This window comes from Aphelocoma coerulescens, chromosome 1A (assembly GCF_041296385.1).
Source record: "Aphelocoma coerulescens isolate FSJ_1873_10779 chromosome 1A, UR_Acoe_1.0, whole genome shotgun sequence".
Classification (NCBI taxonomy): Eukaryota; Metazoa; Chordata; class Aves; order Passeriformes; family Corvidae; genus Aphelocoma; species Aphelocoma coerulescens.
The window spans coordinates 4217957-4287619 of record NC_091014.1 but is presented as its reverse complement, the minus strand read 5'-3'; the positions used below and the strand labels follow the sequence as shown (position 1 = coordinate 4287619).

The 69663-nt window shown below is 46.1% G+C and overlaps 5 protein-coding genes across 5 annotated transcripts; 1 reads left to right on the top strand and 4 right to left on the bottom strand.

Moving 5' to 3' along the window:
* The first annotated feature begins 10702 nt into the window (after window positions 1-10702).
* On the top strand, window positions 10703-26262 carry LOC138104524 (interleukin-2 receptor subunit alpha-like). Its single transcript, XM_069003820.1, has 7 exons — window positions 10703-10926; window positions 19600-19785; window positions 20000-20122; window positions 20419-20646; window positions 22998-23051; window positions 23951-24014; window positions 25283-26262. The coding sequence occupies exons 1-6, from the start codon at window positions 10851-10853 to the stop codon at window positions 23992-23994; spliced, it is 711 nt and encodes a 236-aa protein (XP_068859921.1). The 5' UTR covers window positions 10703-10850; the 3' UTR covers window positions 23995-24014; window positions 25283-26262.
* Window positions 26263-32058: 5796 nt separating this feature from the next.
* On the bottom strand, window positions 32059-49961 carry LOC138104453 (endonuclease domain-containing 1 protein-like). Its single transcript, XM_069003754.1, has 3 exons — window positions 49869-49961; window positions 34620-34942; window positions 32059-32598 (listed from the first exon to the last, which is right to left on the bottom strand). Exons 2-3 carry the CDS (start codon window positions 34905-34907, stop codon window positions 32059-32061), a joined length of 828 nt encoding a protein of 275 aa, XP_068859855.1. The 5' UTR covers window positions 34908-34942; window positions 49869-49961.
* Window positions 44168-49943, bottom strand: LOC138121150 (endonuclease domain-containing 1 protein-like). Its single transcript, XM_069034392.1, has 3 exons — window positions 49869-49943; window positions 47502-47821; window positions 44168-45482 (listed from the first exon to the last, which is right to left on the bottom strand). The coding sequence occupies exons 2-3, from the start codon at window positions 47784-47786 to the stop codon at window positions 44943-44945; spliced, it is 825 nt and encodes a 274-aa protein (XP_068890493.1). The 5' UTR covers window positions 47787-47821; window positions 49869-49943; the 3' UTR covers window positions 44168-44942.
* Window positions 49962-57209: 7248 nt separating the features above from the next.
* LOC138121141 (endonuclease domain-containing 1 protein-like) lies at window positions 57210-65233 on the bottom strand. Its single transcript, XM_069034382.1, has 3 exons — window positions 62704-65233; window positions 59703-60022; window positions 57210-58573 (listed from the first exon to the last, which is right to left on the bottom strand). The coding sequence occupies exons 2-3, from the start codon at window positions 59985-59987 to the stop codon at window positions 58028-58030; spliced, it is 831 nt and encodes a 276-aa protein (XP_068890483.1). The 5' UTR covers window positions 59988-60022; window positions 62704-65233; the 3' UTR covers window positions 57210-58027.
* LOC138121157 (endonuclease domain-containing 1 protein-like) lies at window positions 62797-65683 on the bottom strand. The gene is made up of 2 exons (XM_069034398.1): window positions 65255-65683; window positions 62797-62837 (listed from the first exon to the last, which is right to left on the bottom strand). Exons 1-2 carry the CDS (start codon window positions 65669-65671, stop codon window positions 62835-62837), a joined length of 420 nt encoding a protein of 139 aa, XP_068890499.1. The 5' UTR covers window positions 65672-65683; the 3' UTR covers window positions 62797-62834.
* Window positions 65684-69663: the final 3980 nt, after the last annotated feature.

The window sequence follows — 69663 nt, the reverse complement described above, 5'->3', positions numbered from 1 at the left end:
GACAATGTCACTTTTTGGGGAGCATGAGAAGCTGAGGTTTGGCTGTGCATGGACATTTGGGATGCCACAGCAACCAGGATGCAAATCCAGTTGCATTAAAATGGGTGCAGTTACTGTCTTTGTGCAAATATTTAATTTTTGAATTTTCTTGATCGCACTAAAGAGAGATAATACAGATGTAATCATCTTGATGAGTACTGAACAGCCAACCAGGTAGATACTAGCATTTTATTATGATTTATTTTTTCATATTGTCTTTTATCTATTCTTTTATAGCATCTGAGCTGCACGTATCTGGCACAGCATCTGGAGTACTTTCCACTTCTAACTTTAAATGACCTGACAAAAACACTCCAAATTGAGGAGGCTCAGTGTCTGGCTTTTATTAGTCACATCACATATTTCAGGTTTTCCACTTGCTCACCATGAAAACGGCTAATGAGATGTTTTTTGAGTGCTACTCTTTGTATCATGCAGGTGACAGATACAATGAAGATGGTCATGAGGGCATCTGAGTGAGGGGCAGTCTGGCTGATAGGAAGTAAATCAGCACTGGAAATTGTCCTCTCTTTGTTCCTTCAACACAAGTGACATCAGCCTCTTTGTGACATGAGGACATGTGAAACTCTTTACCAAAATATTCTCACTTTCAGAGACTTATTTAATAATTCCCTATATTAAAAGTAAGTTGCAAGTCAGACTCTCAAGATGAGGGAATGTTGATGTCTGGGAATTAGAAATAAAGAAATTTAGGCATTGGAACTATCCACCTTAGGACAGAGCCTAAAATTATAAGATTGTTTAATGCTTTCTTCAGAGGACCATATAGGGCTGTCGTTGGTGATCACCATGCAGTGATCAAAATAGACAGGGCTTCAGAAGGGCAGAACTGTGATAGTCAGAGGTATCAGTAGAGAAGAGGGTGAGTGTACATCCAGAAGAGATATAAAAGATCCCACATGTTGCTTTTTTCGTCTGATTTCCTGCCTGCAGTGTCACTGTACCCTTTCAAGGCACAAGACCATCCCACACATGATGGAATTCTGCTGGATAAAGGTGACCTCCAGCAAAATTTTCACATTTTTGTGCAGTCGGTAAATACAATCAGATTCAAAGCCAATTGCACTCACTCTCTGAGCTCAGCATTTTGGGGTGAGGACCCCTTTTCAGCACCGAATGTTCTTATGTTACAAAGAGCTTTTTCCTAATCTCTGGGAGAAAGTTTGAGGCCATTTGCCCCACATGAATGATTCCTCTGCAACCTCCAAAGCCAACCACCAGACAGTTCCCTCAGTTGGATGAATGCAGGTCATGAAATAAGGTCTGGCTGTGAAGTGTGGACAGTTTAATTCCTTAGGGTCAGAGGAGAACTTCCTCAGGGTATGAGTACTTGTGTTGAACAGCCTGATAAATAGCTACTGTTTTCTTGGAAGAACAGCTACAGGGCATGAAATATGAACTGCTTTATGGAAATAACTCCTGCATTTCAGTAACATGCTTTACAGTCAGCTTGATCCTGTCTAGGTCACCTTCCTCTTTCCTTCTCCTTCCAAGCACTAGAGAGGCACTGACCATCAGAAGTCCTGAATTGTGAGCATCAGGGTTGGTGTGAGCATTGTGGACCTTTCCCTACTACAGATTTGCCAGCTGCAGTCCATTGTTTTCACCTCTAATTGCATTACCCTTCAAGAGTGAATATTGCTGCTGTCCTAGGCCCTATCGCCATGTCCCGCAGCCGTAAGGAGGAGGAGAGAAGATCCAGCAGGCAGGAATTGTGCAGCAAGATTGATTTATTTAGTTATTTTACAAACTCTTTTATAGACTTTTTTCTTCATAGGCTAATTGGACAAAGAGCCAGCCACCCCTTGGGGTGATTGGCTAAAATCCTAAAACATCCATTGTCAAAATATTTTCCTACTGTACTATAAACGAGACTTTTCAAGGCTGCAGGTGTTTGGTTGTTTACATAACTCTGCTACCTCTTCTGTGAGAGAGAAAAGTCTCTCATTGGCTTAGAAAATAGCAAGAAAATCCTTGCTAGCAGCATGTTTGTATCTACAAGTGAAGTTGTCCAGAATTCAGCCCCAAACTTGCTGTGCTCCAGCATTTATAACCTGTGCACAAGAGTCAGAGAGACGGTGGGGTTGGTGACAGGGTCTGTATCCAGGATAATTGACAAATTTCTAGCTCATCTGATTGAAGAGATTAAACCTGGTGGTGCAGAGGTTGTTTTTGCCAAGGTCTCTAAGCACTGGGAGACTGTTACGGACACCAAGGCAACGCAGGGCAATGTTTGGTGCTAATTATAGCAGACTGAGTTTGTTTGTGGGAGATGAATGCCAGGTGGGAGGTTTGGTGGGTGCCCTCAAACCAGATGTGATATGTACTGCATTTGGGTGTTCACAGTCAGTGCAGAGAAGCAGCCACCTCACAGTGGAGCTCATTTCACCCCAAAGCAGACATCAGAAATAGGTCATCTGAGCTGCTGCTTCTCCTTTCACAGTGACAGCAGACGGGTGACTAACTCAGAAGTCTGTGTCTACACCAACATCTCATTAACTGAGAAAAGGTGAAAATCACCTTATTGATCCAAAATTCTTTTCTCATCTTGTCTTAGCAGTCGAGCTCCCTCAGGAGAAAGATACAGAGTGCTCTGAAATCCTCCACAGGCCTGTCAGGTTACTCAGAGCTTTGCACCCCAAACATCTATCATCTCATGGTTGGGGAGACCTTAGAGCAGACTCTGGTATCTAAAGGAGGCTCACAAAAAGGCTGGAGAGGGACTTTTCATAAGGGCAGGGAGTGATAGGACAAGGGGAAATGGCTTTTAGCCAAAGGAGGGTAGAGTTGGATTAGATATTAGGAAGAATTTCTTTACTATGAAGGTGGTGAGGCACTGGAACAGGTTTCCCAGAGAGACTGTTGACTCCCCATCCCTGGAAGTGTTCAAGGCCAGGTTGGACAGGACTTGGAGCAACCTGGGACAGTGGAAGGTGTTTCTACCCATGGCAGAGGGGTTGGAACTGGATGATCTTTAAGGCTCCTCCCAATCCAAACCAGTCTGTGACTCTAAAATTCTGTGATTTGATAATCCCAAAATTCCATCCCAATCCCACCCTTTACAAATAATGCTCAGTCAGTGAAAATGGTGTTAGGTTAACTGCAACAAAACGGCCCATGGAGATCTGACCCAATGGAAAGGGTACCCATCAGTGAGCTATTTATTTAATATCTCACACATAATTTTCTGTCTTCAAACATCCGGCTCTGTTGAGCATCAGTGCTTCCTCATTAATGCTTAATTATCCCATTTTAGTCTGCCTCATCTACAACCAGGTGTACTGGGGTCACTGCAGTATTTGAGAATCACTGAATGTGCGTTAGAAAAATGCCCTACAGAGAAAACCCTAGAGCAGCCACAGGAAATCATGGTTTCAAAATTCTGTCCCAAATCATCAGGTCTGACTTTTGTAAGAAATCTTAGCCTGAGTTACTCTGGCAGTAATTGGAAGGATTGCACTTGATTCTGTAAGAAGACGATTTGGGGCTCATCACAAAGATGTTGGACAAAGTCCTGAGCCTCATTAGAAGCAAAGAAACAAGGCATGAACCCTTATTGTGCACTGAATAAAAGGGTTAGCTTTAGCAATTTCTGCTCAAGAAGAAAAACCTCCTATTATTTTCTGTTTCTTTAGCCTGGCTGAAGCAAAATGCATCCTGACCTTTTCACTCAGCTTTTCATTTTCTCAGTCTGTACTTGCTTCCTGATTACCACACAAATTTTCACACCTGAACACCAACTTTTCTTGGTTAGTGGTTCGATCTAGAAATTTCCAAGTTACTTAAGCTGAAGAACTTCTTGTCTTGGTTTGAAAGAACAGGTGGCTGCCAAGGACGGCAGGAGCCTCCCTTGAAATGAAAAATGCAAACCCCTTCCCCTCGGTGGGGGGAGAGAGAAGCAGTCCAACCATTATGATTGATAAAAGCAAGCTCCGTTTATTAGCAACCCAAAGACACTTATATAGTATACCTGCTTGTTAACTCCTAAGTGGCTTAAAGCTTATCAAAACACATTTCTACTTCTACAGAATTGGACTTACATTGGCAAACTTCCATAGTCATGTTATGATTAAAAGAATTCAGTGTCCATCTCCCTTGTTCACTCCCGGATAGTACAGCTTATCAGTACAGCTGCACCGTTTCAAAACTCCCTCTTTGTTCCCAGCCCTGCTTGTTACTTTTCACACAGGGACTTTCCCATGGAGAGTTTTCTCACACACAGGCCTTTAGCTTCCAGGTCTATTGCTTGCACAGTTCTTTTATTGATCCCAATAATTCTATTTCCCAACACCTTCCCTCCAAATTATGATAATTTTGAAATTGAGGGGCTTTCCGGCAAAGATAGGAGGAACAGAAATAACAGTTCTTTACTATTATATATCTATATGTGTATAACCAGTCAAACAAACAGCAATAACTCTGGCAGTAACAGCAAACACAAACCCAGTCCCAGCCTTCTCGGCTGTCGGGCCCTTTCCCCTCGGGTGCAGTTCCACTCGCAGCCGGCAGGGGCGCTGGCGGCTCCCGGTGAGCAGGGCAGGTGCGATGGCTCCCCCGCGGCTGCAGGGGGCGCTCCGGAGCGAGCTCGGGGAGCACGCGGCACTGGTGCCCTGGGATCCCGGGAGGGATGGAACAAAGGCTTCACAACCCCCTGGGCAGCCGATCCCGGTGTCCGGCCGGACCCTCAGGAATGGCAGGCTGGAACGGCAGGGACGAGCACAAATCCCGGGTGGCAGACGAGATGTATCGAACTCTGGAGCTGCAGTGGGAACCCCAGGAGGTCTCGGCAGGCAGGTGGGGCTACAGAGTAGCGAAGGCTCGAAGCAGTGACTGGGCAGAGCCGCGGAAGCCTGGCTCCCAGCGGGGCAGGGAAAGGCAGGCTTGGGAACCCCGGGGTTTCTCCCTGAGGCACCCGAGCAGATGGTGAACAGGTCCCTCTTTTACTAAGGTGGGGTGTTAGGGTCCCAGTGCAACAGCCGCTCCAGTGAGCAGGCTCCACTCACTGTAGAAGGAAGGCAGCTGAAAGCAGAAGCCTGCAGCGGTGACAAAATCCCTCCACAACAACGGCAGCCTCTCTCTGTCCCAACACCGAGACCACCAGCCCACCCAGGGTGTACCCAACCCCCAGGTGAAAGAGAGTAGCCAGTTGGACCCCTCCTTCTGTGGCCACGTCTTTTGTTTTTCTTAAGCATACAGTAGTTTGTTGCCCTGGCAACATATATGGGAAAAATTCTTTAAGAGAAAAAGAAAACAGGAGAACTCCTAAAACCCCCAACACTTCTCTAAATAGTTCCTACTACTATTTGCATTTCAAAGTTCTAATTTTTTGCATTTCTATAAGAAATCCTCAGAATCCATCCAGTTCAGAAGGTTTTTTTCACTCCCAGGGTAAGGCACTAGATTAAGGCCTAAGAACTGAAAGGCAACTGTTTGCTTTTAATTTCTGTGGCAGAGAATTTAGACCCACTTCTTGGAACATCTACATCAGCTTCCTATGAGGTGGTAAATTCAGAGCTGACTCAACAGAATTCATACAGCCAAGATTAACTGTGCTTTTACCAAGCTAAAGGAAGGCACTGAGCTGTGCCTTCCTAAACAGAAGCACCTACCCAGCCTGTGAAGCTAAAGATGTAGGAAAGTGCCTTCTGAGTGCAGCAGAAAGATTTCTAATGGTGATCTTCAACCATGGGAAGTTCACTTGGCAATTTAAGGGCCAAAGGTGGGATGGGAATAGTGTGAGGTGCCAAAGTGAGCATTGAAACTTGCTCACATTCATCTCTCCTGATTTTAGATGCCTCTAATAAGGGGGATCTGTCCTATTTCAGATGGTCCCTAGACTCTAGTGCTGGAAGGAGACTTGAGGGCTCATGTAGTCCATGCCTAGAGCAGCTCCATCACTACCACTGCTAAGGCTCTTATCTTGTCCCCTTCTCCATCATCATTGTTCAGACAGTTTCAAGTTATTTGGTTCTTTCTTTTAGAAAAGGTTTTCGAGACCCTTTTGTCATTCCCATTGCTGCTCCATGGTTTCTCATGAGTAGGGGCAGGATCCTATCCACGGCTTCATCACAGCACAAAGCAAGGGATTAACAAGGGATTTCTTTGAATGTGCTGTACATTTCAGAGTTAGATTTAATTTTTTCACGTGTGACATTGCCAGTTGGTCTTCATTGTCCAGGGAACTGCTGAAAATACTGAATAACCAAAGGATCACCTGGGCACCATCTTTCAGTGCATCCTTCTCTTCTGAGAGTTTATCAGTGCCTATCAATATGCTCTTCCATTTGACAGAGTTTTGAACCATTTTAAGGGCACTCTCTTTTCAGGGATTTTCCAATAAATTTTGTACTCACCTCATGATTCATCTAGATTATATTTCCATAACTTCACAGATAATATAAAAATTCTTACTGAAATCAAGCAAAGAAATAGTATCTTGGGTAAGGAGCTCACTGCAGAGGCTGTCTTAAGACTTGTGCACTTTACAGGATTAAATATATCTGATTCACTATAACCTCCTGGTAATAAAAAGAGAAGGAGCAAATATTACCATGCAATAATACACTTCATTTACCAGTTCCTCAATTTTTTTTGCTCAGGCCAAGGGAATGATGATTGCAAATAAGAATAGGAAGGAAGTTATCTGTACTATTCAGCTGTATTTGCATGTGGAAGTATTAAAGAAACCAGTCTAGGAATTGGTGTGTTAAGAACATTGTGGCAGTACTCACTACATGGAAACTAAATATATCCAAGGGTTTTTAATGTTCCTCATATATTTCTCTTACAACTCATCACCAGTGAAAGGAATAGTTAATACGAGCATAATGAACCATATCCAGGATGTTTGACAGGAAAGACTGTTCTCAGTCACTAAACCATCAATTTAAATTCTATTTTCAAACTCAGGATGGATTTTCAGGATGGATTTGTCTCATCCAGCTGGGGCTACCTAAAAGACCTGTTGTGCTGGTTTAACAGTTGTCTGCAGATGGGAGGGAGAGAGGGACAGAAGATGAGAATAGTGATTCAAGTGGTGGAGGTAGATGTCCAGAAGAGGAGGTGAATCACTCTCTAGATGCCCTTATTGACTCTCCACTGACTCAAGGGGGAACTTTGACAACTGTATTGACCATACAACTCTCTCTTGAGTTGAACCCTGTGGACCTTGTAAAGATGTTCCATTTAAGGTGTGAAATTTGTGTGCCTCATGTCAGCTCTGTCTCACTTTGATGGGAAATAAAAAGTGAATAAAACCAGTTTGACCTTTATGGATAATTAGGTTGGATGAAAAATTTCTGATGATAATTTCTAGTGATGCCATGAAGATTTTTGCCCTTTCCTTTATACCCCTGTTATACCTTTTTACAACTTCTGTATTCCTAGTGCTTTTTGCCTCCATTCTTGGACTTGTTTGTTAAGCTAAGAGACAAAACATTTTAGAAGCTTCGTAGCCAGGGATCAGTGTGCCCCAGAGCCCAAGGTCCTCTCCAGAACACATTCTGTAAACCAAGATAGAACCATCCAGGGGAAGGTTCCTTGGGGAAGGGGGCTCACTTGAGCCTCTCATTGGGGAATCTTTGATAGATCTGCTAATTAGTAACACCTATAATGATATACCCAATGTTGGGGAGGGGGTCAGAAAGAGAGAGAGACACAGGGAGACTCAGCGGGGTGCATCTCGATGCACATGACCTGGATGTGTGCACCTAAGGATCCTTAAAATAAATCCCAAGGTAAAATCCCTTTTCTCCTTCTAACCGTGTGTGACTCTTGATTTTAAGACCAGGAAAAGGCATCACTAGGACATGCTATAACTTGGGATTCCCCAAACCTCTGCTCTGCAGCAGAGCTGGATGCTGCAGTGGAGGTTTGGAAGAGCCCTTGTGGGTGCATGATGTGAGTTCCCAACCACCATTACCATAATTTTAAGGATGCATAAGCAGTATGCTGATTAACAGAGTTTAGGTAGCTGTTAGAGCCACCCCCACACCCTCCCTGGGAAGGTCCATATGAAATGTTATTCCCTTGAATGGAGGACTCCTGTAAGAGTGATTCACAGCAGAAAAGTTGAATAAAACACAAAGCTTGCTTATTTCAGTGAGTTAAATGGATGTTTACAACTGCTTTGAACTGGGAAGAGCTGCAATAAGATCACACTGTTGTCCTTTCTTCAAGCTGGCTGAGAGATCAGTTTAAGGAAAGGACAGTCCTCCAGAGCAAATGAGTTCGTGTAGAGTTTTAAAAGCACTTAGAGCGTTTCAAAAGGCCCTTGTTAAACCTGCACCTAAAAAGGCTGTAGCTATGTTTGTGGTTTACTCCCTGGCAACTCCATTTCTGAATCTGTTGTGGTCTTGTGACTGAATAAAAATAATCTTTATAATCTTGTCTGTGGTGGCCTGAGCTACGTGACAGGCTCTTTTCCTCCCAGCTCTCTGCTGAAACAGAGAACTTCCCTGAGCAGCAAAACTCTGCTCATCAACGGAGGAAAGTCAAGGAGCAACAGACACCCGAGCACCTTCTTGTCCTCCTACACCTTCCTTGATTCTCAAGATGCCTTTTTTTAATATCCTTCCACTCAGATATCAGATATCCACAGAGTTTTCACAGCACCCCCCTTCCTTTATTGCCACACCTGATTCTGTTGCTAACATCTCATGTTAATCACATGAATTATAGTGCCAGTTATGGTTTTTTTCTCATAAACCCCTGTTTTCATCTGTGCCTGGACACCTTTCCCCCTTGTTGGCTCTCTCTGTCTTCACTCTCCCCTTCCCTACCTCACTCTGCCTTGGGGCAGTTCCTTGCAGAATCAGCACTGGTTTTTTCCTAGAATCATTCAGCAAACTGACCTATTTCCCAAAGCTGATCTGGCTAATTCCTCTCACAAACCATAACTGGTTTTTCTGACCTTTAAAAGGTGTAAATGCTGAGTTACAGGTCTTTCTCATGCAACCTGGTTTTGTAGCAATGAGCCACCCAAAGTCACCATTCTTTCCACTACCACTTAACTGTACTTTCCATGTTCATTCCTGGATAAAATCTCACCCTTACTAATAAAATCTTAGTAGCTGTTATCCACCTGTGCTGAGGTTTCCTACCTGAAAGCAAATGGCTACATGAAAGATTGAGCTGGAGGACTGGAAAACGCCCCCCATCTCTGTCTCCATCATTAAAATAGCTATGGAATTAAATAGTTAGACCAAACAAGAAATTGAAGCAGATGTTGGCCAGTAAATACCTTCACCTCAAAAGAACAGATCCAATGTTTAGTGAGGAAAGGATAAAAAGGTTGGGATTTCTTTCCAGGCAATGTAATAAATGTTTTACCAGCCCAGATGGCTGCAGGGTTCAGGCAGTTATGTATCTCCAGGCATCTTGGAAAAAGGTGAAGGACTGGGGGTCTAAGGCTTTCAGACAGATTTTTCAGGAGCAAAACTCTCTTAAGTCCTTCAGAGGGCTTTGGCATGAGCTTTTCCTATTACACTGTTAAATACAGAAGATGACTTGACACTAAAGTGAAGGCAGTAAAAACCTGTGGAGCATGAAGCAGCCCCAGGGTGAGCAGAGCATTTTACCCACAGCAGCTGCTTCAGAAGTCTTACTTGTTTTCCACACCCTGTTGCATTTGGATTTGGGAAGTAATCTCCTGGCAAAGCCACGCAGCTGGCAAACCCTGCAGGAGGATTTGTCACCTGCATCACAAAGCTGCACAAAATCTTTCATGGAAGGAGCAAAGGGAGCTTTATCAGGAGAAAGGTGGCAGACTGATGGATGCAGCCATAGCAGCAGTTAAAAATGTGTCACATCTCTTCCTTAGCTTGCCTGTTAAGAGGGTTTAATTCACTGAGAATTTATAAAGGAGAAATAAGTGCCCAGCATGTAATAATCATGATAGAATACTACAGATAGTTTAAATCTGTTTTTTCTATAGTCTATCACAATTAATTCTCAGGTTACTAACAGGAAATAATTTCTGTGGAAATGGCTGAAGTAAAACTAAATAAAGTGTGATATTTCTTTGATAATTTCCACTTTTCCACTGGCATTTGGAAGAATGTCACTGAAGCATGTCACACTCAGACAATTTAGAAACAAGGGAACCTTTTCCAAACCTGCCAGCCTCACCCTCATGTTTTAGGTTTGATTTTTTTTTTTTAAATCAAGCTGTCCATTCTTCACAAGATCAGCTGTGATTCAGAGAAACTGCAAACACGCTTCCATCAGCACCAAATACAGTGTGGCTTTATCATCACTGACAGAAGACCCCTGAAAAGCCAAAAGGATAAGCCAAAAGGATAAACCTTTTTTTTTTTTTTTTGCAGGTAGAGCCCACAGATGTTGCCTGAGATCCATTGTCACACATCAGACATTTATTCCACAGTCATGGTCCCTCTCTAATACCTGTCCAGCCACAGATTTGGGGCTCAGCACCTGCACAAACCTGTTCAAGTCTCCCCATTTCTACTGACCTCTGCTGTAGTGAAACGGGAAAGAGCTCTGGAGCCAGGAGCTCTGATGTGTCAAACCACTTCCTACACATGATGGCACGCTCTGCCACACCGAGCACTGAGTTTGGTTTCCTGGATAAAAGACTAATACCTGAACAGAAAGCAGCCTTTCTTCTTTCCTGTGGAGCCAGCAAAACGATGATTTGCTGACCAAAGCCCTCGCTGCACACGTAGGTGATACTCCCAGACAGACTCATCAGGCAGTAACCAGATCTTTGGCTTGGTTGGCAACAGCTCATCACTTCTGAGAAACTTCATCCTCAGAGGTGCAGAGAAAAGATGTGGACAAGTCCCATGGAACTCAAGTGGCTTTTGATGTGGCTCTTGTTTGGATTCATCAAGGGGCTCAAGCCAGGTAAAGGACTCTTTTTGCCTTTTGGGAAGGGAAAATATGATTTGGGGTTTTTTGGTGGCTGTTAGAGGGTGTTCACAACGTCCTGACTCCTTTCAGCAAGGGAAAGATGTTAAGGAGCTTAAGGAATTTATTATTCTAAGGAAATGAGAGAAATGGGTTTTGTGCCCACAAACTGTCAACTGCAGAAAATCCAGAGCTTTAGAGGATATTTTTTGTCTGACTAATATATGTATCCTCCAACCCATCACTGGAACAGTGGGAAGATCAAAGCAGCCTGAGGCAGCCCTTTGAATTTGCTTTTTCCATTTTGCTTGTAACTTTAGGAAACATAAAAATAGACACCGAAATGCCAGTACCCCTGTAGGTAAAATTGATGGCAATGCTATTAGTTAAAAGATACCATCCAAATTTGCTGTGGGTACTATAGACATGAAATATTTTTTCAGCCATGGCTCTCAATCAGCAGTGCCTATAAACTGTGAATGGAGACAGCTAATCCAATTCAGCATAATTTGACACATTTATAAATGGTGACACTGCTTAGATTTGGCTTATTGTTGTGACAAGTGTGTGCACTGAGAAATGGTCTGGTGATACATTAGTGTATTTAAATTTAAACTGCCTTTTTCAAAGGAGGGGAAAAAATATCTGCCATTTTCAGTGCTCCATAAATGTGATATTTCCTTCTGTGTCTGATGATGATGTCCAGGCTGAGAGGAATGAACAGACACAGCCTAAGGCAGGCTCTCAGATATGCTGGTAGTGTAACTGCTGATGGATCATCTTGAGCAGGGCTGGGAATTTTCCTTGGGGCTGGCCATCTCAAGGGAAGAGTGTGTTGCTAATGACCAAACTCATTAATGCAGGAAGGACCTTCACAAATGTTGAAGCCCCAGGTGATTTTATTCTTGTCATTTTGCCAGTAAATGCTGCACCTTCTCCTGCATGGGGCATTTTCACTGCCAGATGAGGTGCCAGAGCCCACAGGAAGCGTTTGGTGCTGCGTGCAGGAGCAGCACCGTGAGATGCTCAGCCAGAGATGTGTCAGTGGGATCAGTTCTGGGATGAGTCAGGTCCCCCAGATCACACTTTCTGTATTACTGTGCCTGGAACATGTTGTGAAATTTCTTGCAGGCAGATCTCGTTTATCAGAAATCTTTCTGGTTTTTTGGAAAAAAAATCGAGCCGTGTCAGAGCAGTTGCATTTTATGGTATTTGATGTGATTTTATTCACCCCTGAATGAATAAATGCCTAGTATTGCATTCTCTACTGTATTTCTAAGCTCTTCTTTCCTCAGCTTCCTGTACTTATTTTCAAAGTCTCTCTCAAAGTTTAAAGATAATATTTATATATATATTTGCAATTTCTTCCTGAAAATAATATGCTAAAGTAGAAACACCACCTTTGACCAATTTAGGGGTTTTTAATCATGGACACACCCAAGGTGTTGTGTTGTGGCTGTAAGACCCGTTGGTTTTAATTCCTTAAGGGAGGATCAACAAGGAGATCTAGGGATAGACATAAGCAAAGCAAAGGGAAAGAGGCTGGGTCAAAATGGCCAAAAATCAACCAGGCCTCAGCCCATACAGTGCTTTTTTTATTATTTTGGCTCAGTCTTTTCAGCTCATCCCAGCACTGCAAGTTTAGGTTTTTAAATAGATCCAGCCCCAGATGGTGTTTGGCAAAATGCACTATCAGGAATAAATGTAATTAGAGGAAAAAGAAAATAAAAAGCCTTTGTTTTACAGAACAGTTTCACTGATGGTTCTCAAAGTGTTTTGAGAGGGCAAAGTCCTGGGGGATTGGGGAAGTTAAGGCATGGGATGATCATTTATTAATTTACTAAAAATTAAACTACACCTTAGTACTAAAAATAAGAGAAATGCTGATTTTCCTGTGAGGAGCATCTCCTTTATCTCCCTTACTCTGCACAGCTGCCTAGAAACTGTAGGCATGTGTGAAGCCTGAAGTGAGGGTCAAACACGAGGTAAAAGCTGTGCTCCTACAACCTTTCCATCTTGCTGTTCATCATACAGGGATACACTGAGTAGATTTTCAAGTTAAACCTGGAAAGGATTAAAACTCACAAAAGAAGGAATTTCATTCAAGTGAATCTCATTCACACAAGATGGGTACCAAATCTCAGTCATGTAAATGAGAGGAATTTCTTTCCCATTATACTTGCATATTAGTGCTGGCTCCCATGGATTTGAAATGCAATGCTGAATACATTAAAGTTGTCAAACATGGACAACTGATTCCTGTAAGGTCAACTAGAGAGCAAATACCTTTATAAACCTTTCAGCTACAGTGGCCCTCAGCAACAAAGGGCTCAATATACAGCTGCAATTTAAAAAATGTTAAAAAAAAAGTTTTAAAAGTTTGATCCTGCTGAGGAAGAGCAGGATAGATATTACAGACAGAGATCCTGCAGTACCTGCTTCTTCAGCTGGTTGAATTGTTTTCCCACCTCATCAGAGATGAGATGTTATGTCCTTTTTCCTTCTATTGCAGAAAAAAATCCACTCTGTATGTACTTCTAGAAAGCCACTGCTTCTGCCTTTGTTCCCTGTTGCCTTCAGAGTGCTGTTATTTTGGTTCCCCTACATCCTCGATGTTCAGCTATGTCTGCCCTGTTTTCCCTGTTGCATTAATGCTGTCTTCACAGCCCAGCTTCTGGGGACTTTCTACTCACGGATTCCATTCCCTGACCTTGGTCCTGAATTTTGGAACAACGTGGCTCACTGAGTCTTTGCTCCATCTCCTCCAACACTTCCCCAAAACTCACATTTCCAAAGTCCTTCCGTGGCTTTCCTCACTTGGGTCCCTATTCCTCAGCCCTGCCAGGGGAGCAGCACTCTGTCACCTGCTGCTTTTTCTTGATGTTCTTGATTTGTAAAGTGTGAACCCTCACATGAAGAATATCTTACCCTCTCTATGTGGAAAAATATTTCATGCATGACAAGGTCAGAAAAATTCTTGCCACGTGTAGAAAATTTCCATCACACTTTTGGGGGAAAAGTTCCATGACCATGCTAAGTCCCTAAGTCAGGTGAGATGAGTCCTTAGGCCACATTTGAAATAGAAATTTCCCCAATAGACCTTTTTTTTTTTTTTTCACTTTCCCAAGACTGGGACACACACTTGTTAGACCATTCAATTATTTTCAGAGAGGATATTCTCTACTGCCCTTTCAGCCCTACAAAAGGCAAGGCTGAGAAAGCTCCAGACAAAGGAAAGAGTCTGAATCCTCTGCTGCTGTTTAAAAAGATAATTTTTTGTTTCCTTTTAGATGAGAACACCAAAGACGTGTGTGTTACTGAGGTTGTCTCTTTAAGCAAAAATGTCACACACCAAAACAAGGCGTTCACATATGATATTCTCAAGACTTGGCTCTGTTCTGCTACAAAACCATGTGCCGTGGTTGCATTTAGAGAATCTGAGCTCTGCGGCTTTACCGCGGAACCAAGGATGTTATAAACACCCAGAAACAAAAACAAACGTTCCCCATTCTCCACTTCGTGCACTTTCTATGCAGTGCACTGTGCCCAGGCTAGTTTTCCTCCCTCTCCCTCTTTCCTAATGTTCCCACTTCCGATTCCACATTTTGAGTCCAAGTCCCCAACCCAGCGTCCCTGCTAGGGCAGGTGTGAGATCCATCAATGCATCAGGCAAACCACTCTGATTATCAGCGTGAGCATGGAAGAATGTTCTCCCACCCCTGCAGCTGATAAAAAGAAAGAAGCACATTTAAGCTTTGCTTTGGAGAAGGTAAATTAGGTGTCTGCTGTGCTCTAGAGAGGTTTGCCCAGCTCCACTTCTCATAGGAGCTAAGAAGGCACATGCCTGAGGCTAAATTATGCTTAGCATCAGAAAGCTTAGTCCACTGTCCAACCAAGTTTAGCCTTGCTGTATATGGAAATTTTTTGCATTAGATTCTACTGCCTTGGTCAATGGCAAATAGCTGGTCAGCAGGATTAAGCCAAGAGATAAGACAAGTGCATTTCTCCCAAACCCAGTTTTCTATGGTCCTAGAGCTCCTGCCAGTTCATATTCCAGTTTATTTTACATTGTCTTTCCAACAGAGGCATTTTCTGGTACAGCAAACTCAGCAGGCACTGAACTGCCAAATCCTTAGAACAAGACATTCCTCTTCTCCACTGCTGGGAATATTCAAACCCACTTCCTGCCCTGTAAGGCTGATCTCTCCTTCATTGCTGTTTGTATTAAAACTTGTGCCTGGTCATTTCATCTCCACTGTATTTCTGTCACTTACTCTGCAGACTCACTACTACTCAAATTATATTTTAAGATAATCTCTCTATAATCTAAGGTACAGCTAATTAAAAATCTCACCGGCAAATTACAGTAAAGTTGGGGTCTGTACCCCAACTCCACAGCTGGGATCTCTTCCCATCTTGCAAATCCACATAAGCAATAAATGACATTAATAGGAGGGGAAAGAATCCTGCATAGCTGAGGCTTGCTTGTTAAAGGATCCTTTGGGGATAAGTTTTAAAGTTAGAAAAAGTTCATTACCATTTCAGTCCTGTTGTTGGTATCAACTCCTTCGCTTTGCCTGTATCAGTTTCATCTTCAGGAGACTGCACCATTCAGAGAGCACAGTTTCACACAGCACATAAATCCCCAGGGCTGATTTAACTTTTCAGGCACAGCTGGGGAAATATCTTCATTTCGGTCTGGTTTGATTTGTTGGTGTCTCTGGGGAGAGGTGCTCTTCATCTCTGAACTGGGCAGGTGTGTGCAGTGCCTGGTTTCTTCCACTGCTTCTGCCCAAGTCTTCAGAACATCCAGCTTCTACCAATCCCATTTTACTGCCTTTGTAGTAAGGGGAAAATCGTCCTGTTTTTGCACCTTGCTATTTTAACTCGACATCAGAATAGTGTCAGCACTGGTGACACATGGCCATGTGATGGAGGAAGTTCTGAGTTTAGGTTATTGTGGTGTGACTCACCGTCTGTGTTTTACCTAGGTCTAAAAATACCTGTTACAAATTTTCCCCACTCACTTCTTGTGGACTAAAGGTGTTGTTCTGATGCTTCATCTAACACTGCTCTGCCAACTCAGACATGGAAGAGAAACAGGCAGGAGGGTTTCATGAAGCCTTGTACTGCCAGCACACCCACTAAGAGCAGTTCTGTGGTTGGGTGAGTGACGTATTTGAATGGGAAGCGTGAGGGAAGAAACCTAAAAGAACTGCTGCTGATTTAGCTGCTGGGTTTCTTTCCCTCAATATCTCCTGTGTGGTATCTGACAGCTCATGTGGAAATCCCAGAGGCCCTGAGACATCTTAAATGGCATCAGACATCCTAGCTCACACCTATCTGTTGGCTCAGATGACAGAGCTTGAAGGTCTCAAAAAGCTTATCAAACTTAATTTGGGGAGCACTCCAGAAGAAACAATACTACTTTAAAATTTTTATGTTTCATGGCTATTGTCTGAATTCACAAGTCTCCTTCTAATTCCAAGGAATTGGAATTCTAATTCCATCCACTCCATCATAATAATTGAAACCACCTCCAGAATTTCCACAAATGCTATAGGCACCAAAAATCCATTGATATGGGGAGAAACAGAAATTCACATCTGCCTTAGGAGAGCTATGTGTTCTCATAATTCTGCAGCTGACAGAAGGGCTAAATCCCCATGAACACAATTACACCAACCTCTCTGGCCCATTTAGTACCTCTAAGTGAAGAGAAATGGAGTCCCAGGACACTTTTGGGGTGTGGGAAGTGAGAATGGTAGGTAGGAGCTGATGAATTTTGTGAATGAAGGAAAGAGAGAACAGTGGACATCAGGATAGAAAGAGAAGGAAATAGTGGTACACAACACCTTGTCATGGGGATGAAAAATTGGAGTATGTGGGAAGGGAAAATGAGGAGGCAAACAAAACCTCGAGATCTCAAGGCAATGTGAGGGCAATATTTTCAACAAGTAATAGCAGGAGTGCAACCCTGGAGCAGCTATGGAGGGATGCAGAATCCAGGGAAAGCTGGGCTGTGCAAAATTGAGCCACCACAGGCTGTGAGGCAGCCTGTGTTATGCCCAGATGTGCTGGCCTTTTTAAAGATTATTATTTTCATGTCAGGTGAACTCAAATTGATTGACCAATTCCCAACAAAACAGCAAAACAGCAAAAGAAACCCTCAAACCAAACCAAAAAACAAACAAACAAACAAACAAAAATCCACCAAAAATAAAAAACCCACAAAAAAGCAAAATTAAAAATAAAAAAAAGCAAAGCTATTCTTTGCTAAAAATGTAAAAAGTCGGAAATCTAATGAAGGAGCATACTTACCCTGCCATTCCCTATTTCCTGGCTTCTTCCCATCCCTTGGCTCTTTTACCACTCATGCAACAATGATGTTGATTTTTTAGGGGCAAACCATGCAGTTTCCTTGGGCACAGAGATGGAATGAAGTTTTAGGCACGATTCACTCCAGAGGTCAGTACTGTGCAGACCTCACCAGGTCTGCATCCTCTCTGCAGTCTTCCCACATTATTCCAGGAGGTCCCATGACATGAAACTGAAGAAAGACATGGAGATGCTGGAACATGTCCAGAGAAGGGCAGTGGAGCTGGGGAAGGGTCTGGAGCACAAGTCTGATGGGATCTGGGGGGCTCAGCCTGGAGAAAAGCAGGCTCAGGGAGGACCTTTTCACTCCCTACAACTCCCTGGCAGGATGGTGCATGGGTTACATGCTGAGTGCCCACTTTTTCTAGAAAGATGAGTAAAAACCTAATAAAGAGAAGCACCTCTGAAGGTATATAAGATATTTTGAGACAATTCAGAGTAATCATAGCGAAGGGTATCTTGCAATATCCATATTCATGCACGGCTCCTCACCAGTGTGAGGACTGGTACAATAAACCCAAAAGCCAATGACTTTGATATCAAACACATTGGTGAGGAGCTCTAGTATGGGAGGAGAAGCCAATGTTTTGAAAGGTTATGAATGGTTACTAAGGAGAAGGTTCTTGAAAACGGAAGCAAAATATTTGATGTAACAATGAAGCAGCTAAAAGTTAAGGGGAGGCAGGCAGAAGGTCACAACAAGACCTGGGAAAGTCATCTTTCAAAATTCTTTGTGGATCAGGGAAAGGAAAATGGTTGTAAAGGCCAAAGAAGATACTGCAGTTATTTAGATGTGAGAAGACAAGAATTTGAGCAATATGGATGAAATTAAAAGGCTGGATCCGAGGAAGGTTGTGCGTGATGCAGCTGCAACGTGGATGTTCACCATCTCCCAAGTGCACCATTTCTGCACAATCCCTGTCTGATGTGTGCAGGTTCAGAAGAACCCAACATTTAATCATCAATTAAAAGAATGCTTCCCCTTTATGATGAGTAGGTTAAATGTTGTGGGTTTTCTTAAGAAGAGACTAATGAGTTGTAGGTTTGAGTGCCTTGTGCTGAGATTCAGATCTGCAATCTGCTTCAAAGAGGCTTTTGAAGTCTTGAGGGAAACAAGCTTTTAGCTTTCAGGGAAAGTGAGAGTACATGATCTCAGCTTGCTGCTGATCTGATAACTTTTTAATTTTAATCACCCTGACAGTCTGTGGTAAAACATGTGGTTAACTATTTCGGGTGCAGTCACTTCTCTCAAAGCCACAGTCTGCTGTAGTTTACAAGGCAAATCCTTTGATAACACAAAGGTACAAGGGGATTGAAACAACCCTTATGCAGATTAGCTGTTAAACTATGCTCACATACTTTTCATTGTTGCCTTCTTCAGACTTTGTGACTTTTATTAAACAGCACGACAATGTAAAGTAAAAAGGGCAGAAAATAGCAAAGTGAGGAAATGAAAGAAAAGGGCATTGCAGGGCTGGGAGTCGCTGGTTGAGTCGCTGTTGGTCTTTCAAGGAGAAGGCACTTTGGGAGTCAAGGGCAGACTCCAAATGATGAACAGCTGTCAGGGACCCAAGGGCCTTCCACAGTCATTCCTGCTGGTTGCTAAGGCTGCATTAATTATGGCTGCAGAAAATGTGAGGATATGGTGACTAAGAAATTTCAGTCCTAATAGCTGTTACTGTTGTGCATAAGCATAAAGGACCCTGGATCATGCACCCAAAGATCCAGAGTGCCAGCCCTGGTGCAACCAGACTGATCTTTTACTTTCTCAGCCTTTAGGCCTTAAATAATCATTAAGTCGTGCCTTTATCAACTTCTAGGTCTCCAGCTCAGCTTGAGCAGGCTTTTCAAGTGCACTGAAATGATCTAACTTAATTCATTCCAACTGATTGAGAAGTATATTTAGATATGATTTGCTGATGACACGACACTTCACGTCTTTGTTTTGGGACAAGATATATTTAGGTTTACAAACTTATTCCACAGTAAGCTGCTCTTTGGTGTCCTCAGACAGAACTGAGTCTACGCCCATTCCAAATCTTTGCTTGTAGATGATTGCAACTTTTAATTGCTTGCTTTTGCCTATTGTGCCTCATTCCACAGACTCAGGGCAGCACGCTCTGGTGCAGGCAGCTGCTCTCCAAAATGAGTGTATACAGCTTCATTAAGAAAATATTGATAGTGTTTCATGTTGCCCATCTGCTGGACATGTCTGGTATTGAGAATGGGGAAGTTCTTGATGCATAAAGCAGAATGCCAGGCTGTCCTGATTCTCAGGCTTTCTATTTGCAGAGCTATGCCCACGTCTTCCAACAACTGAATTTGTTGATGTTACTGCTGAAATGTATCCACTACAGACCAAACTGTACTATGAGTGTCACCCTGGCTATTACAGAGAAGGTGGTGCATACCCAGGAATTCAGTGTAAGAGTGAACAGCAGGGTGCTGTTTGGAAATACGGGGTATTTAAATGCCTTGGTGAGTGAGTGTTGTCTTTTTTCTATACACAGAGGTGTTTTTCCAACGTGTTACTTGGTATAAAACACAACTGGGCATTAACAAAAGATCTTTCATGCTTATCTCTCTAAGTTAAAACTTGAATCAGTTCTATCCCACCTCTAAAAGTTTGAGTGCTCTGGCTTTGTTCTGCTATTTGTCCTGCTGTAACTCAGCAATTGTAACTTCTCCACAGTTAAGAAAAATTTTTCATCAATGGCTCCCATGATGGAGTTAGAACTTACACAGAAGCCAGAAAGAGAACCAAGGAGCCCTGCACCCCAGAAGCAAGAAGAACTTTCAGAGTTCAGGCAAAAAGGTAAATAAGAACTCATTCAATACTGTAACACTTCTCCTGCTGATTTCCATGGAGTGGTGTGAAAATGGTAATATTTAATTGTTTTGCAGACAGAGGGAAAGAAACAATTGCTGTAATATCTTGGCTGAACAAGTGATATGGTGTAAGCAAATGAGTATTTTATGTCCTGACCAAGAATTAGAAAGGCTTGGTATATCCTGCTTGTCTGTATTTTCTAAGAGCACAAGATTTTCAAGAACAAAAGCAGTATGCAAAATCCGTCTGCTTTAACTGTGTGCTGCCTTGTGCTCCCACAGATTTCTGTGGTCCTCCCAAGACTATTCCACATGCCTTCATAAGGCTGCCTCAACAGCATTACGTGGGACAAGTCTTACATTTCAGATGCCAGGCAGGTTATGATAAGAGACCCCCCACCTTTGGCAGCAGGACGTGCAAGAAGGTGAACGGCAAAGTCATCTGGACACCTCTTGATATGAGATGCACCAATGACAGCAACCAGTGGCCACCACAGACCATTGGGCCAGGTAAGATGGTTGTGATTACACCACATCAGTGTCATTACCTGCTCATGGGGGGGGGTCCAGACCCCACAACTGCTGTGGGGAGAGTAGGAGCTTCAAAAAAGTTTACTGAAGAAGCCCTGCTGCTGACTCTGAGGGGAAAAAAATATCTCCCGTGTGTATTTAAATGTCTTCACAGAAAGGGGTTTAAATGATGATAAATCTTTCCTTAACCTCAGATTTTGGCAACAGTTTAAGGAATCACTCTATCCTGCAAGTTTTATTGAAGACAAATCAGATGTATTTATATAAAAATGAATATTTATTAAGACAAATGAACAGACAGGAGATAACAGATGAAAGATCTTAATCAGATTTACTCACTACGGAGTATAAAACTTTAAGAACTACTAGTAGATTATAGCATAACATAACACAGTGCACTGGATCAAGGTACCTATATTAAAGCCAGCAAAAGAAATAGTATTGATTAGGAGTCAAATGTAATTTACCACTAAAATGACAATAATCTACACAGATTCCTTCACTTAATCACTTAGGAAGTAACTGTGAAATAGATGTCCCTACTTACAGGAGAAACTCTACACGTTTCCAGGAACATGTACAGATTTCTGCCTTGTGAAATTTTTCTGTGGCTTTTATAGCTGTCAGTTAGAAATTGAGCCTATCTTGTCAGATCTTCAAAAGTAGGATGTTTATTGGCAGTTGGGGGATGCCAGACCAGTGTTAACTCCATGTGGCCAAAATAACTCACTACAAGACAGCTTGTCCTGTTTATCTGACTGCTTAACAAACAGTGGATAAGCTCTTGTGGGGGGTAAGATGCCCTGCTACAAGGTGGACACACGCAGCTGTCCATACCCTTTGCAGTCCTCAGGCTTCCAGTACCCTCCCAAACTCCTCTGAGGCAGTGAAGTGCAATGGGATGAAATTTAAAGAGTTGGAAGCCAATGCAAAGACAGTAAGAGAGGACTTTTCCTTCCAACAGACTGGGAAAAAAAAGGCTTTTCACCAGTACTTCCTTTAAGAGGAAATTGATCATGCAGAACTGTAGATGTCTACTGCACAGATGGCCACATCTGAGCTGGGCTGGCTTTAAAACCAACAGAGGGAATAGGTGTTGATGGTGCTCTGTCAGCTGCTCTATTTTACACCTATTTGAGATGAAATGAGCCCTGTGAAGCCTTGTTTCTGCCCAGTGCCTACAGCTGAGCCTCGGTGACTACCTCAGAGGCCACATCTGTGTAACAGTGGGTGAGAAGCCTTCTGGCCCTTGTGACCTTACCAGACCACTGCACACCCTGTTTCAGCATCAACCCAGGACTTTCTCCCCTATTTCATAGATCTGTTTCCCTGTGGTGCCTGGTTCAGAGTGTTCCAGGTACAGTAATCACAATTTGTTGTCTGGTCTTTCCTCTTCCATCACAACACCAGACTTTTTTCCATTGAAAATATCACTTGGTGCTATCAGGATGAAGGAACTTCTTGCTGTGATGGAAATAACCCACCAACAAACCAGCCCCAGAAAATAATACAGCCTTTTGGAATTACAAGTATTTTAAAATTACAAATATCTTAAAATTTTTAAACTAGGATTGTGAAAAACATGAGACTGGACAATAAAAAAAAAAACCCTTGGCCTTTAATTCAGCAGAACAATAATTCCAGTTTCCTGCAAAATGCTCTCAAACCTGAGCAAGATCATGTCCTGGCAATTAGAGCACCAAATATTTATTCCCCTAAAGTGTTGCCTTTGTCTTGGTTATGATGTGATGTCTATAATGAAGTTGAATAAAGAATATACTCCCCTTTCTCAGTTCTCCTTCAGCATTCAGCCCAAAGAAATTTATCTATTACAGGACATCCTGTGAAAAATCTGTCAATATCTGATACTGGGGGAAGTTCAGAGCTTCCTTTTCAGGATAAGAGAGAAATTCAATTAATTTCTTGCAGCAGGGAAGTTTTGGCTTATATTTCTGGGCAAAAACAGGTCCTGGCTGAAACCATGTTTCCAAATCCTAACTTGGCACCTTGAAAGTAATCCTTCCAGTCTCATATGAAATAAAGATCTTGATGGATCCCATTCCAGTTCACTTCATGCCCACCATTAACAGGTATCAGATCAGCACATATGTTGATATCTAGGCTGGAAAGATCTACTGATGGCCAAGAAACAAACTTGGCAATTTTTAAGTGTTCTGTGCAGAGGGAGAGCTGTCAGATTCTACCCTTGGCACTGCTTTGGTGCTGGAACAAGCTGGCTCTTTGCCTGCCTCTGTCCTCATCACTGCTCTGGTGTTCTTCATCTGAAGAGAGAATTGATACAAAAATCAAGAATTTCTCTCTCTTCATAGGTTTGACTCTTCTGTCCACTTTCTCTTCCTCATCGAGGACACTGCCAGTGACAGGTATGCCATTTTCTTAAAAACTTCATCACCCAGAGCACTTCCTGGGTCTTTCAGTTTGTTGTTCTATTCCAAAGAGATCCATTTCTGTTGGAAGAGCTACTAAATATGCTGCAAGACACATCTATATCCATGTATTGTGTGAGAAGTTAGTGAAGACAGTATAAACTGATTGTTTAAGCACTTAAGCTTTTATAAAGAAATTTTCAAAGACTCATGTAAATGTAATGTAAATGTAAAAGAAAATGGATCAACCAAAAGCCTGTTTTTTAAATGGAGCCATTTTCAGACTATTCTCTGAGACTTTCTGTGAATTCAGTGAACCACTTCAACTGGAAAAACGCAGGGGAAAAATAAGTAAATATTTAAATGCTAAGTTTTTTTTCTCATTTTCAAAGGAATAAAAAAAGATGGGCAAATAGAACATTACTTCACAGCTAAACCGGTGCATTTAGATCAGTCTGAAGTGATTTTCTTCTCTCCCTTCCCCATTTTCCACTCAGCCATTAGCTGATGAAATAGAAATTGTGTCTTACTGTGCACATGCTCAAGCCTTTGCACAAGGGCTCTTGATTCCAGCTGGAGTCTGTCGAAAACTGTAGTGCACATTATGATGAGGAGGAATAATGGAGTGAGATGAAGGAAGGAAAGGAGGAGTTTTGCAAACCAGAGGCCACAACATCAGTAGTCCCTGGTTATTTGGCTGTGGTCGATCTCTAGTTGCCCAAGTCCCCTCTGGCTGGGTCCTTGAAGCAATGGGGAAACATGGAAAAATTCCTGCCTCTGGGCACAGGGGCAAGATGAGGCCCTATCCCTGATCTTGCGTGTTTCTCCCAGCTGGCGTAAATGCAATAAATAAGATAACTCCAAGTGCTAACCATATTGATTTTCTGGTTTTACAGCTATCTGGTTTGCTCTGCTTATCATTCCCACTGTCTTGGTGTGACTCACCAAGCAGACAATAAGGTAAGTGGAACACAACAAGGAAAATGTGAAATCTACCCAAAAAATCCCTAGAGGTGGAAGAGTTATCAACTGGATCAGCCTCTCCCTATTGCACTACTTAGATTTCTGGACACCTTCTTTGATGTTAAATATGACCCTGGATTTTGGGATTGTCTGATTCAGCTGTTAAATACTGGCACAAGAAAAGGAGGAATCAGAGCTTTTGAAATAAAAAATCTCAGAACAAGTTGCCCAGAGAGTTTGTGAACTCCTCATCCCTGGAGGTGCCCAGGGCCAGGTTGGATGGGGCTTGGAGCAACCTGGTCTAGTGAAACGTGTCCCTTCCCATGGCAGGGGGGTGGAACAAGATGGGCTTTAAGGTGCCTTCCAACCCAAATCATTCTGTGATTCTATAATTCTAAAAAGCTGGACAAATTCTTTGTCCCAGACATTGTGGAGCTGAGAATGGCAGTTCAAATAATGAGTGGGAGATTAATTCTGTGGGAAATTTAAGGTTAATTATGCAAATATGTTGTTTCAGATAGATTATGCAATCAGTCTTTTTCTCTCTGGCCAAACTGTAGGAAGTCTGGGGGAGCATCTGCCACCACAACCACATAATTCTGTTTCCTTCATCCCCCTGATTTCAGAGCTGTGTCGTGACAACTTTGTACTTCAGGTTTATTTCAGTCTGGCCTCCTCCCTTTTTCTGTTACTACACTGAGGTGCACCAAGGCCACTCCTGTTCACAGGATCCCCAGCCTAGTTAAGCCAAGATGTCCCTATCTGACATTTGGGAATTCTCCTCTCTCTTTGCTAATCTTTGTCCTCATTTCTCTTCATGTTCCTTACTAATTACTGATACTTCTTAGCTGAATGGGGTTTTTTCTTGAAAAGTGAGAAGGGAGGACCTCATGAAATCACATCAGAAGTGGATTTTTGTCAGTTCATGACTAGGTAAAGCCATATAAAATGTAAACAGTGCTTTGAAATATGCTTTAGTGAAGATGGTCAACTATGGTGCAGATTGCCTGGGCCATTGTAGGATTTCTGAAAATGGTTAGGTGAAAAAGTGTCAAGAATGATCTACATTTTACTGGCTCTGTGGTGGAACAAATGGTGAAATAGCCAATCCCAGATGAAATAGTAACTGACAAATGAAAGAGTAACTGAGATCCTAAATGGTGTCTTCTGCAAAAAATACTCTGTTGTTTCTCATAGTAAATATAGAAGAAGCCATAGAAAACCTGCTTCTTCCCACCTGTAGTAAAGTCTTTTTCCCATTGTAGGGAAGACTTCTCAGGGAATTGTGGCATTCAGATGCAAACTCATGGAATTAATGACTTGCCACAGAAGAAACCAGATTGTACCAGCGACTCCAAGAGCAGCAGTGCCAAATGAGGAGAAAGCCTGGACACTCAAATCCAACATGTGAAGGAGGCAGAAGATGTTATGGCTTAATTGTTACAGGGACAGTGTGACTTTCCACCTGCAGAGTGCTGGGAGGAGGAGGGTATCCTATCACTGACAGATGGGGAAAGAGCCCTGCCTGAAACTGCTTCCCAAACCCACTTCTCCTCCTCCTACCATGCAGCAGATGTATTTCTTATACAGCTGCAGCCCATCCCAAGTGACCAGGAGTACATATGGACCCCTGTCCCAAGCACATTAGATGGTGCCACCATCATTTCAGCCCACACCCCACCCTCCCCACAAACAAAGCTGCTTTGCTGGACACCTGATGTCCCCCTGCCTCTTCCCCACCCAGGTGGGTCAAGTGTAGGCCCACTTTTCCCCTTCTCAAAGTGTTCCCTTTCAAAATTAAACCTGTTCATCCCCTGCACTGCAGCTGAAAATGTGACTGGACTCCCTTACAGTTCACTATATACATGCATTCCTCATCACTCCCCTCTTCCCAATTATTTTGGATTAGTCCTTTCCACAACAGTTCCTGCATCATTCCTCCAGCTCAGACAAGGATGCTGCAGATCCTGGCAGCTGATTAATTTGACAAGTCCTTTTGTAGCTGCAGAGCATGAGACAACCCAGTGCAAAGGCAGCTGAGGACAGGCTCAAGCACACACAGTACTTGACGTGTCCTTGTATTATTGGGAATCTGTGAGGTCTGGATGTTCTTCTGCTTCTTTTTAGCCACGCTCAGCCCAGTAAGATGGGCTTCACCTGGCTGAATGCAAGTATCTGTGTCTGAGGCAGGCAGTGGGGAGGAATAAGAGCCTTTGGAGAGCAGCTCATCTCACCCTGTTGCCTAAGTAGATATAATAATAAATATATACTATATATAGTAATAAATGTTTTATTATGATGTAATATATGTAGGTGAATGTGTATTTATTTATACACACACAGAGATACATAGTTACTGATGTGTATATACAGGTCAAATGACTCAGGGTCATGACCTGTTTCTCTGCATTGACTTTAACAATGCCCAGATTGACCAGATTAACTGCAGATGCTTACATGGCATATGACAAAAGCCAAATGGGATGGATCCCTTCCTTATAACTCAGAAGACATGAGGAGGTCTTGGTCTAGTTTTCTGGTTTGAGATAGAATGTATGTGTCATTGCTTTACTGGTTAGTATTCCTGTTGAGTTATTCTCACTCTGTAGCCTTGATATTTATATTTCCCATGGCCTTTTTTATTCCTGTTGGAATAGGACTTATTTGTACTACATAATTTTATCACGTGAACCCTCAGTAAGTTCACGGATAACATCAAGTATGCTGGAAATGTCGATCTGCTGGAAGGTAGGAAGGATCTGCAGAAGGATCTGGACAGGCTGGATCAATGGTACGAGGCCGACAGAATGAGGTTCAACAAGCCCAAGTGCTGGGTCCTACACTTCAGCCACAATAACCCCAGGCAGTGCTACAGGCTGGGGAAAAGTGGCTGGAAAGTGTCCCAGTGGGAAAGGACCAGGGGATGCTGGTGACAGCAGCTGAACATGAGCTGGCTGTGCCCAAGTGGTCAAGAAGGCCAGTGGCATCATGGCTTGTAACAACAGTAGTGTGGCCAGCAGGACCGGGCAGTGATTGTCCTCTTGTACTCGGCACTGGTGAGGTCACACCTCAAGTCCTGTGTCCAGTTCTGGGCCCTCCAGTTCAGGAAAGACATTGAGGTGCTGGAGTGAGTCCAGAGAAGGGAACAGAGCTGGGGAAGGGTGTGGAGGCTAAGTTCTATGAGGAGTGGCTGAGGGAGCTGGGGTTGTTTATTGTGGAAAAAAGCAGGCTCAGGAGAGACTTTATTGCTCTCTGCAACTCCCTGACAGGAGGGTGCAGCCAGATGAGGGTCTGTCATTTCTCCCAGGCAACCAGCAACTGGATGAGAGGACAAAGTCTCAGGCTGCCCCAGGGGAGGTTCAAATTGGACCTCAGGAAGAATTTCTTCACAGAAAGGGTAGTTAAGCATTGGAATGGGATGCCCAGGGAGGGTGTGGAATCACCATCCCTGGAGGTGCTCAAGAAATGACTCGACAGGACACTTGGTGCCACAAGGTGGTCAAAGATTGGACTCATCATCTTGGAGGTCTTTTCCAACCTAACTGATCCTGTGATTCTGTGATATGGCCCTTCACTCTGAGTGAGAAGGAGGGTTTGAAGAGAAAAGTAAAGTCAGCAAGGGTAAATAGGAAGGCATTTCCCTCTTCAGGTGTCCCTTTTTTTCTGACAAGGTCCACAGGCTTGGATGGCAGTAAGGGAGACAAACCCTGAAGAGGTCAGTGTTGTTGGAAGTGAGGGGAGTAGCCATTCACACAGGCAGTGGGTATTCAAAGAGAAACTCTCCATTTGACAGTGCTGTCTTCTAGAAGACTTAGAAACAGAAAAACACAACTTGGTTTTGAAAGAGGGCTTTTAATTTATGTCAGATGTGAAAGTACCTGTAAGTTTAATGTGTGCTCTGCAAACAGAGATGTGTTCTAGGACTAGTTCTCAGATTTCCATTTTATGACCTTACCTGCCAGATTATGCTTTCATACAGAAAATTCTAGCACCACCACTGGCACTGAGAAATTTTTATGTGCATTATGTAGGAGTGCTCCTCTTGTGCCACATGAGCAGGAGCTGTGTGCTGGAGTGATCTGTGTCACTCACTGCACTTCATGGGGCTAAAGGATGGGCAGGTTTGGATTCTCTGTCTGCAGCCATATTCCAGGGTACATGCTGAGAGAGCTGGGGGTGTTCAGCCTGGAGAACAGATGACTCCAGGGAGACCTTAGAGCCCCTTCCAGTGCCTAAAGGTGCTCCAAGAGAGCTGGAGAGGGACTTTGGACATGGGCGTGAAGTGACAGGGTAAGGTGGAATGGCTTCCCACTGACAGAGGGCAGAGTTAGATTAGATATTAGGGATACATTCTTAACTGTGAGTGTGGTGAGGCCCTGGCACAGGCTGCCCAGAGAAGCTGTGGCTGCCCCATCCCTGGAAGTGTCCAAGGCCAGGTTGGGGGGCTTGGAGCAACCTGGCATAGTGGGAGGTGTCCCTGCCTTGGGAGGGGGTTGGAACAAGATGATCTTTAAGGTCCCTTCCAGCTCAAACCATTCAATAATTCAATGAAGCCCCAGGGAGTGGGACCCTTGAGTCTTGTTTTTCCCCTTTTCCCATAGAAGTTCAGCTGTTTAAACAGGTTTTCTGCAGCTGTTAAAAAAAAAAAAAGGATGTGATGTGTTAATCTGGAATGTCTGTGTCTGTATTCACAAGAGCTGGTTTATACATTCCCGATCTATGTGCTCAATAGCTCATTTTGACCATCTTCACCTGTGCTCTCTGATAATCACCATCTATCTGATACTCTTAAACTGCAGTTTTCTGAAGACTTCTCATGCTTGAAACTGGAAGACACTTAGCAGCAAAACCTTCTCCTCATTTTTTTCCTTTCCTTTTTTTTTCTCAAAAAGCAAGATAAAAACACTTGCTTTAAAATCTTTTTTGATATCTAAGATCCAGAGTTTACCTGGACACCAAGTGTAGTCATTCAATTCCACCTGCATATAAACCAGCATGGGATGAACAGAGATAAATCACTGTTCCTAGCACTTACTCTCTGAGGGATGGAGGCAGTGCAACGTGTTTGCTTCCAGCTCAGAAATCACTGGTTCAGCCTTCTTGAGCTTGCAGGTTTTTCTAGCATATTTATATCATACAGGTTCATTTGCTTTGGGCTTTGAATCTTGTGTGAACGTAGTAACTTCATATGAAAAGAAAAACAAAAGGATGCCGACTTGCATTCCCAAGGTACTGCTGTGGAATGATGTTGGCATTTTCTGGACTTCTTCAGCATCTGCTGTAAAACCCCTCAAACCCACTGGCACAGCAGAACATCCATCCAGCACTTGAGACAGATCAGGTTGATCATGAGTGTATTTTCTCTCTTGGTTCTCTTCAATAAATGAATCTGCCTCAATGGAAGGTTCTTTAGATTATGAAGCATTTTGAGGCTCTGAGTTTACAGTGAATCACAAATTAGCAGTTCCCTGAAAATAACATCAAGTAAAACTGGTCTTTGCTTAAGTTGTTGCTGTTTTCAGAGGAAACATGAATGTGACCTGGATTCTCAGAAACAGCTCATGTTGTTGTGGCCTTTGAGTATTCCTTAGAATGGATCCGATGTTTACACATATATAAATAATCATCTGTACAATTTTGCTGAGCCTCTCTTAAATGAAATGCCATCTACCAGGGAAGGATATATTTGAAAGTACAAAAGACTTAATATGTTTGGATTTTGTTGTTGGCTGTTGGAGCTCCAGTCTTTGCACAGTTACTGTGTGAAAGGTGAGTGTGTAAATCCCATTGGAGGAGAACCCAGATGATAACCAAGAGCAACAGTAAAACCAAAATGAATAGGAAAACTCTCCTATTGTGTGATTAGTTTGAATAGGTTTGGTGGTTCTTGTGTACATGGAGTGTAACTTCACAGGATCCCATCCAGGGACACAACACATAAGTAGTTCCTCAGAAATCAAAGGGGGTTTAATCTTACAAAATGTTCATAATAGGAAAGTGTGGCCTTTGTATTCAGAGGCTAAGCTGGTTAAGCAAACATCTAATATTGACTTGATTTCTTAGTCTGACTTTGGATATGAAAGTAACACATGAGAATACACATTTGGGTTTTGATAAACTTAACTTTCCTCTCCGCTAATAGCTCCCAGCAAGGTAAAGCACTTAGAAAGTGTTTTCCTTTTTCTAGATACCCATTTACCTGAAGACAGGAAACTCCCAGTGGGCCCTCCTGTGACACTCAGGAAGGACCCTCATATCTTTGATTATCATTGCCCAGGAAAAAGCCTGTCCCAGCAGATTGACATGAAGAAATGTGCATTTTCTCTGGGCGAGCAGCTGGAGATTGGCCTGGCACTGCCACAAACAGAACGTGTTTCATGCAGAAGCACACACAGTACATTTGCTGCGTACACGAGGGACATCCAGCAGCTTCCATGTGTTGGTCAAGCAGCCCACGGTTCCAGAGCGTGGAAGGCAGGGGCAGTGGGCATGGGATGAGCAGTGGTGAGGAAGAGTGTGGTCTCAAGGCCCAGCAGGTGTGCAGAGGTGGGTGAGCGAGTCAGAGGGAGCCCCTGAGGTACAGCAGAGGTGTTTGCTGAGAAGAAGTAACTGGAGTCTGATGCTGACACTTGTGTGGATGTTATGGCATCCTCTGATGGCACTTAAACAGCCAATGTCCTGCAAGGATGCTCTGGGCATTGTGCCACCAGAACCAGTGTTTTAGTGCAGCCCCCAAAGAGGTTGGTCCTGGCTGAGCAATGAGACCCAGCAGGATGATGAACAACAGCTCCTGAGCTGAGAATGCAGGCTCAAGCTGGCAGCTCTGGGAGTGACACAGCTTGTGTGAGCTCTTGGCACCGTGGCCCACTTTGTTCATGCCCATTCACAGGAGGATAACTGGAGACTGATGCTGACACTTGTGTGGGTGTTATGGCATCCTCAGATTGCATTTGGACACCCAGTGTCCTGCAGGGATGCTCTGGGCATTGTGACATCAGTGCTGGTGGTGGAGATTTCAGCAAGAAGCAACTTGTGGTTTATATATGAGATGACTCTGGAATCCAGCACTGCAGCAAATGACTTTTATTGTAAGCTCTTGCAAACTAAATGATCTGGCATACACTGATTTTTTACAACCATTGAATACATTTCCCCAAATCAGTTTCCCATAAATCTGCAGATAAGCTTCAGAAGCAGAGCAGAGAATGAAGGTATCCAAGGAGTGCATCATAGGAATTTAGCTTTGGCTGCTCAAAGCATCCTGGATATCTGATGGCAAAGCCTGCCTGTCTGATACCTCAGCTGCTGCTCTCAAGGTGCAGTTTCAAAGCAAGCAAACAAAACCATGTCCCAGAATCACATAATTACTGAGTAGTTGGGTTTTGGAGGGACCTCTCAAGATCTTCTATTCCAGACCCCTGGTCAAGCAGGATCAGCCAGAGCAGCTTGTCCAGAATCTTGTCTTTGCACATGGAGTGCTGCCTCCAGCTTTTGGGCTCACAACATGAGAAGGACACAAACCTATTGCAGTGGAATCCAGAGGAGGCCACAAAGATGTTCCAGGGTCTGGAACACCTCTGCCATGGAGACAGGCTGAGACAGTTGAGGGTGTTCAGCCTTGACAAGAAAGGGCTCTGGGGGAAGTTGGATCCCCTTCCACTACCTGGAAGTTCACCAGTAGATGTGGAGAGGGACTTTGGACAAAGGCATGGAGTGACAGAACAAGAGGGAATAGTTTCACACTGACAGAGAGCAGGGTTAGAGGAGGTGTTAGGGAGAAATTCTGTACTAAGGGGGTGGTGAGGCCCTGTCATGGGGTGATCAAAGAAGCTGTGGCTGCCCCATGCCTGGAAGTGTTCGAGGCCAGGTTGGATGGGGCTTGGAGCAACCTGGTGTAGTGGAAGGTGTCACTGCACCAGGGAAGGGGATGGAACAAGATGATCTTTAAGGTCCCATCAAACACAACCCATTCTGTGATTCTGTGATTCTATGACATGTGGAAAAAGACGCCGAGCCTCTTCCACCCAGGATAGGAGGTTTGTTAGCGGGGACAGGCCTTGTGGAACAGAGAAACCTTTTTCCTCCCATAGAGCTGGGACAAGTTGGCCTCCAGCTGCCCCAGTGTGAGGTTCTGGACCTGGTTCTTGTTGTTCTCAGCAATGACCGCCCAAGTCTTCATGTTGGTGTTGGTCTGACAGCAGGCAGCTGACCAGATGTGACTGGGTTTGTTAACCCTGTTGTTGGCAATGTAGGTGTTCCCAGGCACAGCACCCGTGATGACATAGGTGGTTGTACAGCCCTGGGTTCTCTGGGCCATTGTTTGGTTCTCGTAGTCCTTCCAGGCACCTTTGTTGAGAGAGCTGTTCTGGGGCACTATGTTGGTGAGGGTGAAGGTAGCTGACTTGTTGTTGTTGCCATTTTGATGGCCACTGGGGCTCAAATGGCCACGGTCCAACTCAGTCAGGTTCTTGTAGTCTTGGGTGATAGCCTGACTCTGGCCAATTTGCTGTGGACTGATCTTGTATTGCTTTGTGAGGAACTGCTCTGTTTTCATGTCCCTGGGATAAGTTGGCTGGATCAGCTTGACAGGGAAAGAAGATGAAACAGTGTCAGTACTGAGGATGCATGTAAGGAAACAGATTACCCCAGAGCAGAAGCCTCTGATGGTCAAGATCCCATTTTTTGTGATCTCAGTGTATGAAAATGTATGAATGTGAGAGAAGTCATAGACATGCCCCTCCTGCATGAACACAAAAGCTTTAAGGAGAAAGAAGCTCAGAATCTGACTGCTCTCATTTTGACTTGTGACCTTTGGGATCCAGCCTGCAGCCTGTGCTGGGACAATGGGTGGGTGCATGAGACAAGGAGCACTTTCCACTCCTAGGTTTGAAAGGTGACGTTGGTGAGACACCTTGCCTGGCACATCTGCTTCCCTTTCCTCCTGTCTCCACAGCCCAAATCTGCCCAGGGCTCTCCCTGGAGCCCTTCAGGCCATTCTGTGATTCTGTGATGCTTTGTCTTGTTGCTACAAGAGTTCCCCACTCCTGGAACACCAGAGGTTGCCTCCTCTAACCCCATGCACAGGGAAATGTGTTGGGAAATCAGTTCTGGAGCTGAGGTTTCCTTGAGAGGGCTACAGTTCATTCAAGAATGAAGATTTTTGCTCAGTAAGTAAAAGAAAAATAAAGATCCCAATGTGAATGGAATCTGCAACTGTGGTGCTAAGAATGTGTCTCAGAGGTGATCTGGGCCAGGGAGCATCTTCTGCAGCATCACTGAAAAGAAGTTACAAATGATCAGCCTCTGAGAGGAGCCTGTAATCCCAAAAGAGTCCTGGGCACGCTAACTACTCCAGAAAGGCCTCTGGAGAAAGTGAGTGGAATCAAAGATTTTGCTGGTGTCCTGTGTGCAGGCTCTAGGAGGACAAGGCCCATGCTGGATGGGGCTTGGAGCATGCTGGTCTAGTGGCAGGTGGCCTGGCCCATGCAGGGGAGTTGGATTGAGATGATCTTTAGGGTTCCTTCCAACACAAACCCCTCTATGATTCTATGATTCTACAAAAAGACAGAAGTTTTATCCCTTGCTAAATGTGGAGGCTGCCACATGTGGTGGTGCAAGACCAAGTTATTTGCTCAAGTTGCTATGTGTAATAAGCTGCAATGATTATTTTTTTCTTAAGTTCAAGATCTTTTTGTTCATCTTTAGGGAAATATATTCAGCCTTCCTCTGGAACAGGGCGTATGGCTTCCTTCTCTGGCTCATTTTCACCCACATTGCCTCCTGCTACCCTGTCCTTAGCAATGACAGGAATTTCCTCTTTTTCTCTTCTGCATATGGCCAGGCCTGTTCTACTGAAGTTTGTCTGAAGGCTGCTTGGGAGAGCTGTGTAGCTTGTGGAGTTCTGGCTGTCTGCTGGATCCTTCTGGACCAAGCCTGAGCCAAAGGGGCTCAGGGGTCACTGCCCGTGGATGGAGATCACGCCCTTCTGACTGGACTGACACTGATGCTCCTCACTTTTCACTGCCTGAATCATCACTCCAGAGATCCCCCCAGGGTTAACCTGACCCTCTCATCTCCAGTGCCTGTGCCTGCCGAGGCTTTGTCCCTGGGCCATCTCACCCCATTGTGAGTTTCTCCTCACTCTTCTCACACCACTCACAAAGCCTGTTTGACTCTGCACTGGGAGCAGATCAGCTCTGCCAGGGATGCCAAACAGAGCAGGGCAAAGTGGGGATCAGAGCCCAGCAGGACTCTTGGTCCCTCAAGTTTAGGCTCTCTTGGATGCCTTTTCCCCATCACTTGGTCACTCACCACAGCAGGGCACTGGGAGGGGAATCATTTGACTTTGTAATGCAATGCAATTTGATGATTTTGTCATGTCAATGCTAAAAACTGGGCACCTTTGGGATATGATTCATCCTCCTGCTGATTCATCAGAGGAACCATGTGGTGCAGGTCTTTGAAGGTAAATGGGAAGAATCCCATCCAGTGTGTCCATTTGCATGTGTGTAGGGAAGCAGGAGGAAATAGAAATGTTGGGTCAAATGCTGTGGTTTTTCAATTAGTGATTGGAGAGTGATGTGCTGAAAGAGAGACACTTACCTGGGGCTCAACAAACCAGGACAATTGAGGTCTCTTGCCAGATCCAGGCTGGTAGATGTAAGCAGAGTACACGGGAATGCGCCGTGTTTTGTCATACAGTGTAGCAAAACAAGACTGGTTGTTGTAGCGCTGGCAGATCCAGGCTGGGTTTGCTGGCTCCAGGGCTTTATTTGGGGTGAAGCCTTTATAGAAAAACTTAGGGCAGCTTGCAAAGGATTTCACCACCTTGCTGTGTCCCAGCCAGAGGCAGCTGGCCAACACCTGCAGCAGCAGCAGCCGGCGCAGCATCGTGGGAGGATTTCAAGGGAAGGGCTCGTGCTCCCCTGGAAGGCAAATGCAGAGGGACACTCAGCTTGGAGAGAGCTGGTCATGGCCTGGAGCCTTTTTGTGCAGGGGGACAGAGCTGGCAGAAGAGGAGACTGTGAGAGACCAGGAAAGGAGTAACTTCTGTCCTCCTGGCTATGGAGAATCACCAGGGCAATAAGGGTGAAATATAAAACAGGGTTAAGGGGCCCAGCGGAGGCAGCTGTGGGAGAGCTCAGCCTGTATGAGAAAGGATCCAAACCCACCACGAGTGCAATCAGCTCTCACAGCAAAGTTGTCGTGGAACTGAGGCACAGCTTTGGGACAAGGTCACCTTTTCCCACCTCCCTCCTGCTCTGAGCACCTTTGCACAGCAGACACCTGCAGCTGGGCACGGATTCTGCTCAGCCCTCTGCAATGCTGAGCTGGGCTTTAGTCTCCTGGGGCATTGGGCAGGAAAAGAACAGCGATGCTGCACTTCCTACATGTCTCTGGCCCCACCCAGGTTCACACAGATGTGCAGCTCTGCCACTCAGACCCAATCCTGAGCCCCAAATGGTCCACCTGGGGTCCTGCCTCTCAGCTGACATTGGGCAATGGGTGTCCTGCTGCTCAACTTGCATTTCCACATTATCCAGCCCCAGACTCTGAACTTGCAGGCGCATGGAGAGACAAAAGGAAGGTGCCAAGCAGATGGTAGCAGCAGGCACGAGGGATAACACCTCTATCTTATCAGCACAATGGCTGCTGCAATGCAAGCACCGAGGGACACCTCTTGCCGTGGCTGCATGGGATTCCTGCTGATGCCCATCTTCAGCTTTGCTGATTGATTTTCCTGTACAGTCAAAGGCACCGTTGCAGCAATTTCTATTTCTTGGACAGCCACCTGTCCTGTCTTGTCTTGCTCACTGCTGACATGATTTTCAGCAGTCAGTAAGATCATTCCTTTAGGAGAAAACTTCTGAAAAGCTCCCTGTGATGCTGGCAGCCAAGCAAGGGGCTTTGTCTCCTTTCAGAGGCAGCACAGGCTTTGGGATAGCAGGGATGCTTCCATTTGCATTGCCAGACACTCAGTGGAATGATTTAACATCAGCAGCATTTGGAATAAGGCAGGCAGGACAGGCAGCTAAAAGGGTTCCTGGGAGAGAAATCTGCCACAGCCTCTAAAACACAAAGCCCACCTTTGGCTGGGAAGGGTCTGAGCTGAGGACTGATGAAGTCCTTACAAGTCACCTTGCACATTTGCTCTTATTCTTCTCCCTGGCCCTCATCTCTCCATTTCCATTGCATTCAGGATGTTAAGCTACACACAGCCCTGCTCTGAGCCAAGACATCTGGTCCTTTTCTCTTTACCAGCCCTGGATCAGGAACGTGCTGACCAATGAGCTGGAAACTGAGAACTGGAACCACAGGTGGTGACTTTTTACAGTGCTGTGCAGAGCACAGCCACATCTGCCCCAGATTAAGCAGAGAAGTGTCTGAAAAGTCCTTTTGCATGACCCCCTGCACAAGATTAAAATATACCTAACTAATGCAAGATCTAGCTTAATAGATACATAGCAACTGACCTACCTCTGTGGGAAAGAGTGGCACAGGACTCTGCTCGCAGCCCCAAAGTGGCAGTGGACTCTCAAATGCCTCTGCTGCAGTCTGAGACTGGCTGGTTTTATAGGATTTCCAAGGAGGCTTTCGCAACACCTTGCGTGGGGTTTTGGTACTCAATGTCCTTCTCCACCCTTCCTAATCAAACGTTGGATGTCAAATTTGCAGTTGACTTGGCTTGAGTTTCTATATCAAGAATGTAATTGATCAAATGTAGGGCAATGTAAACTCTGTTGTGATTGTAGTACTGGAGAGAGGGGATGTGCCAGTTTGGACAAATTTGGAGGAAAATATCCTCTGTTAGAAAGCAGGTTACAACCAGCTCTCTCCCACCAGGTTTGGGAAAAAAAAGAATTTTTTTCCTCGGAGGGAACTGAAAGAGATAAAAACTATTTATTTAACAAACACCCAGGAGAAGGATAATGCTAAAAAATAAAACCTCTCGCAGTGGAGAGAAAACCTGGGAAGATTTTAGAGTCCTTCTGTAGGTATGGTCTCTCCCCTCCTCCTCAGAGCTGGGTCGTGGACCCACCTCAGGGGCCTCCACCTCTCCCGAGGTGTTCAGATGTTGAAACAGTCCAAAAAAAGAAGAAGGAAAAAAAAAAAGTCCCAGGAAAATGAAATTTCAACTCTCCGTCTCCCTCTGGAGAAAAAGTTTGAAAGCTGGCTGGAAAGCAAGCAGTGTGCTTCCTCCCCTCTTGCTGCTGCTAGAAGCAGAAGAGACTGTATCTCTGTGTCCTTGAAACAACACTGCAAACTACTTTGAAAATTTTGCTTGTTTTTTTTCTCTCTCCCCTCTCAGGCTCAGTTTACAGGCATAGAAAGGCACAAAATTAACTTCTGGGCATAGAGCAGGGAGTGGATACAACATCATAAAGTCACCCCAAGACAGGGGATTTTGAAGTGATTAAGTTGATTCTTTTCTCTGCTGGGCTTCCTAAGTGTTTCAAAGGCTTGCTGTGGAGGGCAGGGCATTTCTGGGTACTGGCCAGGGGTAAAGGTCCTGGGAAGAGCCTGGGAAGTTGATAGAGGTGGGACTGATGGGGGTGGTCAAGCAGCCCACGGTTCCAGAGCGTGGAAAGCGGGGGCAGTGGGCATGGGATGAGCAGTGGTGAGGAAGAGTGTGGTCTCAAGGCCCAGCAGGTGTGCAGAGGTGGGTGGGCGAGTCAGAGGGAGCCCCTGAGGCACAGCAGAGGTGGCTGCAGAGGTGCCTCAGCCTGAAATCGCACTGATGCTTTCAGCCCTTGAGGGGCTGTGTCAGCATTTGATCCCAGGAGAAAAAATCCATCCAGGCAGAGGACCTGGGAGCGCAGGAGCTGTCCAGCAAAGGGGGCGAGAGTGCTGTCCTCACTTGGTTATCCTCAAAAGCAAACTCTTCTCCTGGTTGTCTGTGCAGCCCAGCTGGCACAAGGCAGGGCTCTTGCTGCTCTGCCCATGGCAGCTGGAGACAACAGGAGCAGAATTCCATGGTGCTTCCGGGCAGTGCCCCATGTCTGCGCTGGGATCTGTTTCCCTGTTCCCAGGTATCCAGAGGCCCTGGAGCTGCCCCTGGGGAAGGGGCCTGGCCTCTGTCTGCTGGCCCAGGTGGGTGCAGCTGTTGCCCAGGATCCTGCAGCACATCATCCAGTCCCCCATGGGCTCTCCATACCTCAGGGCAGCTGCAGTGGCCCAGGGTGCATCTCTTTATGCAGCTGAGGCAGGCCTGGAGCTCTGCTGGCTGCGGTCAGAGCTGGGACATCACCACACCTGGAGACACCTGCATGGGGCTGCCTCACTCTGCACCTCAAGTACCACTTAAGTACCTCTGGAGCTTGTTGCTCCACGCTCTGATGATGAGGGAGATGAGCTTTCAGGAGAGCACTTAGAACCATGACAGGTGCACAGCAGAGCTGTGACCAGAACCCAAGGATTTTTTGAAAAGCTGGGATTCAAACAAAGGCAGCAAAAGCCATATTGTCCTCCCCAGAGCGTGATAGGCTCTGAGCAGTCTATTTAGTGCAGCTGGAAGGCCAGACCCCTTCCTCTGAGCACAGCACAGTGCAGATGGCACTTCTGGTAGCCCAGCTTGCTCACGTGCAGCAAGTTGATGTGTCTGTATTGAGAGGTGTAAATTCTCCTGGGCCTGGCCACCCATTGCTCTGCCTGTAAATGCAAAGCTGTCTGCACATAAGCCCCGTTTGCAGATGTAAGAGAAGTGAACTTTTGAGTAGATGGAAGCCCTTAAAGATTCTGTGGTGTGCTTGTCTTTCTGAGCTGTTTCAGCTGTTTGGCTACTTGTTTCAAATCAGCCTGCAGCAAAATCTGCCAGCGGAACAGATAACACAAAAAACACACTAGACAACATTTTAATGCAGGAAATCACCACATCTTAAATCTATACATTTAGTAGCATCTTAACAATGTTTTTGTCTTACAGTTTCCACCCAGTGTTTTCTCTCCTTTCCAGATGAGGAATGAGTGCTAGTTCAAACTTGTTTTCACTATGCCCATAAGAAAGAGAATTTGCCTTAAGAGTAAAATTTAGGACTCTCTTTTTTTTTCTCTTTTTGTCATTCTGAAGTACTAAATCCATTCATATCATATGTGTACAGAGGAGGAGATAATGCATTAGATGACACCACCTCAGAAAAAAATCATCCATGGAGCTTAGAATTATCACTTGAAACTGTGTGGAAAACTGCAGTACAAAATGACAAGTACTTTTTTTTAAATGAAAGGATGGTAGGACACAGGGATGCAGCCTGGAGGTCTGTGTGCTCTTTGGGCTTCTCTTCTCTTCTCTTCTCTTCTCTTCTCTTCTCTTCTCTTCTCTTCTCTTCTCTTCTCTTCTCTTCTCTTCTCTTCTCTTCTCTTCTCTTCTCTTCTCTTCTCTTCTCTTCTCTCTTCTCTTCTCTTCTCTTCTCTTCTCTTCTCTTCTCTTCTCTTCTCTTCTCTTCTCTTCTCTTCTCTTCTCTTCTCTTCTCTTCTCTTCTCTTCTCTTCTCTTCTCTTCTCTTCTCTTCTCTTCTCTTCTCTTCTCTTCTCTTCTCTTCTCTTCTCTTCCATAAGCTTGGACAAGCTGCTTTGCATTTTCCTGCTTCATTTCTCCTGTCAGAGATCTGTGTGTTTCACTTGCTGATGGCAAAGCACTTCAAAATCTTGAGTTAGTATTATCATGGACTTCTCTAAGCTTGCTTCAAATCCATTTCCTCCTCACTTATGCCCTCCTAAAGACAAGAATAAATGGAAATTTCTTTTTTTTTTTCTAAATGCTATGGATTGACTGACATTCTGCAGCTGCTCATGGCAGGATTTAACTGGTCCCTTCTGTTTTCTGAGCATCCGCTGAGCAGCTCCAAATCCAGAGTCCTGTTGGGTACATAGTGTCTCTAATTCTCTTAGGGCCATGGTCTGCCAAGAGGTGTTTCCTTCCTCATTGTAATCAGCAGCCTGGAGTTTCCCAACGTCCTGGTGTAAGAGACCTTCACAGGCTGATCTTCCACAGAAATCAGCCAGAGCCTGGAGCATCGTGTGTGGGTGGCTGTCCTGGGTGATGCTGGAAACTCAGTTTGCATCTCCCAAAAGCACTGCCAGGGTATCAATGTTCTCTGCAGCATCCTTGGGTGTGTGGCACAGGACTTGGGCAGCAGCGTTCCTGAGCACCTCCTCACATCCTGTCCCTCGGAGGTGCCTGGCTGATGTTCCTGTGCCAAAGTGCTGTTGCCCAGCACCAAGGGACATTTTGCCCAGGTGCAGCAAGTGAGAACCTCAGTGCAGGGAGTGTGACCTCACAGGAGTCCACCCAGATAGACAGGAGATAAGTAGTTCCTCAGAAATCAAAGGAGGTGTAACCTTACAATGTAACCTTATAAAACTTGCCTGACAAGAAAGTTTGGCTCCTGGATGGACCAAAGGAGCTTTGCCCAGCTGCTCTTTCAAGCAGAGGCCAGAAGATGCCACTGTCTTGATTCTCCTGTTTCCTTGTCTTTTGGGACAGCACATGGCAGTCCACAGAACCTGAACCCTTGGTGTTGCTGGAAAAGGACTGAGCAAGCTGCATGATCCAAGACGTGGCAGTGACGTGAGTTTAGCTCCCAGCATCTCCTCACAGCTCCCAGCAAAAATCATTTTTCCCTAGTGTCTAAAATCCCAGTGACACACTGGAGCCCAGAGCTCTTCCCAAAGATGGACAGACCCAGAGCAAACTGCAAAATCACCCTGCATCCCATGTCAGTGCAGCTGCATCTTGCCAGGGGACAGAGGTGCTTCCCACCCCACTGTGGGCATGGACCAGCTCTGGGCCCAGCAAAGGGCTGTATCCCTATTCCCCATTCACAGCAGGGCCAGCAGAAAGCAGAGGCAATCCCAGATGAAAGGTGCCTGGCAGGATGCTTGAGGAGCTGGGGCAGCCCTCTGCTCTGCTCCAAGCTGGGCTGCTGTGAGAAACACAGAATCATTTATGTTGGAAAAGGCCTCTGAGTTCATCGAGTCCAACCTTTGACCCATCACCACCTGGCCAAGTGCACCATGGCACTGAATGCCACATCCAGTCTCCAGGGATGGGGATTCCACCACCTCCCCATACCGTGCATTCCAATGCTGAATCACCCTTTGTGTGACAAAACTCCTCCTGATGTCCCACCAGAACCTCCCCTGGTGCAGGTTGATGCCTTGTCCTCTCATCCTCTCGCTTGTTGCCTGGGAGAAAATGCCAACCACCATCTGGCTACACCCCCTTTTCAGGGAGCTATAGAGAGAAATAATCTCTCAGAGCCCCCTGTTCTCCAGGCTAACGACCCCAGCAGCCTCAGCTGCTCCTCACAGGCCTTGCCCTCCAGGGCCTTCTCCAGCCTCGTGGCCTTTCTCTGCAGTGCCCGCAGAGGTGGCCTTGGCCCGTCGATCCAGCCTGTCCAGGTCCCTCTGCAGAGCCTTCCTACCCTCCAGCAGGTTGAGATTCTCACTAAACTTGACATCATCCATGATCTTACTGAGGGTTCACTCCATCCCCTCAGCCAGATCATCAGTAAAGATGTTAAATGGGACTAGGTCCAACGCTGATCCCGGGGGACACCGCTTGTGGCCGGATGCCAGCTGGATGTGGCACCGTTCACCAACACTCTCTTGGCCTGGACATTCAGACAGTTCTTCACCCAGCTGAGAGTGCACCCGTGCAAGCCCTGGGCTGACAGCATTTCCAGGAGAATGCTGTGGGAGACCGTTCAAAAGGCTTTGTTGAAGTCCAGGTAGACACTTCCCCAGCCTCCCCCTCATCCACTGGGCCAGTCATCTGGCCATCAAAGGAGATCAGGTTGCTTAGGCAGGACCTGCCTTTCCTAAACTCCTCCCGGCTGGGTCTGATGCTTTGGTTATCCTGTGTGTGCCGTGTGCTCACACTCAGGACAATCTGCTCCCTAACCCTTCTGTGAAACGAGGTCAGGTGGACACACCTGTAGTTCCCCATGTTCTCCTTCCAGCACTTCTTGTGAATGGATGTCACAATGCCTGGCCAAACTCCAGGCATAGGGGACCTCCCCAGTTACCCGGCCCTGATCAGGACTGATGGAAAGCAGCACTCCTCGTACACAAAACAAGGCAGAATCCAAGCTGATCCTTTTCTCTGTTGGGCTTCCCATGTATTTCACAAGCTTGCTGTGGATGGCAGGGCATTTCTGATTACTGCCAGGGCTAAAGGTCCTGGGAAGAACCTGTGAAGTTGACAGAGGTAGGACTGATGGGGTTGGTGTGTTGGTTTTGCACAGCCTGGTTTTTGATAGTGGGGTGGCTACAGAAGTGGCTTCTGTGAGAAGCTGCTAGAAGCTTCCACTGTCTCCGACAGCCAATCCCTGGTGGCTCTGAAGATGGACATGCTACCATGGCCCGAAGCTGGGCCAATTAGAGATGTTGGTAATACCTCTGTGATAACATTTTTAAGACAAAAATCAAAACAAAGTGGGGCATGTAGTTTTAATTCCAGCCAGAGAAGAGGAGGAGGAGGTGAGAACATGAGGGAAAACAACACGGCAACACCAAGGTCAGTAGAGAAGGAGGGGGAGGAGGTGCTCCAAGAACAAGAGCCAAGATTCCTCTGCCGGCCATGGTGAGGACCATGTGAAGCAGCTGTGCCCCTGCAGCCCCCGGGGATCCACGGGGGCTGCAGAGATCCACCCACAGCCCCTGGGGGAGGTGTCCATGCCAGAGCAGGTGGATGCCAGGAGGAAGCTGTGATCCAGTGGGAGACCTGGTGGAGAGAGGGGGCCCTGCTGCCAGGCTGGAGCAACCTGGCCTTGGAGGACTGCACCCCATGGAAGAGTGACCCACGGCAAGCAGTTTTGGGAGGACTGTGTGCCTGTGGGAGGGGCCCACGCTGCAGCAGGTTTGGCAGAACTGCTGCTAGTGAGAGTGGAGCCACGCTGGGGAAGTTCACAGAGAACTGTCTCCTGTGGGAGGGATCCCACAGTCTCACAGGGAAGGACTCCTGTCCCTGAGCAGTGGAAGAAAATCTTGGGTGATGAACTGACCAAACCCCCAGACCTCTGTCCCCCTGAGCTGTCGATGGGAAGAAGGGAGGGGTTGGGAGAAGAAAAGGTGTGTTTAAGGGCTTACTTTACTTCCCATTATCCTCCTCTGATTTTGTTGGTAATAAACTCACTTTTTTCTGTCAGCTGAGCCTGTTTTGCCCTTGGAGTGTTTTCTCCTTCTCCTTAACTCATGAACCCTTTGTTAATTTTTCTCTCCTCTGTCCAGCTGTGGCAGGGGACAGTGAGTGAGCTGCCTTCATGGGTGCCTGGCATTTGGCCAGTGTCAAACCACGACAGTTGGTCAAGCAGCCCGTGGTTCCAGAGCGCGGAAAGCAGGGGCAGTGGGCATGGGATGAGCAGTGGTGAGGATGAGTGTGGTCTCAAGGCCCAGCAGGTGTGCAGAGGTGGGTGAGTGAGTCAGAGGGAGCCCCTGAGGTACAGCAGAGGTGTTTGCTGAGAAGAAGTAACTGGAGTCTGATGCTGACACTTGTGTGGATGTTATGGCATCCTCTGATGGCACTTAAACAGCCAATGTCCTGCAAGGATGCTCTGGGCATTGTGCCACCAGAACCAATGTTTTAGTGCAGCCCCCAAAGAGGTTGGTCCTGGCTGAGCAATGAGACCCAGCAGGAGGATGAACAACAGCTCCTGAGCTGAGAATGCAGGCTCAAGCTGGCAGCTCTGGAAGTGACGCAGCTTGTGTGAGCTCTTGGCACCGTGGCCCACTTTGTTCATGCCCATTCACAGGAGGATAACTGGTGTCTGATGCTGACACTTGTGTGGGTGTTATGGCATCCTCAGATTGCATTTGGACACCCAGTGTCCTGCAGGGATGCTCTGGGCATTGTGACATCAGTGCTGGTGGTGGAAATTTCAGTAAGAAGCAATTTGTGGTTTATATATGAGCTGACCCTGGAATCCAGCACTGCAGCAAATGACTTTTATTGTAAGCTCTTGCAAACTAAATGATCTGGCATACACTGATTTTTTACAACCATTGAATACATTTCCCCAAATCAGTTTCCCATAAATCTGCAGATAAGCTTCAGAAGCAGAGCAGAGAATGAAGGTATCCAAGGAGTGCATCATAGGAATTTAGCTTTGGCTGCTCAAAGCATCCTGGATATCTGATGGCAAAGCCTGCCTGTCTGATACTTTAGCTGTTGCTCTCAAGGTGCAGTTTCAAAGCAAGCAAACAAAACCATGTCCCAGAATCACATAATCACATGATCTCATAAATACTGCCCACCTCTTTGTGCCTTTGAACGGAGGAGGAGGTGCCATGAGGGGCAGAGATGGAAACACACCAGAGAAGGAAGCAGCACAGATACTGCACAGGACATTTGTCCCCCTCTACTCTGCTCTGGTGAGACCCCACCTGCAGTGCTGTCTCCAGCTCTGGGGCCCACAACACAAGAAGAATACAAAGCTGCTGGAGTGGAGTCCAGTGGAGGCCATGAGGATGCTCTGAGGGCTGAAGCACCTCTGCTCTGGAGAGAGCTGTAGGTGTTCATCCTGGAGAAGACTCCTGGGAGTCCAGTACCTAAAGGATCTCTGAGAGAGCTTGAGAGGGACTTTGGACAAGGGTAAAAACTTACAGGACAAGAGGGAATAGTTTCGCACTGATGGAGGGCAGGGTTAGACGGGATATTATAAAGAAGTAAATTACCATGAGCAGGCTATGGTATGAGCAAAAGTTCCCCAGAGACATTTTGGCTGCCCCATGCCTGGCAGCATTCAAGGCCAGGCTGGAAAGGGCTTGGAACAACCTGGTCTAGGGGAAGGTGTCCCTGGCTGTGGCAGGCAGGTCAGAACAAGATGATCTTTAAGGTCCCATCAAACCCAAGCCATTCTGTGATTCTGTGATTCTATGACATGTGGAAAAAGACACCGAGCCTTTTCCATCAAGGATGTGAGGTTTGTTAGCGGGGACAGGCACTGTGAAACAGAGTAACCTGATTCCCTCCATAGAGCTTGGTCAACTCAGCCTCCAGCTGCCCCAGTGTGAGGAGCGGGAACTTGTCGTTCTTGTCGTTTTCAGCAATGACCCCCCACGCCTTCACTGGCTCTGTGTTCTCCAGACAGCAGGCAGCTGACCAGATGTGGCTGGGTATATTAACCCTGTTTTTGGCCATGGTGTTCCCAGGCACAGCACCCGTGATGACGTAGGTGGTTGTACAGCCCCTGCTCTCTGCGGCCATTGTTCTAAACTCGTAGATGTTCCAGGCGCCCTTGTTGAGGCTGCTGTCCTGGGGCACTATGTTGGTGAGGGTGAAAGTAGCCGCCTTGTTGATATAACTGTTTTGATGGCCACTGGGGCTCAAATGGCCAGCGTCCAAACCAATCAGGTTGTCGTAGTCTTGGAGGACAGCCTGGTTCTTTTCGATATCCTCCATGGTGAACCCTTTTTGAAGGAGGGTTTGCTCTGTTTCCATCTCCTTGAGATTATTATTCCCTATCAGCTTGACAGGGAAAGAGGAAGAGGTGTTAGAATGGGGAATGGGAGTAATGCAGCAGATTACCCCAGAGCAGAAGCCTCTGATGGTCAAGATCCCATTTTTTGTGATCTCAGTGTATGAAAATGTATGAATGTGAGCGAAATAATAGACATGCCCCTCCTGCATGAACACAAAAGCTTTAAAGAGAAAGAAGCTCAGAATCTGACTGCTCTCATTTTGACTTGTGACCTTTGGGATCCAGCCTGCAGCCTGTGCTGGGACAATGGGTGGGTGCATGAGACAAGGAGCACTTTCCACTCCTAGGTTTGAAAGGTGACGTTGGTGAGACACCTTGCCTGGCACATCTGCTTCCCTTTCCTCCTGTCTCCACAGCCCAAATCTGCCCAGGGCTCTCCCTGGAGCCCCTCAGCCCATTCTGTGATTCTGTGATGCTTTGTCTTGTTGCTACAAGTGTTCCCCACTCCTGGAACACCAGAGGTTGCCTCCTCTAACCCCATGCACAGGGAAATGTGTTGGGAAATCAGTTCTGGAGCTGAGGTTTCCTTGGGAGGGCTACAGTTCATTCAAGGATGAAGATTTTTGCTCAGTAAGTAAAAGAAAAATGAAGATCCCAATGTGAATGGAATCTGCAACTGTGGTGCTAAGAATGTGTCTCAGAGGTGATCTGGGCCAGGGAGCATCTTCTGCAGCATCACTGAAAAGAAGTTACAAATGATCAGCCTCTGAGAGGAGCCTGTAATCCCAAAAGAGTCCTGGGCACGCTAACTACTCCAGAAAGGCCTCTGGAGAAAGTGAGTGGAATCAAAGATTTTGCTGGTGTCCTGTGTGCAGGCTCTAGGAGGACAAGGCCCATGCTGGATGGGGCTTGGAGCATGCTGGTCTAGTGGCAGGTGGCCTGGCCCATGCAGGGGAGTTGGATTGAGATGATCTTTAGGGTTCCTTCCAACACAAACCCCTCTATGATTCTATGATTCTACAAAAAGACAGAAGTTTTATCCCTTGCTAAATGTGGAGGCTGCCACATGTGGTGGTGCAAGACCAAGTTGTTTGCTCAAGTTGCTATGTGTAATAGGCTGCAATGATTATTCTTTTCATAAGTTCAAGATCTTTTTGTTCATCTTTAGGGAAACATATTCAGCCTTCCTCTGGAACTGGGCATAATGCTCTGGCACATTTTCACTGAAAAATCTCCTGCTACCCTGCCCGTAGAAAGGTCCTGAATTTCCTGTTTTTCTGTTCCTTAATTTGCTTGGCCTGTTCTACTGAAAGTCTGATGGACATTTGTGAGGGCTCTGTAGCTTGTGGAGTTCTGGCTGTCTGCTGGATCCTTCTGGACCAAGCCTGAGCCAAAGGGGCTCAGGGGTCACTGCCCGTGGATGGAGATCACGCCCTTCTGACTGGACTGACACTGATGCTCCTCACTTTTCACTGCCTGAATCATCACTCCAGAGATCCCCCCAGGGTTAACCTGACCCTGTCATCTCCAGTGCCTGTGCCTGCCGAGGCTTTGTCCCTGGGCCATCTCACCCCATTGTGAGTTTCTCCTCACTCTTCTCACACCACTCACAAAGCCCGTTTGACTCTGCACTGGGAGCAGATCAGCTCTGCCAGGGATGCCAAACAGAGCAGGGCAAAGTGGGGATCAGAGCCCAGCAGGACTCTTGGTCCCTGAAGTTTAGGCTCTCTTGGATGCCTTTTCCCCATCACTTGGTCACTCCCCACAGCAGGGCACTGGGAGGGGAATCATTTGACTTTGTAATGCAATGCAATTTGATGTTTTTGTCAGGTCAATGCTAAAAACTGGGCACCTTTGGGATATGATTCATCTCATCCTCCTGCTGATGTCTCAGATGCATCAGAGGAACCATGTGGTGCAGATGTTTGAAGGTAAATGAGGAGAATCCCATCCAGTGTGTCCATTTGCATGTGTGTGGGTGTGGGAGGAAATGGAAATGTTGGTTTAAATGCTGTAGTTTTTCAATTAGCTATTGGAGAGTGATGTGTTGTAAGAGAAACACTTACCTGGGGCTCAACAAACCACCATTTAGGTCTTGGGGAAGATCCAGGCTGGTAGATGTAAGCAGAGTACACGGGAATGCGCCGTGTTTTGTCATACAATGTGGCAAAATGATACTGGTTGTTGTAGCGCTGGCAGATCCAGGCTGGGTTTGCTGGCTCCAGGGCTTTATTTGGGGTGAACCCTTCATAGAAAAACCTAGAACAACTTGCAAAGTCATTGAAGACCTCGCTGTGTCCCAGCCAGAGGCAGCTGGCCAACACCTGCAGCAGCAGCAGCCGGCGCAGCATCGTGGGAGGATTTCAAGCGAAGGGCTCGTGCTCCCCTGGAAGGCAAATGCAGAGGGACACTCAGCTTGGAGAGAGCTGGTCATGGCCTGGAGCCTTTTTGTGCAGGGGGACAGAGCTGGCAGAAGAGGAGACTGTGAGAGACCAGGAAAGGAGTAACTTCTGTCCTCCTGGCTATGGAGAATCACCAGGGCAATAAGGGTGAAATATAAAACAGGGTTAAGGAGCCCAGAGGAGGCAGCTGTGGGAGAGCTCAGCCTGTATGAGAAAGGATCCAAACCCACCACGAGTGCAATCAGCTCTCACAGCAAAGTTGTCGTGGAACTGAGGCACAGCTTTGGGACAAGGTCACCTTTTCCCACCTCCCTCCTGCTCTGAGCACCTTTGCACAGCAGACACCTGCAGCTGGGCACGGATTCTGCTCAGCCCTCTGCAATGCTGAGCTGGGCTTTAGTCTCCTGGGGCATTGGGCAGGAAAAGAACAGCGATGCTGCACTTCCTACATGTCTCTGGCCCCACCCAGGTTCACACAGATGTGCAGCTCTGCCACTCAGACCCAATCCTGAGCCCCAGATGGTCCACCTGGGGTCCTGCCTCTCAGCTGACATTGGGCAATGGGTGTCCTGCTGCTCAACTTGCATTTCCACATTATCCAGCCCCAGACTCTGAACTTGCAGACGCATGGAGAGACAAAAGGAAGGTGCCAAGCAGATGGTAGCAGCAGGCACGAGGGATAACACCTCTATCTTATCAGCACAATGGCTGCTGCAATGCAAGCACCGAGGGACACCTCTTGCCGTGGCTGCATGGGATTCCTGCTGATGCCCATCTTCAGCTTTGCTGATTGATTTTCCTGTACAGTCAAAGGCACCGTTGCAGCAATTTCTATTTCTTGGACAGCCACCTGTCCTGTCTTGTCTTTCTCACTGCTGACATTATTTTCAGCAGTCAGTAAGATCATTCCTTTAGGAGAAAACTTCTGAAAAGCTCCCTGTGATGCTGGCAGCCAAGCAAGGGGCTTTGTCTCCTTTCAGAGGCAGCACAGGCTTTGGGATAGCAGGGATGCTTCCATTTGCATTGCCAGACACTCAGTGGAATGATTTAACATCAGCAGCATTTGGAATAAGGCAGGCAGGACAGGCAGCTAAAAGGGTTCCTGGGAGAGAAATCTGCCACAGCCTCTAAAACACAAAGCCCACCTTTGGCTGGGAAGGGTCTGAGCTGAGGACTGATGAAGTCCTTACAAGTCACCTTGCACATTTGCTCTTATTCTTCTCCCTGGCCCTCATCTCTCCATTTCCATTGCATTCAGGATGTTAAGCTACACACAGCCCTGCTCTGAGCCAAGACATCTGGTCCTTTTCTCTTTACCAGCCCTGGATCAGGAACGTGCTGAATGAGCTGGAAACTGAGAACTGGAACCACAGGTGGTGACTTTTTACAGTGCTGTGCAGAGCACAGCCACATCTGCCCCAGATTAAGCAGAGAAGCGTCTGAAAAGTCCTTTTGCATGACCCTCTGCACAAGATTAAAATATACCTAACTAATGCAAGATCTAGCTTAATAGATACATAGCAACTGACCTACCTCTGTGGGAAAGAGTGGCACAGGACTCTGCTCGCAGCCCCAAAGTGGCAGTGGACTCTCAAATGCCTCTGCTGCAGTCTGAGGCTCTTTGGGTTTATACGATCTCCAGGAAAAGAGATTGTTAGCTTTCCCAAACAGGGCTTAGAGTGGATTTTTCCAGAAGTTCAGATACCACCTCTGTTTATCCAGAGGTTTTTTGCAAGGTCATGGATGGGGTTTTGGTACTCAATAATCTCCCCCAGCCTTCTTATTCAACACCTTGATATTAATTTTCAGGTGATCTGTCTTGAGTTTCTTTCCCAAATCATTCCTTCTGTCCTTGCCCTCCTGACTGACAGAAAATACTAAAATGCTGCAAAATTCAGTGTATGCATAAACTCTGATTGCTCCTTAGAGCTCAGCAACTCCAGCCTAGGCTTTGTCTATATATATTTACTCCAAAGCTCAGGAAAGACTTTGAATATTGGAGTCGATGCTGAGGAAGGAGCAAGAGCTTACCTTGAAGCAGAGTCTCAGAGCAGGCAGCTGAACCGTTCCTTCCCTCTTCTCCCTGGAGAAAGGACTGTTTGAATCCTCAGGAGTGCCACTGCAATATATACCCAGTCATAAATGTGCCCCTCCTTATAAACGGGGAATTCCACAGAAAAGAGAAGCTTTGTATTTTTATTCAGGAAGTTTGTTCATCCATACGCTGATATGGGTTGACCTTTGTTTGTTACAGTTTCCTCAGAATTTCTCCAAAATTTGCTGACTTGCAGCATGGTATATTAGGATCACTTAAATATATCTGCCCAGTTATACATTTGCCCCTTCTTACTAACAGGGTATTTCACAGAAAAGAGAAGTTTTCTATTTTGATTCAGGGGAGTTTGTTCATGCCCACCCTGAAATGGGTTGACTGTTGTTTGTTATAGACTTCTCAGAATTTCTCCCAAATTTGCTGACCTGCAGCATGATATGTCAGGACCAGTTAACAGGGTCAGTTGACTTCTTTGTTCACTTCATCAATCCCACCAGCTGCACCTGCTGCTGCTGCAGCACCTACACGTGTTTCTGTTCCCAAAAGAACATCTCTGGTGACATTAGGTCGACTGGCCTGTCTCTAAGTACACTCAGATATTCACAGCCTGCTCTTCTGCAGCCTCACATAACATCATTCATATGGCCAGGCTACGTATATTCTCTTGCCTGATTGCCATGGCTTTGTAACAGCTTCATACTAGCAGCCTGGGAAAGAGAAGGCTCTGGGGATACCTAAGAGCACCTGCCAGTACTTTAAGAGTCTACAGGAGAGCTGGAGAGAGACTTCGGACAAGGGCATGGAGTTGATAGGTGTGTTGGTTTCAGCTGAGGTAGAGTTAATTTTCTTGACAGTGGTAGGTGTGGGGCTCTGTTTTGGAGTTGTACTGAGCCCAGAGTTGATAACACAGGGATGTTTTTGTTATTGCTGAGCAGAGCTTTCACAGCGCTTTCTGCTTTTTGTACTGCCACACTGGCAAGGAGGATGGGGGTGCTTGGGAGGAGACACAGCCACGAGAGGTAACCCCAACTGACCAGAGGGATATTCCAGACCATGGGACATCATGCTGACTATATAAAGTGAGGGGAAGGAGGAGGAAGGAGGGGACATTTGGAGTAATGGTTTTTGTCTTCCCAGGTAACTGTTAAGTGGGAGGCACCCTGCTCTCCTAGAGATGGCTGAACACCTTTCTATCTGTGGGAAATGGTGAAAGAATCCCTTGTTGTGCTTTGCTTGTGTGCACAGCTTTTGCTTTCCCTGTTAAACTGTCTGTATCTCCACCCACGAGTTTTCCAGCTTTAACCCTTCCAATACTCCCCCTGATCCTGGTGGTCGGAGAGTGGGCGAGTGGCTGCGTGGGGCGTGGCTGCTGGCTGGGGTTAAACCACAACATTGGGACAAGGTGAAATGGTTTGAAATGGAAGGAGTGTAGGTTTAGATTGGATATGAGGAAGATACTTGTTACTGTGAGGGTGGTGAAGCTCCAGCACAGGGTGCCCACAGAAGCTGTGGCTGCCCCATCCCTGGAAGTGTCCAAGGCCAGGTTGGACAGAGCTTGGAGCAACCTGGGATAGTGGAAGGTGTCCCTGCCTGTGAGAATACATGGAACTAGCTGGTCATTAAGGTCCTTTCCAACCCAAAATGTTCTGTGATTGGATAATCATTCATTCACTCAAAACTAAACTGGACTCATTTTCTTCCATTTCCAAAAGTCCGGGAATGATAGAATGCTGAGTTGGTTGTTACAACCAGAAATGTCCAGAAGAAGTGTCTTAGACCAAAGTTTGTTTAAACAAACTGGTTGAGACCTTCAGTTTCTTTTGTCTCTGTTAACCTGGGACTGATGTCTTAAACAACGTGGGGTTTAGCCAGAATAAGGGAGAAGGCCTGTAAGAAGCAGATCTGGCAGAGGTTGGACAAATTCCTCCTTTCTGATGAGGCCCAACTGACACTGATTTACCAAAATATGAATATTGATCTAATATCGATATCCAACTGAGACGGACAAAAACTCTCTAACAGTTTAGAGTTAGAAAGTGAATGTTTTATTGGCGCCAGGCACTGCGTGGGATAGCTCCCTAAGATGCAGGGCCCTGATACGAGCAAACACAAAGGTTTTTATAACAAAAATTATGAATATCCAAAATACAACTGCATATTCATAATATTAACACCTCCCATTCTCCGCTTCATATGGAAATGAGCTTAAATGTCATTAAGCATGAGTAGTGTGTGTCCTGAATTGAGTCAGTGGTCTTGAACTGGGTCAGTGGTCCCAAAAAAAGATGAAGTAACTCATCTTCCTCATTTTTACCTTTATGCCTTTCTGAGCTTTAACAATCCTAATTACTTTAGTGACCTCTAAGTTTCTTCTTGCATGACCTTTGAACGGGTTCCAACGAAGGAGGAAATTGGTAATTGTCCTTGTTCCCTACACCAACTTATCAATGTTTCTCTTCCTCGTTCTAAGAACAGCTAAGCAAACATACAAATGACAGATCATCAGTTATTTGGCAATCAGTTACTAACATCTTAAATCCCATTTCAGGTCCAGCTCTCCTAACTATTTTAATTAACTCTCACTGAGCCCAAGTTCTTTCCTATTCCAACTAATCTCAACACAGCTAGTCTATGACTAAAATCTTTATGTTTCTTCTAAATCTATGTTTCAACACAACAAAGCAGGGCCCAGCAGTGGTCACATAATCAGAAGGGGCCATAAACATCAAAGACCCCCAAAGTGTCCCCCAGCTCCACAGTGCTGCATGACACAGTGTAAAACCCATCCCAGGGGAAAAGTGAGGCAATCCCACATAAGCCTGAACACACAGAACCCATTGAACTCTTTGTTGCACAGGCCTCCACCCCCAAAGGATCAAGAGTGAGGAGATCAAAATTGCAAGTCTCATTGCTGGAGCCATGGGGATATCTTGTATGAGCTGTTGGCACCCCAGCCTCTTTGTTCATAGGAGAAGTAAGTGGAGTCTGATGCTGACACTTGTATGGGTGTTATGGCATCCTCTGATAGCACCTGGACACCCAACCTCCTGCAAGGATGCTTTGGGCACTGTGACATTACTGCTGCTGCTGGTGGAAATTGCAGTGGGAATCAGCTTGGGGTTTATATATAACGTGACCCTGCAATTCAGCACTGGAGAAAAGAAACTTTATTGTGAACTACTCAGGAACTGAATGATCTGTCCTATGTTGATCTTTTGATTGTGACATTGAATTCATTGAATACGTTGAATGTATTGAATACATCATATGCAATATATTCAATGAATATATTGAATCAGTTTTCCATAAATTTGCAGATAAGCTTCAGAAGCAGAGCAGAGAATCAAGGTATCCAAGGAGTGCGTCACAGGAATTTACTTTGGCTGTAATTTACTTTGTCTGCTCAAAGCATCCTGGATATCTGATGCCTGATCCTGCCTGTCTGATACCTCAGCTGCTGCTCTCAAGGTGCAGTTTCAAAAGCAAGCAAACAAAACCATGTCCCAGAATCACATAATCACTGAGTAGTTGGGTTTTGGAAAGACCTCTCAAGATCTTCTATTCCAGACCCCTGGTCAAGCAGGATCGGCTAGAGCAGGTTGTCCAGGATGATATACTGTCGGAATTTGAGTATCTCCAGACATGGAGATCTCCAGACAAGGTCTCTGGGCAACCTGAGATGCCCTGGTCCCACAGCCTTCCTAAGGAGATGAGGGACAAAGCTGCACACTCTTAGGGACAGCTAAGGAGGAGAGGACTTGTCCCTAAGAGCTCTCTCCTGAGATGGGCAGCAAAGCAAAGCAAAGCAGCTGGAGGCTGTGCCCACATCTTTGTGCCTTTGATCAGAGGAAAAGGTGCCCACCACACAGCAGGCAGCTGACCAGAGGTGGCTGGGTACATTAACCCTCCCATCAGTGATGTGGGTGTTCCCAGGCACAGCACCCGTGATAACATAGGTGGTTATAGAGCCCTTGCTGGTTTTGGTCATCGTTTTAAACTCGTAGATGTTCTGGGGGACAAGGATGAGACTGCTGTCCTGGGGCACCGTGTTGGTGAGGGTGAAAGTAGCCAACTTGTTGTTAAAACTGTTTTGATGGCCACTGGGGCTCAAATGGCCACGGTCCAAACCAATTGGGTTGTCATAGTCTTGGAGGACAGGCTGGCTCTCTTTCATTTGCTCTGAGCTGAACTTGCATTGTTCTAGAGGATCGTCTCTGTTTCCATCTCCTTGAGATTATTATTCCCTATCAGCTTGACAGGGAAAGAGGAAGAGGTGTTAGAATGGGGAACGGGAGTAATGCAGCAGATTACCCCAGAGCAGAAGCCTCTGATGGTCAAGATGCCATTTTTTGTGATCTCAGTGTATGAAAATGTATGAATGTGAGAGAAGTCATAGACATGCCCCTCCTGCATGAACACAAAAGCTTTAAAGAGAAAGAAGCTCAGAATCTGACTGCTCTCATTTTGACTTGTGACCTTTGGGATCCAGCCTGCAGCCTGTGCTGGGACAATGGGTGGGTGCATGAGACAAGGAGCACTTTCCACTCCTAGGTTTGAAAGGTGACGTTGGTGAGACACCTTGCCTGGCACATCTGCTTCCCTTTCCTCCTGTCTCCACAGCCCAAATCTGCCCAGGGCTCTCCCTGGAGCCCCTCAGCCCATTCTGTGATTCTGTGATGCTTTGTGTTGTTGCTACAAGTGTTCCCCACTCCTGGAACACCAGAGGTTGTCTCCTCTAACCCCATGCACAGGGAAATGTGTTGGGAAATCAGTTCTGGAGCTGAGGTTTCCTTGGGAGGGCTACAGTTCATTCAAGGATGAAGATTTTTGCTCAGTAAGTAAAAGAAAAATGAAGATCCCAATGTGAATGGAATCTGCAACTGTGGTGCTAAGAATGTGTCTCAGAGGTGATCTGGGCCAGGGAGCATCTTCTGCAGCATCACTGAAAAGAAGTTACAAATGATCAGCCTCTGAGAGGAGCCTGTAATCCCAAAAGAGTCCTGGGCACGCTAACTACTCCAGAAAGGCCTCTGGAGAAAGTGAGTGGAATCAAAGATTTTGCTGGTGTCCTGTGTGCAGGCTCTAGGAGGACAAGGCCCATGCTGGATGGGGCTTGGAGCATGCTGGTCTAGTGGCAGGTGGCCTGGCCCATGCAGGGGAGTTGGATTGAGATGATCTTTAGGGTTCCTTCCAACACAAACCCCTCTATGATTCTATGATTCTACAAAAAGACAGAAGTTTTATCCCTTGCTAAATGTGGAGGCTGCCACATGTGGTGGTGCAAGACCAGGTTATTTGCTCAAGTTGCTATGTGTAATAAGCTGCAATGATTATTTTTTCATAAGTTCAAGATCTTTTTGTTCATCTTTAGGGAAATATATTCAGCCTTCCTCTGGAACAGGGCATATGGCTTCCTTCTCTGGCTCACTCCACCAGGACTTCAGAAACACCGTACCAAGTATCTGGCACTGTGATACTCTGGCAATCCCTGAATCAGGAAGTGCAGGTGCCACACAGAGCGAGCACACTGCAGAGTCTGGATTTCTTTTAGGGTTACTGTTGACATTTGAACCAAGGCACAACACACAGCCATCCAGCAGGTGCCAGGTTCAATCACTCAGAACATCAAAACCCAAAAGCTTTTCATTGTGATCTTTAACTTCAAAGACAGCTGACACCAGCTTCCCACCCAGGAGCCATGAATCAGCCTTACCAGCTTGACAGGTAACAGTTGCTCCTTTTATTGCAATGGTTTTAACTCTTTTCCATCTGGGTCATAAACCAAACTTCACGGCATCCCGCTGCTGTGATATTGAATTTGTGCTCCCTTATCTATTAGAAAGTTTACTAATTGTTGACAATGACTAGTAGATTTGGGGGAAGTTGAAGGAGATAAAGAATCATCTTTACCTGGTTCTCTGTCATCAGAATCACCCCATACGTTTTTATCCCATGTATCTCTGCTGTATCTTTCCTGGGACTGACATCTCAGTCATCATATACGGCACCATTTCAGTAGAAATTTGCTGACCTCGAAAATCATCTCTGGTTTCACTTTCAATTACTGGTCTTAATGTTACTTGCTCATCACCAGATGACAATGCAAATGTTATACTCTCAATTTTTCCAAAACTGGGGAGCACTCAAGCACTGACATTTCCTGGGGAGTCTTGGCTTGCAGCTGCTTGAATGCCATCCGGCTGTTAACAGCCAGTGGATAACCTCCTAGCCCTCCCTGTCCAGAATTTATCATGGATAAAGCAATGATGTCCTTGGGGGGTATGGGCCCCTTCAACCATGGCATCCTCCTATACATGATGCCAAAAATGTGTCATCCCACCTGTAGCAGGATGCTCTGCCTGGAATGGGGTAAAACAACTTGAGCAATGGCCTATTTGCCAAGCTCCCAGTGGTGAATGGAGAAGGGGCCATCATGCTGCTTTTGGTGTTGAATAATGCTGGAACCAGCCAGACTCATCAATCCCAAAGTTAAACATCCTGAGGGTGAGATAAAGATATAGTAGACCTGGAAGAGTAGCCAATAAAGGAACAAACAAGTGATACTGCTGATAGCTTATCTAAAGCTGCTGAGCTGACACAGATGGTCTGGAGACATCTGACTGACAGTCCATCACTTTATACTGAAAAAAGCCCAGTCCCACTTTTTAGTGGCAGGGTCTTCTAACAAACACCTTCCAGGAGTGTGTGTGTGAAGATTCCTCCTTGGAGTGGAGATGCCTCTCCAGGTCACTTCTTGAGGCTGAGCCAAAGAGATTTGACCATGGTCATTGGTATGGGTGAGTAACATCAATCTCTACTTAATTGTTTTTGCAAGTTTTAATATAACTGCTTTAATGTATTCACTTCAATACTGCTTCATAGTGCACAGTATTACACTAGTAGTTACAGCTTCCATACTGTGAACTAAATAATTCTGATTAAGATATTTTTGCCTAATCATTATCATCATAAGTCATATATATTTATGTAAATATATCTGCTTTGCAATCCTCAAACCTGTGGGACAAGTTGTATAGTTTCAATTACATCTATCTAATCCTTTAGACATAAACCATTGACAAAGTCCAGGGCTAAGATCAGATCCAGCTGAACCCAGACACCTCTCTGAGAAGGATTTTACCAAGCAAGAGGGTCCTTTCTGCACCTCATGACTCAGTGGGAAGGTTTCTTTATTAACCTTTGCCTGAAGCTCCCATTCTGCCCACAAAACCACCTTTAAGGGAAAGGGACTCCCCAGGATCCCTAAATGTTCATGGTCAAAAGGAACGACAAAAGTCAGAAGATCCATAAAATTTCACAAAGTTTTATTAGTAAATTAGACACTTGGCATGGAAATTGGTATGTTAGTCCCTGAACTACTCTCTAAGTACATGGCAGCAGGCACCCTTTTATGGATAAATTTCCCTGCCCTGAAGACAGGTTTCTCACCTCATATGAAGTCTGTTCTGTCAGACCTTTCTGGAAATGAGTCAGAGACCTTTGGAAGTCTTGGGTTGTCTTGTTCCCCCCCTACAGTCCATTACCCCCTCTACTCTGCTCTGGTGAGACCCCACCTGCAGTGCTGCCTCCAGCTCTGGGACCCACAATAGAAGAAGGACACAAAGCTGTTGGAGTGGAGTCCAGAGGAGGCCACAAAGATGCTCTGAAAGCTGGAGCACATCTGCTCTGGAGAGAGGGTGAGAGAGCTGAGGGTGAGAACCTGGAGAAAAGAAGGCTCTTGGGAGAACTTGGATCCCCTTCCAGTGTCTAAAGGGTTTTAAAAGAGAAGGGGACTTTCGACAAGGACATGGAATGACAGGACAACAGGGAACGGCTTTAAACTGAAAGCAGGGGGAGTTAGATTAGATTCTAAGAAGAAATTCTTCCCTGTGAGGGTGGGGAGGCCCTGGCACAGGGTGCCCAGAGAAGCTGTGGCTGCCCCTGGATCCCTGAAAGTGTCCAAGGCCAGGCTGGACAGGGCTTGGATCAACCTGGGATAGTGGAAGGTGTCCCTACCCATGGCATGGGAGCTGAGACTACGTGGACGGTCTTTGAAATTCCTTCCAACCCAAACCATTCTATGATTCTATGACATGTGGGAAAAGCTCCTGAGCCTTTTCCACCCAGGATGGGAGGCTTACTCCCGGGGACAGTCACTATCAAACAGGGAAACCTGTCCCCTCCCATAGAGTTCGGTCAACATGTCCTCCAGCTCCCCCAGTGTGAGGAGCTCGACCTGGTTCTTGTCGTTTTCAGCAATGACTGCCCAAGCCTTTATGTAGTTGTTGTCCACCACACAGCAGGCAGCTGACCAGAGGTGGCTGGGTTTATTAACCCTCCCCTTGGCGATGTAGTTGTTCCCAGGCACAGCACCCACAATGACGTAGGTGGTTTTACAGCCCTGGGTCCTCCTGATCATCGTTTGCTGCTCGTAGTTGTTCCAGGCGCCGCCGTTGAGTTCCTCATCCTGGGGCACTATGTTGGTGAGGGTGAAGGTAGCCATCCTGCTGCTGTAGTCATCGTGGTGGCCATTGGGGTTCAAATGGCCCCGGTTCAAACCTGTCAGGTTCTTGTAGTCATGAAGGATAGCCTGGCTCTGGCTGATTTTCTCTAAGCTGACATTGTAATGATTTAAGAGTGTCCACTCTTTTTCCATAGTTTTGGGATAAGTTGGGCCAATCAGCTTGACAGGAAAAGAAGAGGAAAAGGGGTTAGTATTGGGGATGGGAATAATGGAACAGATTTCCCTGGAGCAGAGGTCTCTGAGTGTCAAGATCCTGTTTTTTGCCTGGTCCTGATGTGGTACAATACCAGACTAGTTGCTCAAGTTCCTGTGAGAAACAAATGCAAATATTTTTTTATTTCAGAAATTTATTTCACATTTACTGCATTATATTTAGCCTTCCTTTGAAACAGTGCATATGGGCTTCTTCTGTGGTTCATTTTCACCTAAATCAACCCTGCCACTCTGTCCTTAGCAATGACAGGAATTTCCTCTTTTTGTGTCCGTTATTTCCTTGGCCTGTTTTTTTAAAGGTCTGAAGTTTGTCTGAAAGATGTTTGGGAGAGCTCTGTAGTTTGTGAAGTTCTGTCTATCTGCTGGATCCTTCTGGACCAAGTGCCTCCACACAAGCCTGAGCCAAAGGGGCTTAGGGACAACTTCCTGTGGATGGAGATCACGCCCTTCTGACTGGACTGACACTGATGCTCCTCACTTTTCACTGCCTGAATCATCACTCCAGAGATCCCCCCAGGGTTAACCTGACCCTCTCATCTCCAGTGCCTGTGCCTGCCGAGGCTTTGTCCCTGGGCCATCTCACCCCATTGTGAGTTTTTCCTCACTCTTCTCACACCACTCACAAAGCCCGTTTGACTCTGCACTGGGAGCAGATCAGCTCTGCCAGGGTTGCCAAACAGACCAGGGCAAAGTGGGGATCAGAGCCCAGCAGGACTCTTGGTCCCTCAAGTTTAGGCTCTCTTGGATGCCTTTTCCCCATCACTTGGTCACTCCCCACAGCAGGGCACTGGGAGGGGAATCATTTGACTTTGTAATGCAATGCAATTTGATTTGCTCTTCCTGTCAGGTCAAGTCAGAAAACTGGGCACCTTTGGGATATGACTCATCCCATCCTCCTTCTGATGTCTCAGATGCATCAGAGGAACCATGTGGTGCAGGTGTTTGAAGTTAAATGAGGAGAATCTCATCCAGTGTGTCCATTTGCATGTGTGTGGGTGTGGGAGGAAATGGAAATGGTTATTTTAGTACTGTTTTTAATGACTGGAGGGTGATGTACTGTAAGAGAGACACTCACCTGGGGCTCAACCAGCCATGTTTTAGGTCTCTTGCCAGGTCCAGGCTGGTAGATGTAGGCAGAGTACACAGGAATACGCATCTTCCTGTCGTACAGAGTGGCAAAGTAATATTGGTTCTTGAAGCACTGGCAGATCCAGGCTGGGTTCTGCGGCTCCAGGCCTTCATTTGGGGGGGTCTCCCGGAAAAAAAACTGAGGACATGAAGTTTCAAAGGAGTTCACCACCTCGCTGTGTCCCAGCCAGAGGCAGCTCACCACCACCTGCAGCAGCAGCAGCCACAGCATTGCGGGAGGATTTCAAGTGAAGGGCTCTTGCTCCCCTGGAAGGTAAATGCAGAGCAAGGGACTATGAGAGACCAAGGAGGGGGTAAGTTTGTCCTCCTGGATATGGAAAAATCATCAGCGCTATAGGGTTGTGTAGGGAGATGACTGGGGAGAAAAGGATAATGGTACAGAAGTTACAGGGGGAAATATGGTTGCTTCTCCCTGGATGAAACACAGTCAGCACACGTGGCCTCCCACACACAAGGAGGTCTGAATCTAAGAGGAGGGCTAAACAGCGGGTGGAGTGGCATGGAGTGGAGTGGAGTGAAGACACCACGGCCAGGCTCTGTCAAAACCCTTGCAGAGGAGACACCTCGGTGGTATTTTCTAGCTGACAATCTGCCTGGCAGCTGAAAACCATGGGAGATAAATGAAGATGTCCTGCTGCTGAATCAACAACCACGGCAAAATTCCTCTCCTTGAACTGACGCACACCCCCATCCCAAGGTCATTGCAGGTATGTCACTGAGATATCCACCCCCAAGGCATGAGAACCCCTCACTGAGAAAGATGTATGACTACATGCAAATGCCACCTAAATGTAAAGAAATAGTATAAAAGTGAGTTAAAAATGGACAGAAGTGGTGGTAGACTCCATTGTAACTTCTGGGATCAGTCAATGGGTTGAACCTGCCTTCTCTCACTTAGGGATGCCTATTGGGTAAGAATCCTACTTTATGCATGCTGAATGATTACCTCAAGCCAGCTTTTGTTGGGGATTAAAGCTTATTAGTGTGTTGTTCTGAATTATCTGAATATTGCTTTGAACATCTTTCTTGCAGTCAGATACTTTCACTGGCAAGCCTCAAACCTTAACCAGTCACAGTTTTATTAATAAAGAGTTTTATTGTTACAGTTAAACAGTTAAAGTGAGTCCTTCAAGGATGCTGGCAGTCTCTGGCAGTGGGTAAAGGTGTAGAGACCCAGGAGGGGTTTCTCTGGTTGGTGTGTGACCCTGAACAAGTCAGTCAAACCTTCCAACCCAGAGAGCTACTCAGTGAAGGGTCCCCACAACAGGACACCAACAGACTGATAAGGCAGAAGGATTTTGGCTTTCATGTGGCACTGACAGACTAAACACACACTAAGGGCTTGAGCAAATCTCCCTTTTTCACATGAGAGGGTGAAATCTAAAATAGGTTTTAGGTGCCTAGAGGAGGCAGCATTGGGGGAACTCAGTCTGTCTGAGGGGGGTTCCAAACACACCCCATGCCTAAACAGTTCTCACAGCACAGTTATCATGGAACTGAGGTATGGCACTGGGACAAGGTCACCTTTTGCAACCTACTTGAGTTGGTCAAGAGCTCAGCTTTTGCGCTGGCACTGAAGAAAAAATCCTGCAGCAAACCAGGGCCTGGAAGCCCCTACTTCCAAACATGATCTCACAGAATCACAGAGGATGCTGAGTGGGAAGGGATCCATCAGGACCATCGAGTCCAACTTCTGGCCCTGCCCAGGACAGCCCCAGAAATCCCACCACATGCCTGAGAGTATTGTACAAACACATCTTGTACTCAGGCAGGTGTGATGATGTGACCACTTGCCTGGAAAGCCTGTTCAGGGCTCAGCCACCCTCTGGGTGAAAAACCTCTTCCTGATATTCAGCTTAAATCTCCCCTGACCCAGCTTTGGGACATTCTCACTCCCTTATGCTCTGAGGACCTTGCACAGCAGAGATCTGCAGCTGGGCACGGACTCTGCTCAGCCACCTTCAGTGCTGAGTTGGGCTTTAGTCTCCTGGGGCATTGGGCAGGGAAATAACAGCGATGCTGCACTTCCTACATGTCCCTGGCCCCATCCAGGTTCACACAGACACACAGCTCTTCCACTCACGTCCAGTATTGAACCCAAAGTAATCCAGCTTGGGGTCCTGCCTCTCAGCTGACATTGGGATATTAAGCTACGTACACCCTTGGCTCTGACCCAAGACATCTGGTCCTTTTTCTCTTTAGCAACCCCAGATCAGGAACATGGTGACCAGTAAGCTGGAAATTAAGAACAGGAACAACAAGTAGTGACTTTTTGCAGTACTGTGCAGAGCATGCCCATAGCTGCCCCAAATCAAGCAAAGTTCCTGAAAAGTCCTTTTGCATGACCCCCTCCACGAGCTGAAAAGATGTATTTAACTAACGTAATATATAACTTAATATCAGATATAGAGAAACCAACCTACCGTGGCAAAGAGCAGCACCAGACCCTGCTCGCAGCCCCAAAATGGCAGAGGACTCTCAAATACCTCTCTGCAGTCTGAGAGTGGCTGTTTTTATATGATCTCCAGGAAGGAAGAGTTGTTAGATTTTCCAAACAAAGTTTAAAATTAGTTTGTTCGGGAGTTCAGCCACCTGTGTTTGCCCAGAGGCTTTTTGCAAGGTCATGGGTGGAGTTTTGGTGCTCAATAAACTCACTCCTCCTTCTTATTCAACAGTTTGATGTTAATTTTCCAGGTGGCTTGGCTTGAAATTCTTTCCCAAATCATTCCTTCTGTCCTTGCCCTCCTTTACAGAAAGTGTTAAAGAGATGCAAAATTCAGTGCATGCATAAACACTGATTGCTCCTTGGAGAGCAGATGTTGGAACTCAGCAACTCCAGCCTAGGCTTTGTCTATATATATTTACTCCAAAGCTCAGGAAAGACTTTAAATATTGGAGTAGATGGTGAGAAAGGAGCAAGAGCTTACCTTGAAGCAGAGTCTCAGAACAGGCAACCTTTCTTCTTCTGCCTGGAGAAGCACTTGTCTGATCCCTCAGGAGTCCCAGTGCAATATATATACCTGGTCATAAATCTGCCTGTTGTGATAAACAGGGAATTTCACTGAAAGAAAGATTTTCTGTTATTCAAGGAGATTTGTTCATGCCTGCCCTGAAGTGGGGTGACCGTTGCTATTTGCAATTTCCTTAGGATTTCTCCCAGGTTCTTGCAGCATCACATGTCAGGAGAAAATAACCGGGTCTGGTGACTTCTCTGTTCACTTCCTCATTCCCCATGAATGGGGACCTACGTGCGTTTCCGTTCCTGGCAGAACATCTCTTGTGGCATTAGACTGACTGCTCTGTCTCTGAGTACACCCAGATGTTCACAGTCTGCTCTTCTGCAGCCTCTCAGAATACAATTAGCATGGTCAGGCTGCATATTTTCGCTTGCCTTATTGCAAAGGCTTTGTAAGAGCCCTTATTCATGCCACAGCCTGGTGCTGAGAAGGCTCTGGGAGACCTCAGAGCCTCTTCCAGTACCTGAAAGTGGTTCAGCTGGAGAGGAACTTTTGACAAGGGTTTGGAGTAACAGGACAACAGGGAGCAGCTTCAAACTGCCAGAAGGCAGGGTTAGATTAGATGTTAGGATTTTAGTTTCGAGAAGAGCAGGCTCAGGGCACTCTACAACTACCTGAAAGGAGATTGTAACGAGGTTGAGGTTGGTCTCTTCTACCATGCCAGTAGTGAGAGGACTAGAGGAAAAGACCTTAGGATGAGACAGGTGAGATTCGGATTAGATATTAGAAAAAAAGCTTTCAACTGTCATGTGGTCAGGCAATGGAACTGATTGCCCAGGGAGGTGCTGGAGTCACCATCCCTGGAGGTGTTTCAGAGGTATCTGGATTTGGCACTGGGTGATATGGATTAGTGGTTTAAGGGTTACAGTGATAGTGCTGGGAGGATGGTGGGACTGGATGACCTTGGAGGTCGATTCCAACCTCTCGGATTCTATCATTCAGTTATTCTATGAAACTGATTCCTTTCTGGTTTTGGCTTCCCAAGTGTTTCACAAGCTTGCTGTGGAGGGCAGGGCATTTATGGGTACTGTCAGAAGTAAAGGTCCTCAGGACCACAGGGAGCTGATGGAGCTGGGATTCACAGGGGTGGTCAATCACCCATGGTTCCAGAGCCTGGGATGAGCAGTGGTGAGGAAGAGTGTGGTCTCAAGGCCCAGCAGGTGTGCAGAGGTGGGTGAGTGAGTCAGAGGGAGCCCCTGAGGTACAGCAGAGGTGGCTGCAGAGGTGCCTCAGCCTGAAATTGCACTGATGTTCTGGGGACTTTGACGTTATTGGTAGCAGAAATTTTAGCAAGAAGCAATTTGTGGCTTATACATGAGGTGACCCTGCAATTCAGCACTGCAGCAAATAATTTTTACTGTGAACTACTCAGGAAGTAAATGACCTATGTTGATCTTTTGATTGTGACATTGATTAAATTCAATACATTGAATATATTGAATACATTTCCCCAAAGCAGTTTCCCATAAATCTGCAGATAAGCTTCAGAAGCAGAGCAGAGAATGAAGGTATCCAAGGAGTGCATCATAGGAATTTAGCTTTGGCTGCTCAAAGCATCCTGGATATCTGGTATATCAAAGCATCCTGTATATCTGATGCCTGATCCTGCCTGTCTGATACCTCAGCTGCTGCTCTCAAGGTGCAGTTTCAAAAGCAAGCAAACAAAACCATGTCCCAGAATCACATAATTACTGAGTAGTTGGGTTTTGGAACTACTACTCAAGATCTTCTATTCCAGACCCCTGGTCAAGCAGGATCAGCCAGAGCAGCTTGTCCAGAATCTTGTCTTTGCACATGGAGTGCTGCCTCCAGCTTTTGGGCTCACAACATGAGAAGGACACAAACCTATTGCAGTGGAATCCAGAGGAGGCCACAAAGATGTTCCAGGGTCTGGAACACCTCTGCCATGGAGACAGGCTGAGACAGTTGAGGGTGTTCAGCCTTGACAAGAAAGGGCTCTGGGGGAAGTTGGATCCCCTTCCACTACCTGGAAGTTCACCAGTAGATGTGGAGAGGGACTTTGGACAAAGGCATGGAGTGACAGAACAAGAGGGAATAGTTTCACACTGACAGAGAGCAGGGTTAGAGGAGGTGTTAGGGAGAAATTCTGTACTAAGGGGGTGGTGAGGCCCTGTCATGGGGTGATCAAAGAAGCTGTGGCTGCCCCATGCCTGGAAGTGTTCGAGGCCAGGTTGGATGGGGCTTGGAGCAACCTGGTGTAGTGGAAGGTGTCACTGCACCAGGGAAGGGGATGGAACAAGATGAACTTTAAGGTCCCATCAAACACAACCCATTCTGTGATTCTGTGATTCTATGACATGTGGAAAAAGACACCGAGCCTCTTCCACCCAGGATAGGAGGTTTGTTAGCGGGGACAGGCCTTGTGGAACAGAGAAACCTTTTTCCTCCCATAGAGCTGGGACAAGTTGGCCTCCAGCTGCCCCAGTGTGAGGTTCTGGACCTGGTTCTTGTTGTTCTCAGCAATGACCGCCCAAGTCTTCATGTTGGTGTTGGTCTGACAGCAGGCAGCTGACCAGATGTGACTGGGTTTGTTAACCCTGTTGTTGGCAATGTAGGTGTTCCCAGGCACAGCACCCGTGATGACATAGGTGGTTGTACAGCCCTGGGTTCTCTGGGCCATTGTTTGGTTCTCGTAGTCCTTCCAGGCACCTTTGTTGAGAGAGCTGTTCTGGGGCACTATGTTGGTGAGGGTGAAGGTAGCTGACTTGTTGTTGTTGCCATTTTGATGGCCACTGGGGCTCAAATGGCCACGGTCCAACTCAGTCAGGTTCTTGTAGTCTTGGGTGATAGCCTGACTCTGGCCAATTTGCTGTGGACTGATCTTGTATTGATTTGTGAGGAACTGCTCTGTTTCCATGTCCCTGGGATAAGTTGGCTGAATCAGCTTGACAGGGAAAGAAGATGAAACAGTGTCAGTACTGAGGATGCATGTAAGGAAACAGATTACCCCAGAGCAGAAGCCTCTGATGGTCAAGATCCCATTTTTTGTGATCTCAGTGTATGAAAATGTATGAATGTGAGAGAAGTCATAGACATGCCCCTCCTGCATGAACACAAAAGCTTTAAGGAGAAAGAAGCTCAGAATCTGACTGCTCTCATTTTGACTTGTGACCTTTGGGATCCAGCCTGCAGCCTGTGCTGGGACAATGGGTGGGTGCATGAGACAAGGAGCACTTTCCACTCCTAGGTTTGAAAGGTGACGTTGGTGAGACACCTTGCCTGGCACATCTGCTTCCCTTTCCTCCTGTCTCCACAGCCCAAATCTGCCCAGGGCTCTCCCTGGAGCCCCTCAGGCCCTTCTGTGATTCTGTGATGCTTTGTCTTGTTGCTACAAGTGTTCCCCACTCCTGGAACACCAGAGGTTGCCTCCTCTAACCCCATGCACAGGGAAATGTGTTGGGAAATCAGTTCTGGAGCTGAGGTTTCCTTGGGAGGGCTACAGTTCATTCAAGAATGAAGATTTTTGCTCAGTAAGTAAAAGAAAAATGAAGATCCCAATGTGAATGGAATCTGCAACTGTGGTGCTAAGAATGTGTCTCAGAGGTGATCTGGGCCAGGGAGCATCTTCTGCAGCATCACTGAAAAGAAGTTACAAATGATCAGCCTCTGAGAGGAGCCTGTAATCCCAAAAGAGTCCTGGGCACGCTAACTACTCCAGAAAGGCCTCTGGAGAAAGTGAGTGGAATCAAAGATTTTGCTGGTGTCCTGTGTGCAGGCTCTAGGAGGACAAGGCCCATGCTGGATGGGGCTTGGAGCATGCTGGTCTAGTGGCAGGTGGCCTGGCCCATGCAGGGGAGTTGGATTGAGATGATCTTTAGGGTTCCTTCCAACACAAACCCCTCTATGATTCTATGATTCTACAAAAAGACAGAAGTTTTTATCCCTTGCTAATATGGAGCCTGCAGTGGTGCAAGACCAGGTTATTTGCTCAAGTTGCTATGTGTAATAAGCTGCAATGATTATTTTTTTCATAAGTTCAAGATCTTTTTGTTCATCTTTAGGGAAATATATTTAGCCTTCCTCTGGAACTGGGCATAATGCTCTGGCACATTTTCACTGAAAAATCTCCTGCTACCCTGCCCCTAGAAAGGTCCTGAATTTCCTGTTTTTCTGTTCCTTAATTTGCTTGGCCTGTTCTACTGAAAGTCTGATGGACATTTGTGAGGGCTCTGTAGCTTGTGGAGTTCTGGCTGTCTGCTGGATCCTTCTGGACCAAGCCTGAGCCAAAGGGGCTCAGGGGTCACTGCCCGTGGATGGAGATCACGCCCTTCTGACTGGACTGACACTGATGCTCCTCACTTTTCACTGCCTGAATCATCACTCCAGAGATCCCCCCAGGGTTAACCTGACCCTCTCATCTCCAGTGCCTGTGCCTGCCGAGGCTTTGTCCCTGGGCCATCTCACCCCATTGTGAGTTTCTCCTCACTCTTCTCACACCACTCACAAAGCCCGTTTGACTCTGCACTGGGAGCAGATCAGCTCTGCCAGGGATGCCAAACAGACCAGGGCAAAGTGGGGATCAGAGCCCAGCAGGACTCTTGGTCCCTCAAGTTTAGGCTCTCTTGGATGCCTTTTCCCCATCACTTGGTCACTCCCCACAGCAGGGCACTGGGAGGGGAATCATTTGACTTTGTAATGCAATGCAATTTGATGTTTTTGTCAGGTCAATGCTAAAAACTGGGCACCTTTGGGATATGATTCATCTCATCCTCCTGCTGATGTCTCAGATGCATCAGAGGAACCATGTGGTGCGGGTGTTTGACATTAAATGAGGAGAATCCCATCCAGTGTGTCCATTTGCATGTGTGTAGGGAAGCAGGAGGGAATAGAAACGTTGGTTTAAATGCTGCAGTTCATCTTTTAATGACTGGAGGGTGATGTACTGTAAGAGAGACACTCACCTGAGGCTCAACAAAGCATGATTTAGATCTGTTGCCAGATCCAGGCTGGTAGATGTAAGCAGAGTACACGGGAATGCGCAATGTTTTGTCGTACAGGGTGGCAAAGTGATACGAGCTGTTGTAGTGCTGGCAGATCAAGGCAGGGTTCGCTGGCTCCAGGCCCTTATCTGGAGCAGTATTCCTGTAGGAAAACTTAGGGCAGCTTGCAAAGGATTTCACCACCTCGCTGTGTCCCAGCCAGAGGCAGCTGGCCAACACCTGCAGCAGCAGGCGCAGCATCGTGGGAGGATTTCAAGGGAAGGGCTCGTGCTCCCCTGGAAGGCAAATGCAGAGGGACACTCAGCTTGGAGAGAGCTGGTCATGGCCTGTGCAGGTGGGACACAGCTGGAAGAGGAGCAGTCTTTTCCCACTGCTCATTCATTGACAACTAAACTGGACTCATTTTCCTCCACTTCCAAAAGTCCGGGAGTACTGTAACAACATGTTGGTTTTTATAATCATATACAAGCATAAGAAGTAATTAACCTCTCCACCTACTCCTGAGGTCTACAAGCTCATGTTTTTGCATTTCATTCTTTTTAATAAAAATTTGTGCTCTAATACTTCATAACTGGATCTTCTCTGCCTTTCAAGTCAGTGGAGGCAGTGCCTATATGTTGTCTTGGGCTGTGCACTTTCTGGATGGAAAGTTGTGAGAGACACTCAATAAGCTCTACTCCCATTGTTCCAACTCCCCTGTGGTCTGTTCCATAGACAAACCTCCATTTCTTCAACTTGTAAAAAATTCCATTGGATCTTCCAGCCTTATTCCAATTGGGAGCTCAGAGATTCCTACATGAAGTACTTTTGGTAAGTTTTCCATATCATGGTAGAAAAAAAACAGGACTTGTAACACCTCTCTAGGGAAATTGTACCGAAGTCCAGATTTGGCTGCTCCCTGTGGATGTTCTGATTTCTCCCTCAGTTTTCTTTCTATCAGATGCTAAAGGCAGCAGTCCAACCTCATGCTCAAAGCAGGGCAAGCTGTGAAGTAACTGAGCAAATGCAGGGAAATGGAAACAGCTCTTATGAAGGCAGTACTGGAAAAAGGGGATTTTGAACCAGAGGGCAGTACTGTTTCTACTTTAATGACTGGACGTGGTACTCAGTGCCATGGTCTGGTTGACAAGGTGGTGGCTGATTAAAGGTGTGACTCGATGATCTTGGACATCTTTTCCAACCTAAATGATGCTGTGATGCTCCTGACAAAAAATGAGGTGTCACCAAAGCCTTTTCCTGAGTCTTCAGTCCCCATGGAAAAAGGAAGTGAATCGCCAAAGAGATGCTAAGTAGATGGAGGGCTGCAGGTCTTCAGGGCAAAGTCAATCACAGCAGCAGAAGCCAAATGCACATGACAAAACAAAATTTGAGAAAGAAATGTTGTTTGGACTTGTACATTGAAGAGATTTGTGTTCTTCTGGACTGTTCTCCTTCAAGGGCAGCAAAGATCCCATGGCCACAGGCAGGATCTGGAGGTGTCTGGATGCTGGACATTCCACTCTCATTGGCCGGTGTGACACCTCTGTTTCTGGGAGGTGCTCTGCTGCTGTGAGCAAGGACAGAGAGGGAGCGTAGACACCTCGAGGCCAGCACACTCTTTGCATCAACCAGGATGGTGATACATGCACGTCTCCCCTGACAAGTACGTTCATAGAATCACAGAAAGAACCATGGAATGATTTGGATTGGAAGGGACCTTGGGGGTCATCCAGTCCTACCCCCCTGTTATGACACCAAGCAAGGACACCTTCCACTAGACCAGGTTGCTCTAAGTCCCATCCAACCTGGCCTTGAACACCTCCAGGGATGGGGCATTCACATATTTGCCTCTGCCAGGTGTTCAAACAAGTGTGAGCTTCAAGTGATGGGTAAAACACTGACCCAATCAGACCAAAGATTAGAGGTTCCC

Bases quoted from the DNA above. Each gene is read 5' to 3' on its own strand.
- LOC138104524 (XM_069003820.1), top strand. From the start codon at position 10,851: ATGTGGACAAGTCCCATGGAACTCAAGTGGCTTTTGATGTGGCTCTTG. The intron at 20,123-20,418 runs GTAAATAAGAAC...GTGCTCCCACAG, and splicing joins TTCAGAGTTCAGGCAAAAAG to ATTTCTGTGGTCCTCCCAAG. The intron at 20,647-22,997 runs GTAAGATGGTTG...CTCTCTTCATAG, and splicing joins ACCACAGACCATTGGGCCAG to GTTTGACTCTTCTGTCCACT.
- LOC138104453 (XM_069003754.1), bottom strand. From the start codon at position 34,907: ATGCTGCGCCGGCTGCTGCTGCTGCAGGTGTTGGCCAGCTGCCTCTGG. The intron at 32,599-34,619 runs GTAAGTGTCTCT...TTCCCTGTCAAG, and splicing joins CCTGGTTTGTTGAGCCCCAG to CTGATCCAGCCAACTTATCC.
- LOC138121150 (XM_069034392.1), bottom strand. From the start codon at position 47,786: ATGCTGCGCCGGCTGCTGCTGCTGCAGGTGTTGGCCAGCTGCCTCTGG. The intron at 45,483-47,501 runs GTAAGTGTTTCT...TTCCCTGTCAAG, and splicing joins GGTGGTTTGTTGAGCCCCAG to CTGATAGGGAATAATAATCT.
- LOC138121141 (XM_069034382.1), bottom strand. From the start codon at position 59,987: ATGCTGTGGCTGCTGCTGCTGCAGGTGGTGGTGAGCTGCCTCTGGCTG. The intron at 58,574-59,702 runs GTGAGTGTCTCT...TTTCCTGTCAAG, and splicing joins CATGGCTGGTTGAGCCCCAG to CTGATTGGCCCAACTTATCC.
- LOC138121157 (XM_069034398.1), bottom strand. From the start codon at position 65,671: ATGGAAACAGAGCAGTTCCTCACAAATCAATACAAGATCAGTCCACAG.